General features: G+C 46.3%; 1 protein-coding gene across 1 annotated transcript; it reads right to left on the bottom strand.

Moving 5' to 3' along the window:
* Positions 1 to 23,349: 23,349 nt before the first annotated feature.
* Positions 23,350 to 28,562, bottom strand: LOC125513407 (protoheme IX farnesyltransferase, mitochondrial-like). Its single transcript, XM_048678525.1, has 7 exons — positions 28,216 to 28,562; positions 26,631 to 26,760; positions 26,249 to 26,386; positions 25,990 to 26,123; positions 24,293 to 24,418; positions 24,098 to 24,201; positions 23,350 to 23,976 (listed from the first exon to the last, which is right to left on the bottom strand). The coding sequence occupies exons 1-7, from the start codon at positions 28,482 to 28,484 to the stop codon at positions 23,576 to 23,578; spliced, it is 1,302 nt and encodes a 433-aa protein (XP_048534482.1). The 5' UTR covers positions 28,485 to 28,562; the 3' UTR covers positions 23,350 to 23,575.
* Positions 28,563 to 65,560: the final 36,998 nt, after the last annotated feature.

The following is a 65,560-nucleotide window of genomic DNA, read 5'->3' as shown; positions in this document are numbered from 1 at the left end:
AGCATACGAACTACACGATCTAGTGCTATGCTTAGGATTGGGTCTTGTCCATCACATCATTCTCCTAATGATGTGATCCCGTTATCAACGACATCCAATGTCCATGGTCAGGAAACCGTAACCATCTATTGATCAACGAGCTAGTCAACTAGAGGCTTACTAGGGACATGGTGTTGTCTATGTATCCACACATGTATCTGAGTTTCCTATCAATACAATTATAGCATGGATAATAAACGATTATCATGAACAAGGAAATATAATAATAACTAATTTATTATTGCCTCTAGGGCATATTTCCAACAGTCTCCCACTTGCACTAGAGTCAATAATCTAGTTCATATCGCCATGTGATTAACACTCACAGGTCACATCGCCATGTAACCAACATCCAAAGAGTTTACTAGAGTCAATAATCTAGTTCACATCACTATGTGATTAACACTCAATGAGTTCTGGGTTTGATCGTGTTGCTTGTGAGAGAGGTTTTAGTCAACGGGTCTGAACCTTTCAGATCCGTGTGTGCTTTACAAATCTTTATGTCATCTCCTAGATGCAGCTACCACGCTCTATTTGGAGCCATTTCAAATAACTGTTCTACTTGGAGTTATTCTAAATTGTTGCTCCATTATACGTATCCGGTATCTCTACTCAGAGCTATCCGGATAGGTGTTAAGCTTGCATCGTCGTAACTCTTTACGTCGAACTCTTCATCACCTCCATAACCGAGAAAATTCCTTAGTCCACTAGTTACTAAGGATAACTTTGACCGCTGTACTGTGATCCATTCTTGGATCACTCTTGTACCCCTTGACTGACTCATGGCAAGGCACACTTCAGGTGCGGTACACAGCATAGCATACTGTAGAGCCTATGTCTTAAGCATAGGGGACGACCTTCGTCCTTTCTCTCTATTCTGCCGTGGTCGAGCTTTAAGTCTTAACTTCATACCTTACAACTCAGGCAAGAACTCCTTCTTTGACTGATCCATCTTGAACAACTTCAAGATCATGTCAAGGTATGTGCTCATTTGAAAGTACCATTAAGCGTTTTGATCTATCCTTATAGATCTTGATGCTCAATGTTCAAGTAGCTTAATCCAGGCTTTCCATTGAAAAACACTTTCCAAATAACCCTATATGCTTTCCAGAAATTCTATGTCATTTCTGATCCATAATATGTCAACAACATATACTCATCAGAAATTCTATAGTGCTCCCACTCACTTCTTTGGAAATACAAGTTTCTCATAAACTTTGTATACACCCAAAATCTTTGATCATCTCATCAAAGCATACATTCCAACTCCGAGATGCCTACTCCAGTCCTTAGAAGGATTGCTGGAGCTTTGCATACTTATTAGCATCTCTCAGGATTGACAAAACCTTCCAGTTGTATCACATACAACCTTTTCTCAAGAAAATCGTCGAGGAAACAATGTTTTGACATCCTATCTGCAAGATTTCATAAATAATGCAGTAATCGCTAATATAATTCCAACAGACTCTTAGCATTGCTACGAGTGAGAAAGTCTCATCGTAGTCAACTCCTTGAACTTGTCGGAAAACATCTTAACGACAAGTCGAGCTTTCTTAATGGTAATACTTACCATCATTGTCCGTCTTCCTTTTAAAATCCATCTGCACTCAACAGCCTTACGACCATCGAGCTGTTCTGCCAAAGTCTACACTTTGTTTTCATATATGGATCCTCTCTCGGATTATATGGCCTCGAGCCATTTTGGAATCCAGGCCCACCATCGCTTCTCCATAGCTCATAGGTTCATTGTTGTCTAGCAACATGACTTCCAAGACAGGATTACGTACCACTCTGAAGTAGTACGCATCCTTGTCATCCTACGAGGTTTGGTAGTGACTTGATATGAAGTTTCATGATCACTATCACAAGCTTCCACTTCAATTGGTGTAGGTGCCACAGGAACAACTTCCTGTGCCCTGCCACACACTAGTTGAAGAGACGGTTTAATAACCTCATCAAGTCTCCACCATCCTCCCACTCAATTCTTTCGAGAGAAACTTTTCCTCGAGAAAGGACCCGATTCTAGAAACAATCCCTTATTGCTTTCGAATCTGAGACAGGAGGTATACCCAACTGTTTTGGGTGTCCTATGAAGATGCATTTATCCGCTTTGGGTTTGAGCTTATCAGCCTAAAACCTTTTCACATAAGCGTCGCAGCCCCAAACTTTTAAGAAATGACAGCTTAGGTTTCTCTAAACCATAGTTCATATAGTGTCATCTCATCGGAATTACATGGTGCCCTATTTAAAGTGAATGTGGTTGTATCTAATGCCTAACCCATAAACTATCATGGTAATTCGATAAGAGACATCATGGTATGCATCATATCCAATAGGGTGCAGTTATGATGTTCGGACACACCATCACACTATGGTGTTCCAGGCTGTATTAGTTGTGAAACAATTTCCACAATGTCTTAATTTTGTGCCAAACTCGTAATTCAGATATTCATCTCTATGATCATATCATAGATATTTTATCCTCTTGTCACGACGATCTTTCAACTTCACCCTGAAATTACTTGAACCTTTCAATAATTCAGACTCGTGATTCATCAAGTAAATATACTCAACATCTACTCAAATCATCCGTGAAGTAAGAACATAACGATATCCACTACACGCCTCAGCACTCATTGGACTGCACACATCAAAATGTATTACTTCCAACAAGTTGCTTTCTATTTCCATTTTACTGAAAACGAGGCTTTCAGTCATCTTGCCCATGTGGTATGATTTGCATGTCTCAAGTGATTCAAAATCAAGTGAGTCCAAACGATCCATCTGTATAGAGTTTCTTCATGCATATCTGCCAACAAACATGGTTCGCATGTCTCAAACTTTTCAAAAATGAGTGAGTCCAAAGATCCATCAACATGGAGCTTCTTCATGTGTTTTATACCGATATGACTTATGTGGCAGTGCCACAAGTAGGTGGTACTATCATTACTATCTTATATCTTTTGGCATGAACATGCGTATCACTACGATCGAGATTCAATAAACCATTCATTTTAGGTGCAAGACCATTGAAGGTATTATTCAAATAAACAGAGTAACCATTATTCTCCTTAAATGAATAACCATATTGCGATAGACATAATCCAATCATGTCTATGCTCAACGCAAACACCAATCTCGATGGTAGAGGGAGCATGCGATGCTTGATCATATCAACATTGGAAACACTTCCAACACTTATCGTCAGCTCACCTTTAGCTAGTCTCCGTTTATTCCGTAGCCTTTTGTTTCGAGTTACTAACACTTAGCAACCGAACCGGTATCTAATACACTGGTGCTACTAGGAGTACTAGTAAAGTACACATCAACACAATGTATATCCAATATACTTCTATCGACCTTGCCAGCCTTCTCATCTACCAACTATCTAGGGTAATTCTGCTCCAGAGGCTGTTCCCCTTATTACAGAAGCACTCAGTCTCGGGTTTGGGTTCAACCTTCGGTTTCTTCACTAGAGCAGCAGCTGAATTGCCGTTTCATGAAGTATCCCTTTGTTCCCTTGCCCTTCTTGAAACTAGTGGTTTCACCAACCATCAATGATTGATGCTCCTTCTTGATTTCTACTTTTGTGGTGTCGAACATCGCGAATATCTCAAGGATCATCATATATGTCCCTGATATATTATAGTTCATCACGAAGCTCTAGCAGCTTGGTGGAAATGACTTCGGAGAAACATCACTATCTTATCTGGGAGATCAACTCCCACTCGATTCAAATGATTGTTGTACTCAGACAATCTGAGCACAAGCTCAACAATTGAGCTTTTCTCCCTTAGTTTGCAGGCTAAGAAAATCGTCGGAGGTCTTATACCTCTTGACGTGGGCACGAGCCTGAAATCCCAATTTCAGCTCTCGAAACATCTCATATGTTCCGCGACGTTTCAAAAAACATCTTTGGCGCCTCAATTCTAAACCATTTAGCATTACGCACTGAACTATCATGTAGTTATCAAAATGTGTATGTCAGATGTTCGCAACATCCACAGACAACGTTCAAGGTTCAGCACACTGAGCGGTGCATTAAGGACATAAGCCTTCTATGACGCAATGAGGACAATCCTCAGTTTACGGACCTAGTCCGCATAATTGATACTATCAACTTTCAACTAAATTTTCTCTAGGAACATATCTAAACAGTAGAACTGAAGCGCGAGCTACGACATAATTTGCGAAGACCTTTTGACTATGTTCAGGATAATTAAGTTCATCTTATGAACTCCCACTCAGATAGACATCCCTCTAGTCATCTAAGTGATTACATGATCCGAGTCAACTAGGCCGTGTCCGATCATCACGTGAGACGGACTAGTCATCATCGGTGAACATCTTCATGTTGATCGTATCTACCATACGACTCATGCTCGACCTTTCGGTCTCTTGTGTTCCGAGGCCATGTCTGTACATGCTAGGCTCGTCAAGTTAACCCTAAGTGTTTTGCATGTGTAAAACTGTCTTACACCCGTTGTATGTGAACGTAAGGATCTATCACACCCGATCATCACGTGGTGCTTCGAAACGACGAACTTTAGCAACGGTGCACAGTTAGGGGAGAACACATTCTTGAAATTGTAATGAGGGATCATCTTATTTACTACCGTCGTTCTAAGTAAACAAGATGCAAAAACATGATAAACATCACATGCAATCAAATAGTAGTGACATGATATGGCCAATATCATATAGCTCCTTTGATCTCCATCTTGGGGCTCCATGATCATCTTGTCACCGGCATGACACCATGATCTCCATCATCATGATCTCCATCATCGTGTCTTCTTGAAGTTGCCTCGTCATCTATTACTTCTACTACTATGGCTAACACTTTAGCAATAAAGTAAAGTAATTACATGACGTTTAAGTTGACAAACAGGTCATAAATAAATTAAGACAACTCCTATGGCTCCTGCCGGTTGTCATACTCATCGACATGCAAGTCGTGATTCCTATTACAAGAACATGATCATCTCATACATCACATATATCATTCATCACATCCTTTGGCCATATCACATCACATAGCATACCCTGCAAAAACAAGTTAGACGTCCTCTAATTGTTGTTTGCATGTTTTACGTGGCTGCTATGGGTTTCTAGCAAGAACGTTTCTTACCTACGCAAAAACCACAACGTGATATGCCAATTGCTATTTACCCTTCATAAGGACCCTTTTCATCGAATCCGATCCGACTAAAGTAGGAGAGACAGACACCCTCTAGCCACCTTATGCATCTAGTGCATGTCAGTCGGTGGAACCAGTCTCACGTAAAAGTACGTGTAAGGTCGGTCCGGGCCGCTTCATCCCACGATGCCGCCGAATCAAGATAAGACTAGTAACGGCAAGCATATTGAACAAAATCAACGCCCACAACTACTTTGTGTTCTACTCGTGCATAGAAACTACGCATAGACCTAGCTCATGATGCCACTGTTGGCGAACGTAGCATAAATTCAAAATTTTCCTACGTGTCACCAAGATCTATCTATGGAGTCATCTAGCAATGAGGGAAGAGTGGATCTACATACCCTTGTAGATCGCGCGCGGAAGCGTTCAAGAGAACGGGGTTGATGGAGTCGTACTCGTCGTGATCCAAATCACCGATGATCCTTGTGCCGAACGGACGGCACCTCCGCGTTCAACACATGTACGGAGCAGCGACGTCTCCTCCTTCTTGATCCAGCAAGGGGGGAGGAGAGGTTGATAGAGATCCAACAACACGACGGCGTGGTGGTGGAAGTAGCGGGATTCCAACAGGGCTTCGCTAAGCGCTGCGGGAGGAGGGAGAGGGAGGCGCCAGGCCTTAGATTGGATTGCCCTCCCTTTCCCCCACTATATATAGGGCCAAGGGAGAGGGGGAGGGCGCAGCCTTGCCCCTTCCTCCAAGGAAGGGTGCGGCCAAGGGGGGGAAGGAGTCCATCCTCCCCAAAGGCACCTCGGAGGTGCCTTCCCCTTTAGGACTCTTCCTTTCCCCTTTCTTGGCGCATGGGCCTCTTGGGGCTGGTGCCCTTGGCCCATATGGGCCAAGGCGCACCCCCTACAGCCCATGTGGCCCCCCGGGGCAGGTGGCCCCACCCGGTGGACCCCCGGGACCCTTCCGGTGGTCCCGGTACAATACCGGTGACCCCGAAACTTGTCCCGATGGCCGAAATAGCACTTCCTATATATAATTCTTTACCTCCGGACCATTCCGGAACTCCTCGTGACGTCCGGGATCTCATCCGGGACTCCGAACAACTTTCGGGTTACCGCATACTAATATCTCTATAACCCTAGCGTCACCGAACCTTAAGTGTGTAGACCCTACGGGTTCGGGAGACATGCAGACATGACCGATGACTCTCCGGTCAATAACCAACAGCGGGATCTGGATACCCATGTTGGCTCCCACATGTTCCACGATGATCTCATCGGATGAACCACGATGTCAAGGACTTAATCAATCCCGTATACAATTCCCTTTGTCTAGCGGTACGATACTTGCCCGAGATTCGATCGTCGGTATCCCGATACCTTGTTCAACCTCGTTACCGGCAAGTCTCTTTACTCGTTCCGTAACACATCATCCCGTGATCAACTCCTTGATCACATTGTGCACATTATGATGATGTCCTACCGAGTGGGCCCAGAGATACCTCTCCGTTTACACGGAGTGACAAATCCCAGTCTCGATTCGTGCCAACCCAACAGACACTTTCGGAGATACCTGTAGTGTACCTTTATAGCCACCCAGTTACGTTGTGACGTTTGGCACACCAAAGCACTCCTACGGTATCCGGAGCTGCACAATCTCATGGTCTAAGGAAATGATACTTGACATTAGAAAAGCTTTAGCATACGAACTACATGATCTTGTGCTAGGCTTAGGATTGGGTCTTTGTCCATCACATCATTCTCCTAATGATGCGATCCCGTTATCAAAGACATCCAATGTCCATGGTCAGGAAACCGTAACCATCTATTGATCAACGAGCTAGTCAACTAGAGGCTTACTAGGGACATGGTGTTGTCTATGTATCCACACATGTATCTGAGGTTCCTATCAATACAATTCTAGTATGGATAATAAATGATTATCATGAATAAGGAAATATAATAATAACTAATTTATTATTGCCTCTAGGGCATATTTCCAACACTACGTTGTGTCAACGCTTCCGCAGTCGGTCTGCGTGGGTACGTAGACAACACTCTCCCCTCTCGTTGCTATGCATCACATGATCTTGCGTGTGCGTAGGAATTTTTTTGAAATTACTACGAAACCCTACAGCGCCCCCTTCCTTCCTTCTCCTTTTCCCTTCCCTTTCCTTCCCTCCTACTCCTACTACTTGGAAGGGCTCCTAGTTCTACTAGGAAAGGGGGAATCCTACTCCCGGTGGGAGTAGGACTCCTCTAGGGCGCGCTATAGAGAGGGCCGGCCCTCCCCTCCTCCACTCCTTTATATACGGGGGCAGGGGCACCCCAAAGACACAACAATTGATCCTTTGGATCTCTTAACTGTGTGCGGTGCCCCTCTCCACCATAATCCACCTCGGTCATATCGTAGCGGTGCTTAGGCGAAGCCCTGCGTCGGTAGAACATCATCATCGTCAACACGCCGTCGTGCTGACAGAACTCTCCCTCAAAGCTCGGCTGGATCAGAGTTCGAGGGACGTCATCGAGTTGAACGTGTGCAGAACTCGGAGGTGTCGTGCGTTTAGTACTTGATCGGTCGGATCGTGAAGACGTACGACTACATCAACCGCATTGTGCTAACGCTTCCGCTTTCGGTCTACGAGGGTACATGGACAACACTCTCCCCTCTCGTTGTTATGCATCACCATGATCTTGCGTGTGCGTAGGGAAATTTTTGAAATTACTACGTTCCCCAACAGTGCCATGGGCATCCCCAAGCTTAGACTCTTGCCACTCCTTGTTCCATAATCCATCAAATCTTTACCCAAAACTTGAAAACTTCACAACACAAAACTTAAAGTAGAAAATCTCGTGAGCTCCGTTAGCGAAAGAAAACAAAAGATCACTTCAAGGTACTGTAATGAACTTATTCTTTATTTATATGGGTGTTATACCTACTGTATTCCAACTTCTCTATGGTTTATAAACTATTTTACTAGCCATAGATTCATCAAAATAAGCAAACAACACACGAAAAACAGAATCTGTCAAAAACAGAGCAGTCTGTAGTAATCTGTAGCTAGCGCAAGATCTGGAACCCCAAAAATTCTAAAATCAATTGCTGGACGTGAGGAATTTATCTATTAATCATCTGCAAAAAGAATTAACTAAATAGAACTTTCCAAATAAAAATGACAGCAGTTCTTGTGAGCGCTAAAGTTTCTGTTTTTTAAAGCAAGTTCAACAAGACTTTCCCCAACTCTTCCCAACAGTTCTACTTGGCACAAACACTAATTAAACACAAAAAAACACAACCAGAACAGAGGCTAGATATTTTATTTATTACTAAACAGGAGCAAAAATCAAGAAATAAAAATAAAATTGGGTTGCCTCCCAACAAGCGCTATCGTTAACGCCCCTAGCTAGGCATAACAAGCAAGAATAGATCTAGGTATTGCCATCTTTGGTAGGCAATCCATAAGTGGCTCTCATAATAGATTCATAAGGTAATTTAATTTTCTTTCTAGGAAAGTGTTCCATGCCTTTCCTTAATGGAAATTGGAATCTAATATTTCCTTCCTTCATATCAATAATTGCACCAATCGTTCTAAGGAAAGGTCTACCAAGAATAATAGGACATGAAGGATTGCAATCTATGTCAAGAACAATAAAATCTACGGGCACATAATTCCTATTTGCAACAATAAGAACATCATTAATTCTTCCCATAGGTTTCTTAATAGTGGAATCCGCAAGGTGCAAGTTTAGAGAGCAATCATCAAAATCACGGAAACCTAACAAATCACACAAAGTCTTTGGAATCGTGGAAACACTAGCACCCAAATCACATAAAGCATAGCATTCATGATCTTTAATTTTAATTTTAATAGTTGGTTCCCACTCATCATAAAGTTTTCTAGGGATAGAAACTTCCAATTCAAGTTTTTCTTCATAAGATTGCATCAAGGCATCAACGATATGTTTAGTAAACGCTTTATTTTGACTATAAGCGTGAGGAGAATTTAGCACGGATTGCAACAAGGAAATACAATCAATCAAAGAGCAATTTTCATAGTTAAATTCCTTGAAATCCATAATAGTGGGTTTAGCAACATCTAGGGTTTTAATTTCTTCAATCCCACTTTTATCAAATTTAGCATCAAGATCAAAAGATTCAGAATTCTTGGAACGCCTTCTAGGTAAAGGTGGATCATATTCAGTCCCATCATTATCAAGATTCATATTGCAAAACAAAGATTTAATAGGGGACACATCAATAACTTTTAGATCTTCATCTTATTTTCATAGCAATCGTTTAGCGGCCATCTTATTAACTAAGGTAGCCCGCTATCCGAAATTTCAGCAGTTAATTTCTCAAGATGAGCAATTTGGGATCTTAAACCATCGAATTCTTTAGACATATCATCAAGCTCTTTATTCATAAAATCATAAAAACTTTTCTGTTCTTTAAGCTCGTTTCTGAAGAAACTATTATGTTCAAATTGCAAACCATGAAAACTCCTGACATTGCTTTCGATTTCTTCTAATCCTTTTAAGGTGAAGGTCACCAAATTTAGGTAGAGCCATCGTGACAAGCAAGCAAACTAACACACAAGCAAACAAAAAGCAAGCGGCAAAAAGAGGCAAATAGAGAGGGAGGATAGAGAGAGAGGGGGAAATAAATGGCAAGGGTGAAGTGGGGGAGAGGAAAACGAGAGGCAAATGGCAAATAATGTAATGCGGGAGATAAGGGTTGTGATGGGTACTTGGTATGTTGACTTTTGCGTAGACCTCCCCGGCAACGGCGCCAGAAATCCTTCTTGCTACCTCTTTAGCACTTGTGTTGGTTTTCCCCGAAGAGGAAGGGATGATGCAGCAAAGTAGCGTAAGTATTTCCCTCAGTTTTTGAGAACCAAGGTATCAATCCAGTAGGAGGCTACGCGCGAGTCCCTCGTACACCTGCACAAAACAAATAAATCCTCGCAACCAACGCAAATAGGGTTGTCAATCCCTATTAGGGCCACTTACGAGAGTGAGATCTGATAGATATGATAAGATAATATTTTTGGTATTTTTATGATAAAGATGCAAAGTAAAATAAAGGCAAAGTAAATAGCAAAGTAAATAACTAAGTAGTAGGAGATTGATATGATAAAGATAGACCCGGGGGCCATAGGTTTCACTAGTGGCTTCTCTCGAGAGCATAAGTATTCTACGGTGGGTGAACAAATTACTGTTGAGCAATTGACAGAATTGAGCATAGTTATGAGAATATCTAGTATGATCATGTATATAGGCATCACGTCCGAGACAAGTAGACCGACTCCTGCCTGCATCTACTACTATTACTCCACTCATCGACCGCTATCCAGCATGCATCTAGAGTATTAAGTTAAAAACAGAGTAACGCCTTAAGCAAGATGACATGATGTAGAGGGATAGACTCATGCAATATGAAGAAAACCCCATCTTGTTATCCTCGATGGAAACAATACAATACGTGCCTTGCTGCCCTTACTGTCACTGGGAAAGGACATGACAAGATTGAACCCAAAGCTAAGCACTTCATTGCAAGAAAGATCAATCTAGTAGGCCAAACCAAACTGATAATTCGCAAGGACTTGCAAAGATAACCAATCATACATAAAAGAATTCAGAGAAGATTCAAATATTATTCATAGATAGACTTGATCATAAACCCACAATTCATCGGTCTCAACAAACACACCGCAAAAAGAAGATTACATCGAATAGATCTCCACAAGAGAGGGGGAGAACATTGTATTGAGATCCAAAAAGAGAGAAGAAGCCATCTAGCTACTAACTATGGACCCGTAGGTCTGAGGTGAACTACTCACACTTCATCGGAGGGGCTATGGTGTTGATGTAGAAGCCCTCCGTGATCGATGCCCCCTCCGGCGGAGCTCCGAATAGGCCCAAGATGGGATCTCGTGGATATAGAAAGTTACGGCGGTGGAATTAGGGTTTTGGCTCCTGTTCTTGATCGTTTGGGGGTACGTGGATATATATAGGAGGAAGGAGTACGTCGGTGGAGCAACAGGGGGCCCACGAGGGTGGAGGGCGCGCCTGGTGGGGGTGGGCGCACCCCCTACCTCGTGCCTCCTCTTTTCTTTCTTGATCGTAGGGTCCAAGTCTCCCGAGTTGTATTCGATGAGAAAATCATGTTCCCGAAGGTTTCATTCCGTTTGGACTCCGTTTGATATTCCTTTTCTTCGAAACCCTAAAATAGGCAAAAATACATCAATTCTGGGCTGGGCCTCCGGTTAATAGGTTAGTCCCAAAAATAATATAAAAGTGGATAATAAAGCCCAATAATGTCCAAAAACAGTAGATAATATGTAACGCCCTCGATGCGGCTATATCTCCTACGTGTCGAAGCACGACTTAGAGGCATAACCGCATTGAAAGCAATGTCACAAGTTAGGCAATCATCACAACATCCCATGTAATATAGATAATAAAAGGGGGAGATACATAGTTGGCTTACACTCGCCACGTCAATCAAAGTACATAAATAGCATTACATCAACCAATCACTCATGGCCCGACTACGGCGCCAAAATAAAAGATAAACCCAACATGCGACACGGTCCCGATCGCCCCAACTGGGCGCCACTACTGATCATCAGGGAAAGACACAAAGTAACGGCGTGAGTCCTCGTCGAACTCCCACTTGAGCTCAAGCGCGTCATCTCGAACGGAGTCATCAGGCCCTGCATCTGGTTTGGAAGTAAACTGTGAGCCACAGGGACTCAGCAATCTCGCACCCTCGCGATCAAGACTATTTAAGCTTATAGGTAGGGCAAGGTAAAATATGTGGAGCTGCAGCAAGCGACTAGCATATATGGTGGCTAACCTGTTCGCAAAAGAGAGCGAGAAGAGGAGGCAAAGCGCGAACGCATAACCTAGAGGGCAAATCCTGTGGCAAACATTACTCCAACACCGTGTCCACTTCCCGGACTCCGCCGAGAAGAGGCCATCACGGTAACACACACAATTGATTCATTTTAGTTAAGTTAAGGTTCAAGTTATCTACAACCGGACATTAACAAATTCCCATCTGCCCATAACCGCGGGCACGGCTTTCGAAAGTTCAAATCCCTGCAGGTGCGTCCCAACTTAGCCCATGACAAGCTCTCACGGTCAACGAAGGAATAGACCTTCTCCCGAGACATTCCGATCAGACTCGGTATCCCGGTTCTACAAGACACTTCGACAAGTTAAAACAAATCCAGCAACACCGCCCGAATGTGCCGACAAATCCCGATAGGAGCTGCACATATCTCGTTCTCAGGGCACAATCGGATAAGCAATCCGTACAACTAAAACCAGCCCTCGGGTTTCCCCGAGGTGGCGCTGCAAGGGGCTCTAGGTTGGACCAACACTCAGAGGAGCACTGGCCCGGGGGGGGTTAAAATAAGATGACCCTCGGGCTCCGTAAACCCAAGGGAAAAGAGGCTAGGTGGCAAATGGTAAAACCAAGGTTGGGCATTGCTGGAAAAGCTTTAATCAAGGCGAACTATCAAGGGGTTCCCATTATAACCCAACCGCGTAAGGAACGCAAAATCCGGGAACATAACACCGATATGACGGAAACTAGGGCGGCAAGAGTGGAACAAAACACTAGGCGAGAGGCCGAGCCTTCCACCCTTTACCAATTATATAGATGCATTAAGATAACAAGATAATATAATGATATCCCAACAAGTAAATAAAGTTCCAACAAGGAACGGTCTCCAATCTTCACCTGCAACTAGCAATGCTATAAGAGGGGCTGAGCAAAGCGGTAACATAGCCAATCAACGGTTTGCTAGGACATGGTGGGTTAGAGGTTTGACATGGCAATTTGGGAGGCATGATAAGCAAGTGGTAGGCATCGTAGCATAGGCATAGCAAAAGAGCGAGCATCTAGCTAAGCAAAGATAGTAGTGATTTCGAGGGTATGATCATCTTGCCTGCAAAGTTGTCAGAGTTGACTGGATCCTCGAAAGCAAACTCAACGGGCTCCTCATTAGCGAACTCGTCTCCCGACTCTAACCAAACAATACAAAACAAGCAAATGGAACACAATCAACCACGTGCCAACTCAAACAACATGATGCAATCATGGTATGCTATGCGGGATGCGATATGTGATGCATATACAAGATTTGACAAGGAATGAATGAACCTGGCCTCAAATTGGAATTCCAAGTGTGCCACTGGAAAGGTGAGATGAAATCGCTTGAAAATGATATAAAGAACGCCGGAATCGGAGTCACGGTTTGGAAATGGCAAGCAATTCAAATATGGCACCAGTCTGCGATATAGCAAGTAGCCATCTAAACGCAACAAGATGAACATGCTACAGCACTCAAACATGGCAACAAAATACATGGCAGGGATCCATTCATGATGCTGAACAAAAGATGAACACTGAGCTATGGCCAATTCATCCATTAACAGGTTCAAACAAGCATGGCAAAAATGCATTTGGTAAACAGATTTCAGACTTAGTGAAATTAACACTTGTCTGGAATTTCAGATCAGGTAGCACATTTTGGAGCATGAAAACTATATGCTACAGGGCCTGAACATGGCAAAGTAAAGCATGGCATGGAGCTACTCAAAGATCTTAACAAAAGTCCCTTAGTGACCTTGAGCCAAAAGGGATCATAAAATACATTTGCAAGCATGTGAACATGGCAAAAACACAATCAGGTCACAGACTTAGTGAAAAACTGGAGCATGCAAATCAGATATCAAGTAGGCATGTTTACGAGCTCGATGCACTCACTACAGAGCAAATCATGACAATCTAAGCATACACCCATCAAGAATACACATTATACAAGCTAGACATGGCAAGAACAATAACATAGCATGCACGGATCAACTACAACATCCTCGGCAAAATCGCTAACAAGTAGACAATTTGCCCAGCTTCACGAAATAGCAAAAGTAGAGCTCGATTGACTCAAGCTAGGGTGCTCCATAATTGCAAACAAAGACATGGATGGATAGAGCACTACAAGATTAACAAAACATCCTTACTGATCATCCTCAAAAGAGGCACGGATCACTAGGAAACAACATGAACATATGGCATATTGAGATAAACAGGTCAAGGACTTAGTGGAAATGCTAAGTCCCTGAAATCAGCATTAACGAATGCACCACTTTGCAAGCTTGTGCTAGTCACCACACACATCACAAAAATACATGGGTTGCACCTCTGGATAGATGACAAAACATATAACAAAACTCATGTAGAGCTCAGGGGCATATCATGCACACAATAATCATGGCAAAAATGACAAATATCTAATTGGAGCAGCAGATCTGACAATTATCTCAAATAGCATTCTTCCAACAGCATTTCGGGCATCAAGATGAACTCAAATGAAAATGATGCAATGAGATGAAATGATGAACTCTCTGAGATGAACATTTGATATGCTACATGCCCAAAACGGAGCTATGGATGCGGAGATATCACGGGTCAAAGTATGCAAAATTACAGGAAAAAGGGGGGAAGTCAACCCGATCTAGGGTTTACTTTAGCAACCCGGATCGGGATCCAGATCGAGCAAGCGCGAAAAACGAGGTTCGCTAGGGGCCGGCGCCGGAGTAGGCAAGGGCGGCCGGAGAGAGGGAGGTCGGCGCTGGAGCGGCGTTGCCGGGGTGGAGCGCGGCTCCTGCCGTCGAGGGGCGAGGCGGTCGCCGGCGGGGGCGCGCTGCGGCGCGGTGGCGGCGGCCGGAGCGAGCCGGGAGGCGGCGGCCGGCAGCGTGGATCCGCGGCGGCGCAACGGCCGGTGGGCGACGCGCGGGGAAGAGGACGAAGGCGGGGCGGCGGCGCGGGCGTGTGGGCCACGGGGGCCCAGCTCGGGCTCGGCGGGCCGGCGATGTGGGGCGCGGGTGCGGGTGAATCAGGCGGCGCCAAGTGGCGGCGGCGGGGTGGAAACGGACATGTCCGTCGGCGGCTTTTTTGTCCGGTCGCGAGGAGAGGGAGAGGGTTAGGGTTTCGCCCGTGAATTTCGGAGGGGGTTCTTTATATAGAGGTAGAGGGAGCTAGGAGTGTCCAAATGAGGTGCGGTTTTCGGCCACGCGATCGTGATCGAACGCTCTAGATGATGGAGAGGGTTTTGGTGGGTTTTGGGCCAAAATGGAGGGGTGTTGGGCTGCAACACACATGAGGCCTTCTCGGTCCCTCGGTTAACTGTTGGAGCATCAAACGAAGTCCAAATGGTACGAAACTTGACAGGCGGTCTATTGGTAGTAAAACAAGGCCGCTTGGCAAGTCTCGGTCCAATCCGGAAATGTTTATTCCCCACACACGAAAGAAAGGTAGAAATGACCACCGGAGGAGAACGGAGCGCCGGAATGCAAAACGGTCAACGGGGAAAATGCTCGGATGCATGAGACGAACACGTATGCAAATGCAATGCACATGATGACATGATATGAGATGCATGACAACAATAACAACACACGGAGACAAAAACCCGAACCTGAGAAAATAAAATAACTTAACGCCGGAAACGGCAAGAGTTGGATTACATATTAGGTAAATCATATCCGGGGTGTAACATAATATAGCATGGAGCAATCAAAAATTATAGATACGTTGGAGACGTATCAAGGTGCCATGGGAAGGTGCTTCCATGTGTTTCTTGAAGGGGGGCATATGATACTTATCTAGATATATACTCCATTTGATATATTCTGCAAACATTAGCAAACAATAATCAAAAGGTGTGCTTTGCAAAAACACATTTTTTAACATGTATAAGAATTAGATATAAACATGTAGTTATTGGTTACTCTGTCATGTGATTACAAAATTCTTTTTATCAATTGATTGGTGTTTTTTTGATAAAATGTATATTATTTTATCGCTTAAAAACCGACAATTGAACCAGTGAACCCGCGGTTCGACCGGTAAACACCCGAAATGACAGCCTTGCCGGTTCGTTTACTGGTTTGGTTTTTTTAACTATCCTTGGAAGGCTTGATGTTGTTATTTCTCACGAGGGATTAACAAACGTGTTGACACTACTATGTTCCATTTTAGGAGTACAACCATTAGAAAGATTGTTTTGATGTACCACAATATTCTGATCCCCTCTTGTGGCCAACTATATAACAACTGTCACATCCCGATTTAGGAATAGCAACCAAAAGGTGCATCTTGCAATATCAATTTATTTCCTTCTATTTTCTAGGCAACTTTGCATGTATAAAATGTTTTTCTCTATGACAATGTATAAATGACATGTTTCTCACTGTCATACCTGAATATCCCTCAAAAGGTGCAACATGAAGGTACTTCCATGTGTTTCTTGAGGGGATCGTATGATCTTTATCTAGATATATACTCTATATATTTTTTGTCAAGTTTTGCAAATAATAATCAAAAGGCGTGCTTTGAAACAACACTTTTTTATCATGTATAGGAATTGGATATTAACACGTGGTTACTGGATATTCTGTCATGTGATTACACATTCTTTTAATCAATTCATTGGCGTATTTTTTTATTAATATATATTATTTTGTTGCTTAAAAAACCGACAATTGAACCGATGAACTGGCAGTTCGACCGGTAAAAACCTAAAACAACAGCCTTACCAGTTCGATTACTGGTTCGTTTTTTTAACTATGTTTGGAAGGCTTGACGTTGTTATTTCTCACGAGGAATTAACAAACATGTTGACGCTACTATGTTTCATTTTAGGAGTATAGCCACTAGAAAGAATATTTTGATGTACCACAATAATCTTCTCACTTTTTGTGGCCAACTATGTAACAACTATAGTACTCTGGTTTAGGAATAGCAACCAAAAAGGTACATTTTGCAATATCAATTTATTTTCTTCTATTTTTTGGGTAACTTTTGCATGTATAAAATGTTTTCTCTATGACAATGTGTAAATGGCTTGTTTTTCACTATCATACCTGAATATCCCTGAAAAGGTGCAACGGGAAGGTACTTCCATGTGTTTCTTGAGGGGATCATATGATCTTTATCAAGATATATACTTCATTTTATATATTTTGTCAAGTTTTTCAAGCAATAATCAAAAGGCGTGCTTTGCAACAACACATTTTTTTATCATGTATAAGAATTAGATATTAACATGTGGTTACTGGTTACTCCGTCATGTAATTACACATTTTTTATCAATTCATTGGTGTGTGTGTGTGTGTGTGTGTGTGTGTGTGTATATATAATTCTATTGCGTAAAAAACTGACAATTGAACCAGTGAACTAGCGGTTCGACTGGTAAAAACCTGAAACTACAACCTTGTCGGTTTGATTACTGGTTCAGTTTTTTTAACTATGCTTGGAAGGCTTGACGTTGTTATTTCTCACGAGGGATTAACAAACGTGTTGACGCTACTATGTTCCATTTTAGGAATATGGCCACTAGAAAGAATGTTTTGATGTACCACAATATTCTTCTCCCCTTTTGTGGCTAATAACTATGTAACAACTATGGCACTCTGGTTTAGGAATAGCAACCAAAAGGTACATTTTGCAATATCAATTTATTTCCATCTATTTTTTGGTCAATTTTGCATGTATAAAATGTTTTTCTCTATGACAATGTGCAAATGGCTTGTTTCTCACTGTCATACTTGAATATCCCACAAAAGGTGCAATGGGAAGGTACTTCCATGCGTTTCTTGAGGGGATCGTATGATCTTTATCAAGATATATACTCAATTTTATATATTTTGTCAAGTTTTTCAAACAATAATCAAAAGGTGTGCTTTGCAACAACTCATTTTTTATCATGTATAGAAATTAGATATTTACATGTGGTTACTGGTTACTTTGTCATGTGATTACACATTTTTTATCCATTTATTGGTGTATTTTTTATAAAATATATATTATTTTATTGCTTAAAAGACTAACAATTGAACCAGCGATGCGGTTCGACTTGTAAAAACCTGAAACGGCAACCTTGCCGGTTCAATTACTAGTTCGGTTTTTTTAACTATGCTTGGAAGGCCTGACGTTGCTATTCCTCACGAGGGATTAACAGACGTGCTGACTCTACTATGTTCCATTTCAGGAGTATAGCCATTAGAAAGAATATTTTGATGTACCACAATATTCTTCTCCCTTTTGTGGCCAATAGTGTAACAAATATAGCACTCTGTTTTAGGAATGGCAACCAAAAGGTGCATTTTGCAATATCGGTTTATTTCCTTCTGTTATTTGGGCAACTTTGCATGCATAAAATGTTTTCCTCTATGGCAATGTGTAAATAAGTTTCTCACTATCATACCTGAATATCCCTCAAAAGGTGCCATGGGGAGGTGCTTCCATGTGTTTCTTCGGGGGATCATATGATCTTTATCTAGTTATATATACTCCATCTGATATATTTTGCCAAGTCTGTTAACAATAATCAAAAGGCGTGCCTTGCAACAACACATTCTTGCTTGCCACCGTTTCTTTGTGCAACCTTGCACGCCACATGCCTTCCTGCAAAGCCGTTTCCATAGGAGGCAAAAGAAAAAGGAGGTAGCATCAATTGCTCTGTGTTGTGGGGATCTCATCGTAAATGACGGCAGGGCCCTCTGCCTTTTAAAATATCCAGTGCCGAATTTGACGTGGGAGCGAAAGGAAGAGAGCGAAAGAACCATTCTAGAATTCCTCCACGGCGCGCGCTTTCCCAGGGCCCACGTGCTGCGGCCGGTAACGTGGCGCGCCCGCGGGCTGCGGGACGGGCGGGAGGCCGTGCCTGGCCCACGCGTACGCGGGGCGGCGAACTGCACGCAGGCCTAATCCTGACCATTTTGCGCATAGGCCCTTGGATTTACCCGTAAGTACGTAACTCTGTCATGATACTGTCTCTACCGTCCGTCCTACTGTCCCTGGAAAAGTAGGTAGGAAATACAGAATGCAGCCGTTCTGTCGACGATCACGCGCTGCGGCCGCGGCGGACCGCGGGGAAACGCGTCCGGTGTCCCTTCCATGCGGGCCCGGGGCGTCCGCTGGACCTACGTGTCATTGTTGTACGCGGAGCTGGAGCGCGCCGACAATGTCTGGTGCTGCTTCTGCCTGGTGCGTAGCCGTTGCAGACGGTGGAGCAGCTGGGCTGCCGGCTGCCGCTGCGGCGGGAGAAGGAGAAGGTGGAGGACACAGGAGGAGCCTGCATGGGATCCTCTGCGCGCGGCTCGGCTCCCGACGGCCGACGGGCCCGAAGCGAGGCGCATGTGGGGGTGCTCTGACGGGACGGACGGAAGGGATTGAATGCAGGGAGAGGGTCAACGTGCAGATGCGCAGGCAGGTACAGGGAGTACGTGGGTGGCGGCAGAGGAGCACGGGCCTGGCCTGACGCGCGCAACGTGTGCTGCCGATGATGCCGACGATGATTATGAACCGGCGAGCGACAGCTGGCTTGGGCCCCATACTGGCCCCGCTTCCATGGCGGTCAGTCTCACCCCAACCCTGCCTGACATTTTTTATGAGAAAAATAGTGTGCAGGTTCTGCGTTAGTTGACCAGGTCAAATTTCGCCTGCCGTGAAGCTTGACGCGCCGCCTATTTCCAAACTAAACTGCTTTTGAGAATATTTCACATCGTTACCCCTTTTGTGCAGAGCCTGACAGCTAGGCGCTGTACAGTGCAGCGCTTTGCTATCAGGCGCTGTACAGTAGGGGTCAGCTGGATGAAATACTTTCAAATACAGTTTAGTTTGTGAAATAGTTTTGCTTGAAGTCAAATTTGTGTCTTTTTGCAACGTAAAAGAAATCTGCGCGGCATCATCTGCTGACCAAACTGATGGGCGCTGGTCGCTGCTCACTGGAGCCACGTTATTGATTGACCACAGGACAGGGGGCTGTCGACCGACGGCCGGGCCCATCTCCTTATCTTCAAATTTTGCCCGTCATGAAGCTTAGCGCAGGAGGGGCTCAGGCTTTCGGCCCTAAAGAATTCCATTTTCCTGAGTAAGCTGATGGACGCTGCTCACTGCTCACGGGAGCCACAGTATTGTCGATCAAAAGGGTTGTCAGCCACTCATCGGAGGCGATCGGAGGCGACCAGGAGAGTGAAAATGAACAAAACTGACCCTTATCTGAAACTTCAACACAAAATGGCCCTAATCTGAAAATATTTCACGAAATGGCCCCTTTTGCATGACGCCCGGGGCTAGGGCGCTGTGCTAGATAGTATGACGCCCCGGGTTAGGGCGTCATGCTATTTGGCATGGCGCCCTAGGCCGGGACATCATGCTACATGTCGTTACCATGGCGCCCTAGCCCGGGGCGTCATGCTCTCTAGAATGGCGCCCTAGCCGCGGGCGTCATGCAAAAGAGGGCCATTTCATGAAATATTTTTAGATTAGGGTCATTTTATGTTGAAGTTTCAGATAAGGGTCAGTTTTGTTCATTTTGACGGAGACCCGTCTACTTATCTTCGAATTTAAACAGCACGCCAGGTCGCCAGCGTCCGTAGCAAATGCACTGGTGAGGTGCGACCCTGCCGCTCGTCCCGTCAGGACCTGCAAAATTGATTGATTAAAGTCCGGATGAGCGTAGCTGGGTTCATCATATGGCGCGCAGTACAGCTGCAGGCAGTTTCATTTTTCTTCTTCTTTTGAGGCAGGTCTGCTGCTGGCTCGTTCGGGTCGGCCTCGCTCCGACCGCCCGCGTCGAGTCTCCATTTGGCGGCCCGTGGGCGCTAGTAGTACGTAGAGACCGCGGCTAACCGTACCCAGCGCGGCAATCATGGCTTGATTTGGTCGTTAGGACAGCTCTGCCTAGCCTAGGGCGATCGAGCTAGCCATAGCCATGGCTGTTGTTAGATCGATCCAACTACGTAAGTACAATCACTATTTTTTTAGGGTATGGGAGTAGTAGAATATTGTGCTGGCAGTTGCCGCGTTAAGTCGCTCGCTCCTCGCCGTACACACCGTCCGGATCGACTAAACAAACCACCAGCTGATGATGATTAGCGCATGTAACCTAACGTTCGGCGCGTCTCGACCCGGGCGCATTGTTATTGTTTTTTTCTTTCTCGGATTGGTAGAGGGTTTAGGTAAGGGATTGATGCATGATGGGGTGGTGCTGGTATGCGGTTGTAGTATCACAAAACTTAAAACTTTGCTTTTCGTTGGTAACGACTATTTCTGACTTTCTCGGGTGGTTAACAGGCTGGGGCGAATGATGGGGTAGTGGCAAGCATACCGTTGCGTCGTAGAGCGTGTGTTTTGAGCCCCGACTTGCCTGATTAATTTTTTTGGCATGACCAAAGCAAGGTCATTATTGTTTGGGTTATAGCCATTGTGGGTGGCTGCCAAAAATTCGGCAGAAATGCTAGAGCTTCATTTGGTTTGGAGCCAACTGAGTTGGTAAAATGTTTGGCAACTTTGATATATTTTCCCGTGTTTGATTATACTTTTCTTAAATATATTTAGCCAATGGAAGGAAGAGAACGGGTGAAACTTCTTTTTCGAGGACAAGAGACAACAACAACAACAAAAATCGTCCGATTCGTATTATTTGTCATAGATCTAATATGAAGTTTATGCTAAATCCTCGACAATTAATATTGATAGGAGAGAGTAGCTACAATATGTCCAACGAAATAATGTGTACCCACATATGTCACCACGCAAAATTGATCTAAGCAGTACGAGGTATGTTGGGTTGTAGCACTAATCATGATTTGCGCTGTCACTTCGGCCCCTCCCAATGCTCCACCTTATACCAGTGCTAAGCCTGTCATGTAAATGAAGAATCTGATGTGGCCGAGGTGAGTGTGAGAGGTGAGTGTGGTGATTGTGACCCCAGGAAGAAAATGCCAAGTGCGTGAACTAGGAAAAACATTGAAATGAAAGAAACCCACCAATGTATGAAAAACTTTAGTTGCTAAATCATTAAAGGAAGGACCCCATCTAAGCACCTATGCATTGGGGAGTACAGTTCCTAAGCTATCTAATGTGCTCAGGACCTCATCTAAGCACCTATGCGTTGGGGAGTATAGTTGCTAAGCTATTTAGTGTGCTTAGCACCTCATCTAAGCACCAATGCATTGGCAGCAGCCTTACACTAATCAAAAGGGAGGAGCTAGCATCTTCTTTACTTCTTATTTGCATTGACATGGGCTCATGCAAGCTTTTTTCCTAGTCTGCACCTCTGCGGTGTTGTAGCCGAGAGATAGATGTAGCGCCATCTTCGCGCTCTCTCTCCTCCTTTCTCTATCTTTCACACATGATCTTAATAAGGTTCTAGCCGGTTTTATTTTCTTCTCTTTCATCCTTTGTCTCTATTGATTTTCCGGTTTTCCTTCTATTTTTTCCCTTGTTTGTTTTTTATTTACTTTACCTTTTTAGAAATTCCTGATTTTTTTTAATTTTACAAACAATTTTCAATTTTTTGAACAGATTTATTTCATGAACATTTCTCAATTTTAAGAACATTTTTTGTATCCACATACATATTTCAAATTCATGATCAATTTTTGAATTCATGAATAAAATTTTAAATTCTTGAACATCTTTTAATTCATGAAACGTTTTTCAAGTTTGCAAATGTTTTTTGAACATGTGAACACTTTTTGAATTCATATTTTTTGTAAAAAGTCAGGAAGTTTTTCTGACTTCACAGATTTTTTTAATACACAAATATTTTTGAATTAAAATTTTAAAATTACAATAAAATGTCAAACACCAAAATGTGAAGCAAAAACAAACATGGATGCATGCGCTTTTAGCCGAGGCTTGGCACCTAACGTAGACTAAAGCCTACGCTACCAGGCCGGCCCATGTGGCATCGCTCGTGCACAAATTCCAAAAGCGGTTTACTTTTTCCTGCCCCTGAGATTTTTTGGGTGCAGACTTGGGATCAAAGCCTTCACAAATCTGGAGATCAGTTTTGGAAGGAAGGGTTTTGTTGAAACAAGGGCTGATAAGTAGAATTGGAGACGGCCAATCCACGCACATATCTAGAATGACAACTGGGTTCCACGTGAGGTTATGATGAAGCCTGTTGCTCATGCGGCACCGGAGCTTTACTCACTGTACCACATGCTGATTCAAACAAGGAATCACAGGGAGGCATGATTGGTTGGAAATGCTGGAAATTTAGACCCAGGCAGAGAAGAGAAGTTGTGGAAGCATGAGATACATGTTGCTTCTAGATGGCCCTGTATCAAGGTACTCTGAAACATCGATTTTATACTCACGTGAGCCCAACAACTGAATTTATGTTTTTTTACAAATAAAAATTGCGCTCATTATTCTCATATTTTAATTCAACAATACAAATAGGAATTCCCCTGAGCGGTAAAATTTCCTGTCAAGAGCGGAAAAGAATTTTCTGACAACAGACAAAAAGGAAGGAAGATGAAACCATTGCAGCCCTGGCTGCTGGGACAAGGTTTTCAAAACTCATGAGCTTCTGGAGAGACGTACACAGGCACAGGCAAGAAGGGGAATGGGGCTACAGAAGCATAGGCAACTGGAGGGCGTGATTGAGCACGACGAGAATGTTTCAGGTCTTCCTGTTTCTGTCTAGCTCTTTCTTCTTCGTCCCACAGCTCGGCGCCGCGGAGAACCCCAGCGATCTCACTAGTCTGATGAATGTTGTTATGCTCCTTCTGTTCGTTGGGCAGCCGATGCAATATAAGTCCAGCCATCAAAGCAGGAAGATACAAGAGGCTACCATGGAACATTCTTCTTGCACTCTTCTGACTAGGAGCCAGTACAAATGATAAGGCTCCAATGGCGAGGCCCGTCGTTAGAAGCGATGCTTCAAAACTGAACCATTCGGATGTTAGCCCCCCTACAAAGCATTAGTTAGTTCCATGAGTAAGAAAGATCCCAAGTTTGACCAAGTACTTTATTATAAGTAGTAGTAGAAGCAAATGGAAACTAGAGAACCTATATGATTTTTTAGTACTTACAGTTATATGCAAATAACCCCAACGGCAGCATGTAGAGACAATTTCTGAGTGAAACCCATGCAGTTCTCTTGCCAGTAGGATCAGCAAAAGAGAGCATACGATACCTGAATCAACAAGCCAATCACATGTCAAGGATACAAATTAGGACCAGTTAACATTTTGATGTAACTACTACAGTTGGAATAATTGAGTTACCCTCCAGCAAGGTAGTCAGCGCGGCATAAGTACGCAAGGGCCATGAAATGTGGTAACTGCCAAAAGTACAAAGCAGCCGGCAGAATCATAGAGTTGAGTGACAGTTCAGATGCTGCTGCCGCCCACCTGTGTCAAGATAAATAAGGGCCACATGCCGTGTAAACATATTGCACAGCTCCATTAATAATCATTCAACAAATAAACAAGAGTGCAATAATACACAGAATATATATATGCCCATGATGCACTAAAGCATGATATTCTACACCTGTGCAGGCAGTCTATTAGAGCAATGCTACAAATACTGAAGAATTTCTGAAATACTCCCTCCGTAACAAAATGTAAGATGTTTTTTATGCCCTATGCAAAACCAAAAAACGTCTTACATTTTGGTACAGAGGAAGTAGAAATGTAGGCGGGTGATTATGAATAGCTGGATGCTGTGGTCAAGGACAGATGTAAAGGTTTCTTCTTTATGAACTTATTAGTCTGGACTGAGAGAAAAAACATACACCCAATACCTATTCCAGTTCTCAAATCCGAGTCATCATATATTCATCTAATGCACTTATTGCTTTAACTGCACCACTGTGTATCCCAGCCCCTAAAGACCTTCTAGTCCAATAATGCCAGCATTCCAGTACAAGAAGGGCTCAGGTAACAGAAAGAGTCGCGTCCAGTTGTAAATTTGTTTTCTCGTATCTCCTTCCTTTATAATGCCGGCAGGAGATTTAGAGCTTTCCTTCTCCTTGAAGTATTACTGGACTCTGAGCCTATAAGCGACCTTTTTTTTATTTGCTTGCTTAAGATGTGACTGTATGGCCTGAAACAGTCTCGAGGGCAGTGGTATCATCCAGTTTGATGCTTCATGTCAGCAGCTATGGTTTTGAGAGTAAGTAGTCCATAACTTCAATTTGTGTGTTTAAGCTTGTAGGTCCAGAGGGCTCTACGATGTATATGTTGCTTCATTCTGACGAATCTGTTATGGCCGTGGGTGCACAAGGCAGCAGGAAATAGGCTTATCCGTGAAGGCATTGGATAGCTTATGCTAGAGATTGGAAAGTTAAGAAAAGGAGTAACTCGATTAGTATTTATCCTTGTTGGATACAGTTGGGTCCATTACAAAGAGACTAGTTAAATTAAGAAGAGTCCAACTGAACTAGGAAGGTAGTTATGGTTTGGTCTTGAGTTTAAACCATTAAAAAAGACATGCCTAGGCTCTAGGCAATAGCAAAACGCCTAGTGGTTAATGTGAGCTTAAGCGTGCGCTTTGGTCAGAAAAGCGCAAGGCAGTGGTGAAACTCACAATTAGCACCTATCACCTTTTTTAACTTTGGTCTAAACTGAAATACGACTTGCGGATCAAGTTAGTCGTCCTACATAAAGGACTAGCATGTATCACATTTAATCACGCAATAAGAGAATAGTTTATCAATCTGTCATCCCCCTCATTCATCCTCCCTAAGCCATGTTCTATTACCCAATCCCATACGCCGAGCCATGCATGATCTTCATGGCAGTACTAAACCAGATTGTTCCAGTTGCCAGGCCATTAAATGACCAAAACCAGGGTGCACAATAAGAAATTAAAATAGGAGATGAAGAATATACACTCGCTCCATTATTTTCAACATATAAAATACCACCTTCAACCTGCACCTAGATAATCCAGAAATGTGTCTTCAGTAGTAACATACCCTAGAAGTGGCGGAATGGCGCCAACAACCGCTCCCACCCATGTATTGACAGGGTGTATTTGCTTCAGTGGAGTGTATACAAATGCATACAGAATGAGATTGGATGCTGCAAGCCCAGCAGCTAAGTCATTAGCCTGCACAGACCTTGCCAAAATTTCTTAATGTTTAGTTCCAATAACAGCATCATACCATCTACAGTGGCCGCATACACTTTAAACAAAGTGTAAAGCAAGTACAAGCAAACAGCAAAGAGCCGAACCTTGCAAGCCAATAATGCTGTTCCTGCAGTTCCAACAGTTGTAGCCCACATGGCAGCATGCACAGGACTAATACGCCCTGATGGTAGGGGCCGTCGCATTGTCCTTTTCATTTTAGCATCATTCTTTATTTCAAACACCTGAAAAGGATGTCGATGCACCAAGTTCATTGTCTCTAAGCGTGATAACCAGGTGTATATGATATCTATAAATCCCGATGTAAATATGTAAGAAAATCAGAATAACTTCTCAAAAACTGATATTGAAGTGTGACATTGTGTGACAATGAACATAAAAGGATTGCAAGAATGTGAACACAATGAATATTGGTTTGGTTAACCAACATGCTAATGGAAAAGGCTGCCCCAAAAAACAAGCACATACCTGGTTGAGAGTGTTGGCAGATGCTGCAACCATCATGGTACCAGTGCATGTGTAGCAAAGTCCAGCAATGTCTACAATGCTGCCACTACCGAGCACATATCCAGCCCCCGATGTTGCCACGACAAGTGCACTAAATACCATAAAAAATAGAACGTATAATCAAATAAAAGAAATGCAACAAGAGGACAAATAATTTGTCAGCCACAAGGAGTTCCAAGATGCAAGACACAGACCATGGCAAATTCAAAATCATAAGATTGTCTGAATATATCCAAGGGACACATATTAACCCATACGTGCACTCTCCAGACATACATAAATCCCACAGAACAATTTCTCCAAAGAAGGCATTAAAACTAGAATTTGTTTAGGGAGAATAGATGGTTATGCCTACTGTCTGAGAGATTTTGACTAATTGAACTTTGAGGTACTGTATCAAACTCTCGATTCAATTTATGCATTCTAACCAAAAATAAGTCGTAATGGATGTTAGATGGTACAGGAGACTTTCAAAGTTTATCGCCTATGAATTGTATTCCCCATTCTAAATAGGGGTACCATGTGGTTCAACAAACAATAGAACATAAATACCATATGTGCAATATGAATTCTAAAGAGAACATGCAACAGAACATTTGGACTACAAACATATGGGATATTGTTTCATATCTTATCATATGAGGAAAGATTGCTAGAAGTCGAGTGCAATTACAATTTATAAAATCCGATGAATGGAAAAAACTAACGATACTAAACACCTTATGACAAAAACATAAAGGAAATAATTAAATTATAGTTCATTTTTACCGCTACAAAGATCATCTTAGCTTTTCAGGCACACTAAACCACTAATTGACCACTATGCATACATTGTCAAGGTGGACCGATCAAGACAGTAATGATTTGGCAGCAGACACTATCTACTATCTAGCATCTCCGCCGCACGCAAAAGCTTTGGCCAAACCCTAATATTTCAGGACATGGCTCCAAAAGCACAATAAAACTGAATGGTGAAGCAAAAACAAGAACAACGAGAAGAGAAGAGGTCATGCTTAATAAACGCACCTAAGTATAAAGACATCTACTGCATCACACCTCTGTTTAGTGTGTTATAAGGTAACTTGAAGGCAGTTTTGCTTATCAAGAAATTTGGTGTTTCCATCGTTGTGGTTATAACAAAAAGAGGTGGCTTGTCCAGTCTGCAGTACACTTACAATTCCATTTCTACATTACAAACAAAAGGGCTCCATTAGCTAGTTTTTCACATAGCATCATATGTTTCCTGAACAGTATCATAAGTTAATTTTATAGAGCCAATATTACGAACCGAAGGTTCACAATTTAGCATACGAGATCCTGCAGCGCATAAACTTTAAGGGGTATTAATGAGTCATAGATCCCAAATTGTTAAAGGGTTCACAATTTAGCTCGACTGTTATAGATCCCAAATCACAAAGTTGATGAAGTTCATTTCTTCGGAATATAACCTCAAAAATTGAAAAGCATATCTTTATTTCATTCTGAAAAACATCAATTGTAAGAATAGAATTGGTCTTCTGAAGGGAAATGGAAGCAAATCGCGCACCTGAGGCGGGCTTTGGAGAGCTCCCAGTAGCACTGCCCGTAGTGACGCAGCACGTCGGAGGCGGATCTGGCTCCCGACGAAACAGCTACCGAGGCGGCCGCCGCTTCAGCGACGATGGGCGCGGGGGAGGCGGCAGAGGGTGCCGAGCAGGCGGCGCGCGCCGAAGGGATGGGGAGAATAGCCGTAGAGGGGTGGTGAACGGGGTCTCCGAGCATGCGCGAGCGGAGAGCCCTCGCGGCGGAGGCGGCGGTGGCGCCGCCTCTCCACATGGCGGCGGAGGCGACGACGAGCGACGCGGATGCCGGAAAGATCTGGTGGACGCTTTCGGCCAAAGAGATGGAGCTGCCGAGAACTCCACTTATTCACTTTTCTGCCCTAAAAAAAACTTATTCATGTTTCTTTTTTCTTTCTCGTAATCTTCTACTATATCTAAATGGCTAGCCCTCGCTAGCCTATTTCTCTCAAGATGATATGCCGGCTCAGTTTTTTGGAGGTGCTCATAGAGATAGAGTGTGCGTGTGTGCGTTTATAGGGGTGAGTGTATGCGTGTGTATATGAGCGCTTGTGTATGTACTGATGCTCAAAAAAAAACATGCAAGTATGTCACCTCATCATTCAACATGCAAGAAGAAAGACCCACCACAACATATAATCATGCATAATAAAAAGCCACTTGGACATGCAAACATGCATGAGAGTTTACATTCTATTAGGATATTTACATTATACAATAATCAAACACCACAAATCATACTTATTTTTAGCTTTAGTTCTTATATTATAACTCTAAAAATTCATGTTTCATACAACCAATTCTAACTGGATGTATTACAAACGTTCCCGCAACAACGTGCGAGGTATCATCTAGTGACCAACAAAAAGCCTATTCATTGCAATTTGACGAACTGAGTGTAGCTCAGATGGCTATATTCTTTGTGGGCGGAATGAACCATCAGGGAAGTTCTAGACCTGCATTGATGATCGCATTTTTCTGGATTTATTTCAAGCCCCTCGGGGATGTGCGTTGACGTCTTGTTGACTACGAAAGTGTGTGTGACGATTTCATCAATCTCAAGATGATGTGCCGGCTCGGTCTCTCGTAGTGCTAATAGGGTAAAGTATGCGTGTGTGCTTTCATACGGGTGTGTATATATGCGTATGTATGAATGTCTCTATCTATGATGTGTTCAAAGAAGTAAAACTTGTGGTTTTTAAATCAATATCCGTGCATTGCATTGAGTCATACATGCTTTGGTGGTTCCACATTAATCCTGTCTAACATATTTTTTATAAATCCCATGCACATCAAGCAGCATAGTCGTTCTTTTTTTTTCTTACTATTTTATTTTCTCCTTTTCTTCTTTCTCCATCCACGCACCAAGATTCTAGTTAAACAAAATTTGTAATGATTTCAGTGTAATTTAAGTTCTGCATTGTAAGATTGCCACTTTCAAAGAAATTCTTAGATTTTATATGGTGACACCTAGAACTTATAATTATAGGGGCCTTTGCGACGGGTCTATTCCTGAAGCATCTTCCGGGTTCAATTTGTTCACAAATAATCCCAAACAACTACTCTCAAGAAGTATAATTTAATCAATTCAGCACATATAAATAACCTTCTCAGCATGCACAGAGCAATGATACTCATTATCAAAACCCAACCAAATCATCTTGTGAGCATGCTAAACTTCTACTATACAGCTAGCTTGGATGAGTCAAAACAATGCAACTACGCAAGTAATTTATATTCATACTAAAATTAAGAACAAAAACATATTAGACGAAGTTATCAGAATCAAGTCTAAACTATTGTCTTCCGTTGAGACTAAATTTATGTGCCAAAATATCACACAAATATTTGCACACAAAATAAGATGGATACTCTAGTAGAACTGAAGTATACTAATGCTCCAATAGGAAGAGTGCACTCTACTTGGTAGAAACTCCTAGATAGTTGTGAATCTTTTAACATAAGTAGCACCAAGCCACTAACTATGCATAGGCGAGGACTGTTAAAACTTGGATTGTTTCAAACTACAGCTAATGAAAGTGCAACTGCGTAGAAAAAAGGGAAGATTTTTTTTCTACCACGCAATTTAGGCCTTATTTGTTTTGGCTTTTGATTCTGCTTTTACAGCTTTTCTATTTGGTAAAAGAGCAACAAAAACTCTTAAATAGGGGTGTTTTGCTTCAGCTTTTGGCTTATGAATCAATATGATGATATAAGCCAAAAGCCGAAGCAAAAAAGCACCTATTTAGGAGCTTTTTTGGCTTTTTGGCTAAAATGAAAAAGCTGCAAAAGCAGAAGCAAAAAGCCCAAACAAATAGGACCTTATATCCTCTCTCTTGTGCTTCTTTTTTTCTTTTTTGCGAGAAACTTCCAATCTATTCATCTTCAATCATGACAGTACATCCAACATAAAAAATAATAAAAATACATCCAGATTCATACATCACCTAGCGACGACTATAAGCATTGAAGTGAACTGAAGGCGCGCCGCCGTCATCGCCCCTCCCTCGCCGAAACTAGGCATAACTTGTTGTAGTAGACAGTCAAGAAGTCGTTATGATAAGGCCCAGTAGGACCAACGCACTAGAACAACAACCGTCGCCATTGAAGAGAAGCTTATATCGGAAGGACCCAATGTGAAGACACATGAACAAAGACCGGACCCGAGCAAATCCACCAAATACAACCACCAACCAAATCCCGCGAGATCCGCGGGAGACACACTTCCACACGCTCTCCAACGATACTAGACGTACCACCGGTACGGGGGCTAGGCGGGGAGAACCTTATTTCCGTCTTCAAGAAGCCGTCGTTGTCTCGTCTTCCTGATCAAAACACGGACCCTAACAAAACTTAAAGCACCTAAAACGGAGCCCTCCCACCGGCAAGGGCCGGGATCCACCATGCACCCATGGCCCTAAGGCCACAGGAGACGTGGTAGATCGGCGGCGCAGCCAACGGGAGGCAGAAACCCTAGTCATCTTTCCTTGGAGGAGAAACGAAGGGAGGAGAGACAAGGTTGCGTACAATTTCGTCCTTCTTTCTTTCCTTTTACTCTCAACTGAACCACATTATAACTGGATTGCACTCTGCAAGCCCAATTTTCTATCTCACACAGGAGCAGGTCATAAGGACATCATCTTTCTTCATTCTGAACTGAACAACACCACACACTGAATTGCATCCAAGTCATTGTCTTATTTTTCCCCTTAGTTCTCTTAAATTTTTATTATATTTATCTATTCCTATTATTTTTCACTCATCTTAACTTTTGTTTTCCATCCTTTATTATATTTATATATTCCTATTCTTTTTCACTCATCTTAACATTTGTTTTCCATCCTTTTTTTGTTTCTTGCTATTATTTTCCTAAGTAAAAAATGACTATTTGTACAAGATACACGGACACTTGTTTTTGAACATGTGATTTTTTTTCTTTCCAAGACATGAACATCTCTTTAAGATATACTAGTAAATGCGCACGTGCAACGCACGTTAAATATTTAGGCAATATATTAATTGCACACGGATTTTAGGTACGCTATTATTTGTGTGTTAATCCTGTGATTAGTGTAATATTTGGTATGATATTAATTACACATTTAACGCTCGCCATTGGAGCAGTCTAGGTCGTTGGATTAACTTAGTTCGATGGCTGAGATCAGTAGGATCCGCCGCTTTGGGTCTTTTTATATTGGTATAGACTTAACGTTTGTTTTCCATCCTTTTTTGTTTCTTGCTATTATTTTCCTAAGTAAATAATGACTATTGGTACATGAAGGAAATATGCCCTAGAGGCAATAATAAAGTTATTATTTATTTCCTTATATCATGATAAATGTTTATTATTCATGCTACATTGTATTAACCAGAAACATAATACTTGTGTGAATACATAGACAAACAGAGTGTCACTAGTATGCCTCTACTTGACTAGCTCGTTGATCAAAGATGGTTATGTTTCCTATCCGTAAACATGAGTTGTCATTTAATTAACGAGATCACATCATTAGGAGAATGATGTGATTGACTTGACCCATTCCGTTAGCTTAGCACTCGATCGTTTAGTATGTTGCTATTGCTTTCTTCATGACCTATACATGTTCCTATGACTATGAGATTATGCAACTCCCGTTTACCGGAGGAACACTTTGTGTGCTACCAAAAGTCACAACGTAACTGGGTGATTATAAAGGTGCTCTACAGGTGTCTCCGAAGGTATTTGTTGGGTTGGCGTATTTCGAGATTAGGATTTGTCACTCCGATTGTCGGAGAGGTATCTCTGGGCCCACTCGGTAATGCACATCACTTAAGCATTGCAAGCATTGCAACTAATGAGTTAGTTGCGGGATGATGTATTAGGGAACGAGTAAAGAGACTTGCCGGTAACAAGATTGAACTAGGTATTGAGATACCGACGATCGAATCTCGGGCAAGTAACATACCGATGACAAAGGGAACAATGTATGTTGTTATGCGGTCTGACCGATAAAGATCTTCGTAGAATATGTGGGAGCCAATATCAGCATCCAGGTTCCACTATTGGTTATTGACCGGAGACGTCTCTCGGTCAAGTCTACATAGTTCTCGAACCCGTAGGGTCCGCACGCTTAAAGTTTTGATGACAGTTATATTATGAGTTTTGATGTACCTAAGGTTGTTCGGAGTCCCGGATGTGATCACGGACATGACGAGCAGTCTTGAAATGGTCGAGACATGAAGATTGATATATTGGAAGCCTATATTTGGATATCGGAAATGTTCCGGGTGAAATCGGGATTTTACCGGAGTACTGAGGGGTTATCGGAACCCCCCCGGGGGCTTAATGGGCCATGGTAGGCCTTAGTGGAGAAGAGGAGAGGCGGCTAGGGCAGGGCCGCGCGCCCCTCCCCCTCTAGTCCAAATAGGACAAGGAGAGGGGGGCGCCCCCCCTTTCCTTCCTCTCTCCCTCCTCTTTCCCCCTTTCTCCTAATCCAACAAGGAAGGGAGGGAGTCCTACTCCCGGTGGGATTAGGACTCCTCCTGGCGCGCCTCCTCCTGGCCGGCCGCACCTCCCCCCTTGCTCCTTTATATACGGGGGCAGGGGCACCCCAGAGACACAACAATTGATTTGATCATTTAGCCGTGTGTGTTGCCCCCCTCCACCATAGTCCACCTCGATAATACTGTAGCGGTGCTTAGGCGAAGCCTTGCGTCGGTAGAACATCATCATCGTCACCACGCCGTCGTGCTGACGAAACTCTCCCTCAACACTCGGCTGGATCGGAGTTCGAGGGACGTCATCAGGCTGAACGTGTGCTGAACTCAGAGGTGTCGTGCGTTCGGTACTTGATCGGTCGGATCGTGAAGACGTACGACTACATCAACCGCGTTGTGCTAACGCTTCCGCTTTCGGTCTACGAGGGTACGTGGACAACACTTTTCCCTCTCGTTGCTATGCATCACCATGATCTTGCGTGTGCGTAGGATTTTTTTTGAAATTACTACGTTCCCCAATAGTGGCATCCGAGCCTAGTTTTATGCGTAGATGTCATATGCACGAGTAGAACACAAGTGAGTTGTGGGCGATATAAGTCATACCGCTTACCAGCATGTCATACTTTGGTTCGGCAGTATTGTTGGATGAAGCGGACCGGACCGACATTACGCGTACGCTTACGCGAGACTGGTTCTACCAACGTGCTTTGCACACAGGTGGCTGGCGGGTGTCAGTTTCTCCAACTTTAGTTGAACCGAGTGTGGCTACGCCTGGTCCTTGCGAAGGTTAAAACAACACCAACTTGACAAACTATCATTGTGGTTTTGAAGCATAGGTAAGAACGGTTCTTGCTCAACCCGTAGCAGCCACGTAAAACTTGCAACAACAAAGTAGAGGATGTCTAACTTGTTTTTGCAGGGCATGTTGTGATGTGATATGGTCAAAGCATGATGCTAAATTTTATTGTATGAGATGATCATGTTTTGTAACCGAGTTATCGGCAACTGACAGGAGCCATATGGTTGTCGCTTTATTGTATGCAATGCAATCGCCCTGTAATGCTTTACTTTATCACTAAGCGGTAGCGATAGTCGTGGAAGCATAAGATTGGCGAGACGACAACGATGCTACGATGGAGATCAAGGTGTCGGCCGGTGACGATGGTGATCATAACAGTGCTTCGGAGATGGAGATCACAAGCACAAGATGATGATGGCCATATCATATCACTTATATTGATTGCATGTGATGTTTATCTTTTATGCATCTTATCTTGCTTTGATTGACGGTAGCATTATAAGACGATCTGTCACTAAATTTCAAGATAAAAGTGTTCTCCCTGAGCATGCACCGTTGCCAAAGTTCGTCGTGCCTAGACACCACGTGATGATCGGGTGTGATAAGCTCTACGTCCATCTACAACGGGTGCAAGCCAGTTTTGCACACGCAGAATACTCAGGTTAAACTTGATGAGCCTAGCATATGCAGATATGGCATCGGAACATTGAGACCGAAAGGTCGAGCGTGAATCATATAGTAGATATGATCAACATAAGTGATGTTCACCATTGAAAGCTACTCGAGTTCACGTGATGATCGGTTATGGTTTAGTTGATTTGGATCACGTGATCACTTAGAGGATTAGAGGGATGTCTATCTAAGTGGGAGTTCTTAAGTAATATGATTAATTGAACTTAAATTTATCATGAACTTAGTACTTGATAGTATCTTGCTTGTCTATGTTGATTGTAGATAGATGGCCCGTGCTGTTGTTCCATTGAATTTTAATGTGTTCCTTGAGAAAGCAAAGTTGAAAGATGATGGTAGCAATTACACGGACCGGGTCCGTAACTTGAGGATTATCCTCATTGCTGCACAGAAGAATTACGTCCTGGAAGCACCGCTAGGTGCCAAACCTGCTGCAGGAGCAACACCAGATGTTATGAACGTCTGGCAGAGCAAAGCTGATGACTACTCGATAGTTCAGTGTGCCATGCTTTATGGCTTAGAACCGGGACTTCAACGACGTTTTGAACGTCATGGAGCATATGAGATGTTCCAGGAGTTGAAGTTAATATTTCAGAAGAATGCCCGGATTGAGAGATATGAAGTCTCTAATAAGTTCTACACCTGCAAGATGGAGGAGAATAGTTCTATCAGTGAGCATATACTCAAGATGTCTGGGTATTGCAATCACTTGATTCAACTGGGAGTTAATCTTCCGGATGATAGCGTCATTGACAGAATTCTTCAATCACTGCCACCAAGCTACAAAAGCTTCGTGATGAACTATAACATGCAAGGGATGGATAAGACAATTCCCGAGCTCTTCACAATGCTAAAGGCTGCGGAGGTAGAAATCAAGAAGGAGCATCAAGTGTTGATGGTCAATAAGACCACCAGTTTCAAGAAAAATGACAAAGGGAAGAAGAAGGGGAACTTCAAGAAGAACAACAAACAAGTTGCTGCTCAAGAGAAGAAACCCAAGTCTGGACCTAAGCCTGAGACTGAGGGTGCTTCTACTGCAAGCAAACTGGTCACTGGAAGCAGAATTGCCCCAAGTATTTGGCGGATAAGAAGGATGGCAAGGTGAACAAAGGTATATGTGATATACATGTTATTGATGTGTACCTTACCAGAGCTCGCAGTAGCACCTGGGTATTTGATACTGGTTCTGTTGCTAATATTTGCAACTCAAAACAGGGACTACAGATTAAGCGAACACTGGCCAAGGACGAGGTGACGATGCGCGTGGGAAATGGTTCCAAAGTCGATGTGATCGCCGTCGGCACGCTACCTCTACATCTACCTTCGGGATTAGTATTAGACCTAAATAATTGTTATTTGGTGCCAGCGTTGAGCATGAACATTATATCTAGATCTTGTTTGATGCGAGACGGTTATTCATTTAAATCAGAGAATAATGGTTGTTCTATTTATATGAGTAATATCTTTTATGGTCATGCACCCTTGAAGAGTGGTCTATTTTTGATGAATCTCGATAGTAGTGATACACATATTCATAATGTTGAAGCCAAAAGATGCAGAGTTGATAATGATAGTGCAACTTATTTGTGGCACTGCCATTTAGGTCATATCGGTGTAAAGCGCATGAAGAAACTCCATACTGATGGACTTTTGGAACCACTTGATTATGAATCACTTGGTACTTGCGAACTGTGCCTCATGGGAAAGATGACTAAAACGCCGTTCTCCGGAACTATGGAGCGAGCAACTGATTTATTGGAGATCATACATACTGATGTATGTGGACCAATGAATATTGAGGCTCGCGGCGGGTATCGTTACTTTCTCACCATCACAGACGATTTAAGCAGATATGGGTATATCTAGTTAATGAAACATAAGTCTGAAACATTTGAAAAGTTTATAGAATTTCAGAGTGAAGTTGAAAATCATCGTAACAAGAAAATAAAGTTTCTACGATCTGATCATGGAGGAGAATATTTGAGTTACAAGTTTGGTCTACATTTGAAACAATGCGGAATAGTTTCGCAACTCACGCCACCCAGAACACCACAGCGTAATGGTGTGTTTGAACGTCGTAATCGTACTTTACTAGATATGGTGCAATCTATGATGTCTCTTACTGGTTTACCACTATCATTTTGGGGTTATGCTTTAGAGACGGTTGCATTCACGTTAAATAGGGCACCATCGAAATCCGTTGAGACGACGCCTTATGAACTGTGGTTTGGCAAGAAACCAAAGTTGCCGTTTCTTAAAGTTTGGGGCTGCGATGCTTATGTGAAAAAGCTTCAACCTGATAAGCTCGAACCCAAATCGGAGAAATGTGTCTTCATAGGATACCCAAAGAAGACTGTTGGGTACACCTTCTATCACAGATCCAAAGGCAAGACATTCGTTGCTAAGAATGGATCCTTTCTAGAGAAGGAGTTTCTCTCGAAGGAAGTGAGTGGGAGGAAAGTAGAACTTGATGAGGTAACCATACCTGCTCCCTTATTGGAAAGTAGTTCATCACAGAAACCGGTTCCTGTGACGTCTATACCAATTAGTGAGGAAGTTAATGATGATAATCATGGAACTTCAGATCAAGTTGTTACTGAACCTCGTAGGTCAACCAGACTAAGATCCGCACCAGAGTGGTACGGTAATCCTGTTCTGGAGGTTATGTTACTAGACCATGACGAACCTACGAACTATGAAGAAGCGATGGTGAGCCCAGATTCCGAAAAATGGCTTGAGGCCATGAAATCTGAGATGGGAACCATGTATGAGAACAAAGTGTGGACTTTGGTTGACTTGCCCGTTGATCGGCAAGCCATTGAGAATAAATGGATCTTCAAGAAGAAGACTGGCGCTGACGGTAATATTACTGTCTATAAAGCTTGACTTGTTGCGAAAGGTTTTCGACAAGTTCAAGGGATTGACTACGATGAGACCTTCTCACCTGTAGCGATGTTTAAGTCTGTCCGAATCATGTTAGCAATTGCTGCATTTTATAATTATGAAATTTGGCAAATGGATATAAAAACTGCATTTCTGAATGGATTTCTGGAAGAAGAGTTGTATATGATGCAACCGGAAGGTTTTGTCGATCCAAAGGGAGCTAACAAAGTGTGCAAGCTCCAGCGATCCATTTATGGACTGGTGCAAGCTTCTTGGAGTTGGAATAAACGCTTTGATAGTGTGATCAAAGCATTTGGTTTTGTACAGACTTTTGGAGAAGCCTGTATTTACAAGAAAGTGAGTGGGAGCTCTGTAGCATTTCTGATATTATATGTGGATGACATATTGCTGATTGGAAATGATATAGAATTTCTGGATAGCATAAAGGGATACTTGAATAAGAGTTTTTCAATGAAAGACCTCGGTGAAGCTGCTTATATATTGGGCATCAAGATCTATAGATATAGATCAAGACGCTTAATTGGACTTTCACAAAGTACATACCTTGACAAAGTTTTGAAGAAGTTCAAAATGGATCAAGCAAAGAAAGGGTTCTTGCATGTGTTACAAGGTGTGAAGTTGAGTAAGACTCAATGCCCGACCACTGCAGAAGATAGAGAGAAGATGAAAGATGTTCCCTATGCTTCAGCCATAGGCTCTACATGTATGCAATGCTGTGTATCAGACCTGATGTGTGCCTTTCTATAAGTCTAGCAGGGAGGTACCAAAGTAATCCAGGAGTGGATCACTGGACAGCGGTCAAGAACATCCTGAAATACCTGAAAAGGACTAAGGATATGTTTCTCGTTTATGGAGGTGACAAAGAGCTCATTGTAAATGGTTACATTGATGCAAGCTTTGACACTGATCCGGATGATTCTAAATCGCAAACCGGATACGTGTTTACATTGAACGGTGGAGCTGTCAGTTGGTGCAGTTCTAAACAAAGCGTCGTGGCGGGATCTACGTGTGAAGCGGAGTACATAGCTGCTTCGGAAGCAGCAAATGAAGGAGTCTGGATGAAGGAGTTCATATCCGATCTAGGTGTCATACCTAGTGCATCGGGTCCAATGAAAATCTTTTGTGATAATACTGGAGCAATTGCCTTGGCGAAGAAATCCAGATTTCATAAGAGAACCAAGCACATCAAGAGATGCTTCAATTCCATCCGGGATCTAGTCCATGTGGGAGACATAAAAATTTGCAAGATACATACAGATCTGAATGTTGCAGACCCATTGACTAAGCCTCTTCCACGAGCAAAACAAGATCAGCACCAAGACTCCATGGGTGTTAGAATCATTACTGTGTAATCTAGATTATTGACTCTAGTGCAAGTGGGAGACTGAAGGAAATATGCCCTAGAGACAATAATAAAGTTATTATTTATTTCATTATATCATGATAAATGTTTATTATTCATGCTAGAATTGTATTAACCGGAAACATAATACCTGTGTGAATACATAGACAAACAGAGTGTCACTAGTATGCCTCTACTTGACTAGCTCGTTGATCAAAGATGGTTATGTTTCCTAGCCATAGACATGAGTTGTCATTTGATTAACGGGATCACATCATTAGGAGAATGATGTGATTGACTTGACCCATTCCGTTAGCTTAGCACTCGATCGTTTAGTATGTTGCTATTGCTTTCTCCATGACCTATACATGTTCCTATGACTATGAGATTATGCAACTCCCGTTTACCGGAGGAACACTTTGTGTGCTACCAAAAGTCACAACGTAACTGGGTGATTATAAAGGTGCTCTACAGGTGTCTCCGAAGGTATTTGTTGGGTTGGTGTATTTCGAGATTAGGATTTGTCACTCCGATTGTCGGAGAGGTATCTCTGGGCCCACTCGGTAATGCACATCACTTAAGCCTTGTAAACATTGCAACTAATGAGTTAGTTGCGGGATGATGTATTACGGAACGAGTAAAGAGACTTGCCGGTAATGAGATTGAACTAGGTATTGAGATACCGACGATCGAATCTCGGGCAAGTAACATACCGATGACAAAGGGAACAACGTATGTTGTTATGCGGTTTGACCGATAAAGATCTTCGTAGAATATGTGAGAGCCAATATGAGCATCCAGGTTCCACTATTGGTTATTGACCAGAGACGTGTCTCGGTCATGTCTACATAGTTCTCGAACCCGTAGGGTCCGCACACTTAATGTTTCGATGACGGTTATATTATGAGTTTATGAGTTTTGATGTACCGAAGGTTGTTCGGAGTCCCGGATGTGATCACGGACATGACGAGGAGTGGCCATAGTAGGCCTTAGTGGAGAAGAGGAGAGGTGGCTAGGGTAGGGCCGCACGCCCCTCCCCCTCTAGTCCGAATAGGACAAGGAGAGGGGGGCGGCACCCCCCCCCCCTTTCCTTCCTCTCTCCCTCCTCTTTCCTCCCTTCTCCTAATCCAACAAGGAAGGGAGGGAGTCCTACTCCCGGCGGGAGTAGGACTCCTCCTGGCGCGCCTCCTCCTGGCCGGCCGCAACTCCCCCCTTGCTCCTTTATATACGGGGGTAGGGGGCACCCCAGAGACACAACAATTGATTTGATCTTTTAGCCGTGTGTGGTGCCCCCCTCCACCATAGTCCACCTCGATAATACTGTAGCGGTGTTTAGGCGAAGCCCTGCGTCGGTAGAACATCATCATCGTCACCACGCCGTCGTGCTGACGAAACTCTCCCTCAACACTCGGCTGGATCGGAGTTCGAGGGACGTCATCGGGCTGAACGTGTGCTGAACTCGGAGGTGTCGTGCGTTCGGAACTTGATCGGTCGAATCGTGAAGATGTACTACTACATCAACCGCGTTGTGCTAACGCTTCCGCTTTCGGTCTACGAGGGTACGTGGACAACACTCTCCCCTCTCGTTGGTATGCATCACCATGATCTTGCGTGTGCGTAGGATTTTTTTTGAAATTACTACTTTCCCCAACAGTACAAGATACATGGACACTTGTTTTTGAACATGTGATTTTTTTCTTTCCAAGACATGAACATCTCTTTAAGATATACTAGTAAATGCGCACGTGCAACACACGTTAAATATTTAGGCAATATATTAATTGGACGCGGATTTTAGGTATGCTATTATTTGTGCGTTAATCCTATGATTAGTGTAATATTTGGTATGATATTAATTGCATGTTAAACACATTTAACACTCGCCATTGGAGCAGTCTAGGTCGTTGGATTAACTTAGTTCGATGGCTGAGATCAGTTGGATCTGCCCCTTTGGGTCTTTTTATTGGGGAACGTAGTAATTTCAAAAAAATTCCTACGCACACGCAGGATCATGGTGATGCATAGCAACGAGATGTAAGAGTGTGTCCACGTACCCTCGTAGACCGAAAGCGGAAGCGTTAGCACAACGCGATTGATGTAGTCGTACGTCTTCACGATCCGACCGATCCAAGTACCGAACGCACGGCACCTCCGAGTTCAGCACACGTTCAGCTCGATGACGTCCCACGAACTCCGATCCAGCAGAGCTTCGAGGGAGAGTTCCGTCAGCATGACGGCGTGATGACGGTGATGATGATGCTACCGACACAGGGCTTCGCCTAAGCACCGCTGCGATATGACTGAGGTGGATTATGATGGAAGGGGGCACCGCACACGGCTAAAAGATCAATGATCAATTGTTATGTCTCCAAGGGGTGCCCCCCTCCCCGTATATAAAGGAGTGGAGGAGGGGGAGGGCTGGCCCTCTCTATGACGCGCCCTAAGGGAGTCCTACTTCCACCGGGAGTAGGATTCCCCCTTTTCTAGTAGAACTAAGAGCCCTTCCAAGTAGTAGGAGTAGGAGAGAAGGAAAGGGATAAGAGAAGGAAGGAGGGGGCGCCGCCCCTCCCCCTAGTCCAACTCGGACTAAGCATTGGGGGCGCGCAGCCTCTCTTCTCTCTTTCCCCTAAAGCCCAATAAGGCCCATATACTCCCCGGCGAATTCCCGTAACTCTCCGGTACTCCAAAAAAAAAACCGAATCACTCGGAACCTTTCTGATGTCCTAATATAGTCGTCAAATATATCGATCTTTATGTCTCGACTATTTCGAGACTCCTTGTCATGTCTCCGATCTCATCCGGGACTCCGAAGTACCTTCGGTACATCAAAACACATAAACTCATAATACAAATCGTCATCGAACGTTAAGCGTGTGGACCCTACGGGTTCGTGAACTATGTAGACATGACCGAGACACGTCTCCGGTCAATAACCAATATCGGAACCTGGATGTTCATATTGGCTCCTACATATTCTACGAAGATATTTATCGGTCAAACCGCATAACAACATACGTTGTTCCCTTTGTCATCGGTATGTTACTTGCCCGAGATTCGATCGTCGGTATCTCAATACCTAGTTCAATCTCGTTACCGGGAAGTCTCTTTACTCGTTCCGTAATACATCATCCCGCAACTAACTCATTAGTTACAATGCTTGCAAGGCTTATAGTGATGTGTATTACCGAGTGGGCCCAGAGATACCTCTCCGACGATCGGAGTGACAAATCCTAATCTCAAAATATGCCAACTCAACAAGTATCTTCGGAGATACCTGTAGAGCACCTTTATAATCACCCAGTTACGTTGTGACGTTTGGTAGAACACGAAGTGTTCCTCCGGTAAATGGGAGTTGCATAATCTCATAGTCATAGGAACATGTATAAGTCATGAAGAAAGCAATAGCAACATACTAAACGATCAAGTGCTAAGCTAACAGAATGGGTCAAGTCAATCATATCATTCTCCTAATGATGTGATCCCGTTAATCAAATGACAACTCATGTCTATGGTTAGGAAACTTAACCATCTTTGGTTAACGAGCTAGTCAAGTAGAGACATACTAGTGACACTATGTTTGTCTATGTATTCACACATGTATTATGTTTCCGGTTAATACAATTCTAGCATGAATAATAAACATTTATCATGAAATAAGGAAATAAATAATAACTTTATTATTGCCTCTAGGGCATATTTCCTTCAGTATCCCACTTGCACTAGAGTTAATAATCTAGTTCACATCGCCATGTGATTTAACACCAATAGTTCACATCACCATGTGATTAACACCCATAGTTCACATCGTCATGTGATCAACACCCAAAGGGTTTACTAGAGTCAATAATCTAGTTCACATCGCTATGTGATTAACACCCAAAGAGCACTAAGGTGTGATCATGTTTTGCTTGTGAGAGAAGTTTAGTCTACGAGTCTGCCACATTCAGATCCATATGTATTTTGCAAATTTCTATGTCAACAATGCTCTGCACGGAGCTACTCTAGCTAATTGCTCCCACTTTCAAAATGTATCCAGATTGAGACTTAGAGTCATCTGGATCAGTGTCAAAATTTGCATCGACGTAACCCTTTATGACGAACCTTTTGTCACCTCCATAATCGAGAAACATATCCTTATTCCACTAAGGATAATTTTGGCCGCTGTCCAGTGATCTACTCCTAGATCACTATTATACTCCCTTGCTAAACACAGTGTAGGGTATATAATAGATCTGGTACACAGCATGGCATACTTTATAGAAACTATGGCCGAGGCATAGGGAATGACTTTCATTCTCTTTCTATCTTCTGCCGTGGTCGGGCTTTGAGTCTTACTCAATTTCACACCTTTTAACACAGGTAAGAACTCTTTCTTTGACTATTCCATTTTGAACTACTTCAAAATCTTGTCAAGGTATGTACTCATTGAAAAAACTTATCAAGCGTCTTGATCTATCTCTATAGATCTTGATGCTCAATATGTAAGTAGCTTCACCGAGGTCTTTATTTGAAAAACTCCTTTCAAATACTCCTTTATGCTTTATAGAAAATTCTACATTATTTCCAATCAACAATATGTCATTCACATATACTTATCAGAAATGTTGTAGTGCTCCCACTCACTTTCTTGTAAATACAGGCTTCACTGCAAGTCTGTATAAAACCATATGCTTTGTTCACCTCATCAAAGCGTATATTCCAACTCTGAGATGCTTGCACTAGTCCATAGATGGATCGCTGGAGCTTGCACATTTTGTTAGCACCTTTAGGATCGACAAAACCTCCTAGTTGCATCATATACAACTCTTCTTTAAGAAATCCATTAAGGAATGTAGTTTTGACATCCATTTGCCAGATTTCATAAAATGTGGCAATTTTCTAACATGATTCTGATATGTCTCCAATGTATCTATAATTTTTGATTGCTCCATGCTATATTATCTACTGTTTTGGACATTATTGGGCTTTATTATCCACTTTTATATTATTTTTGGGACTAAACTATTAACCGGAGGCCCAGCCTAGAATTGCTGTTTATTTTGCCTATTTTAGGGTTTCGAAGAAAAGGAATATCAAACGGAGTCCAAACGGAATGAAACCTTCGGGAACGTGATTTTCTCACCGAACATGATCCAGGAGACTTGGACCCTACGTCAAGAAATAAAGGAGGAGGCCACGAGGTAGGAGGGGGCCCGCCTACCCCCCCCAGGGCGCGCCCTCCACCCTCGTGGGCCCCCTGTTGCTTCCACCGATGTACTCCTTCCTCCTATATAATACCTACATACCTCCCAAACGATCAGAACGAGCCAAACCCTATTCCACCACCGTAACTTTCTGTATCCACGAGATCCCTTCTTGGGCCTGTTCCGGAGCTCCGCCGAAGGGGGTATCGGATCATGAGGCTTCTACATCAACACCATAGCCTCTCCGATGAAGTGTGAGTAGTTTACCTCAGACCTTCGGGTCCATAATTATTAGCTAGGATGGCTTCCTCTCTCTTTTTGGATCTCAATACAATGTTCTCCCCATCTCTTGTGGAGATCTATTCGATGTAATCTTCTTTTTGCGGTGTGTTTGTTGAGACCGATGAATTGTGGGTTTATGATCAAGACTATCTATGAACAATATTTGAATCTTCTCTAAATTCTTTTATGTATGATTGGTTATCTTTGCAAGTCTCTTCGAATTATCAGTTTGGTTTGGCCTACTAGATTGATCTTTCTTGCAATGGGAGAAGTTCTTAGCTTTGGGTTCAATCTTGCGGTGTCCTTTCCCAGTGACAGTAGGGGCAACAAGGCACGTATTGTATTGTTGCCATCGAGGATAACAAGATGGTTTTTTTATCATATTGCATGAATTTATCCCTCCACATCCTGTCATCTTGCTTAAGGCGTTACTCTGTTTTCATGAACTTAATACTCTAGATGCATGCTGGATAGCGGTCGATGAGTGTAGTAATAGTAGTAGATGCAGGCAGGAGTCGGTCTACTTGTCTCAGACGTGATGCCTATATACATGATCATACCTGGATATTCTCATAACTATGCTCAATTCTGTCAATTGCTCAACAGTAATTCGTTCACCCACCGTAAAATACTTATGCTCTTGAGAGAAGCTAGTAGTGAAACCTATGGCCCCCGGGTCTATCTTCATCATATTAATCTTCCAATACTTAGTTATTTCCTTTGCTTACTACTTTGCTTTTATTTTACTTTGCATCTTTATCACAAAAATACCAAAAATATTATCTTATCATATCTATCAGATCTCACTCTCGTAAGTGACCGTGAAGGGATTGACAACCCGTTATCACGTTGGTTGCGAGGAGTTACTTGCTTTGTGCAGGTACGAGGGACTCGCGCGTAGCCTCCTACTGGATTGTTACCCTGGTTCTCAAAAACTGAGGGAAATACTTACGCTACTTTGCTGCATCATCCTTTCCTCCTCAAGGAAATCCAAAGCAGTGCTCAAGAGGTAGCAAGAAGATTTCTGGCACCGTTGCAGGGGAGGTTCGCGCAAGTCAATATTTGACTCCCGACAACGAGCCATTTCTGGCGCCGTTGCCGGGGAGTCTACGCAAAAGTCAACATACCAAGTACCCATCACAACCCTTATCTCCTGCATTACATTATTTGCCATTTGCCTCTCGTTTTCCTCTCCCCCACTTCACCCTTGCCGTTTTATTCGCCCTCTCTCTCTCTATCCTCCTTCTCTTTCTCTATTCGCCTCTTTTCCGTCTGCTTGTCGCTATGGAAAGTCCTCTATCTTCTCCGTTGTCTCCCGAGAATGAAGTTCTAAATTTTAAGCAAAGGGAGGGAGAAAATCTAAAAGACGCTTGGTATAGAATTTGCAATGCTCAAAATAGATCTACCAGGAAGCAATCTACTTCCATTCTTCTTTGCAATTTTTATGTTGGCGTTGCTCCTTGGTACAGATATGTCCCTGATACCATTACCGGAGGGAATTTCTTGGGTAGCCACACTTTTGATTCTTATAATGCTATGATAGATTTATTTGGCTCACCACCTCTCTTGGTTAATGGAACTATGTTAACTTTGGAGCATGTAATGCAAAAGCTTGAAATTATTGAAAATAAAGTTGCTACCATTGATTTGATTGAAAATTTCGATAAAAATATCCACAACCAAATTACCCAATATGGAGCTAAAGTAGGAGTAACTTTGAAAAATATTGAAGAGAAGGAACCTATAGTTAATGAAAGAATAAATCATGATTCCACCAGAATTGATAAACTTGAGGGTATCATTACCAACTTGGGAACCACTTTTTCTTCCGTAAAGAATACCCCAAGCCCTCCAACTAAAATTTCCAAGCTCATGTATGTTCCTAAAAACAAAGGTGAATCCTCTAGCAAAGAAACTGTAGATCTCAAATCTATAAGTATTCATCCTAATCTTTTTGCTGTCATTAAGGAACCATTTGTTACAAATGAATTTCTCGATCTTGTGCCTAAAAGTTTGATAATCAATAAAAAGAAATAAATTCCTAAGGATGGTAGATGCCTCATTGAAGAATTACCAACCAAAGATGGCAATACCTAGATCTATCCTTGCTTTTTATGCCTAGCTAGGGGCGTTAAACGATAGCGCTTATTGGGAGGCAACCCAATTTTATTTTTATTCCTTGCTTTTTGCTCCTGTTTAGTAATAAATAATTTACCTAGCCTCTGTTTTTGTTGTGTTTTTTGTGTTTAATTAGTGTTTGTGCCAAGTAGAACCATTGGGAAGACTTGGGGAAAGTCTTGTTAATCTTGCTGTAAAAAACAGAAACTTTAGCGCTCACGAGAAATGCTGCCATTTTTATTTGGAAAGTGATATTTAGTTAATTATTTTTGCAGATGATTAATAGATAAATTCCTAACGTCCAGCAATTTATTTTAGAATTTTTGGGGTTCCAGATCTTGCGCTAGCTACAGATTACTACAGACTGTTCTGTTTTTGACAGATTCTGTTTTTCGTGTGTTGTTTGCTTATTTTGATGAATCTATGGCTAGTAAAATAATTTATAAACCACAGAGAAGTTGGAATATAGTAGGTTTAACACCAATATAAATAAATAATGAGTTCATTACAGTACATTGAAGTGGTCTTTTGTTTTCTTTCGCTAACGGAGCTCACGAGATTTTCTACTTTAAGTTTTGTGTTGTGAAGTTTTCAAGTTTTGGGTAAAGATTTGATGGATTATGGAACAAGGAGTGGCAAGAGCCTAAGCTTGGGGATGCCCATGGAACCCCCAATATAATCTAAGTACACCTAAAGTCCAAAGCTTGGGGATGCCCCGGAAGGCACCCCCTCTTTCGTCTACTTCTATCGGTAACTTTACTTGGAGCTATATTTTTATTCACCACATGATATGTGTTTTGCTTGGAGCGTCTTGTATTATTTGAGTCTTTATTTTTTAGTTTACCACAATCATCCTTGCTGTACACACCTTTTGAGAGAGCCATACATGATTTGGAATTTGTTAGAATACTCTATGTGCTTCGCTTATATCATTTGAGTTATATAGTTTTGCTCTAGTACTTCACTTATATCTTTTAGAGCACGGTGGTGGAATTGTTTTATAGAAACTACTGATCTCTCATGCTTCACTTAGATTATTTTGAGAGTCTTAAATAGCATGGTAATTTGCTTAAATAATCCTAATATGCTTGGTATTCAAGAATAGTAAAAACTTTCTTATGAGTGTGTTGAATGCTATGAGAAGTTTGATGCTTGATAATTGTTTTGAGATATGAAGATGACGATATTAAAGTTGTGCTAGTTGAGTAGTTGTGGATTTGAGAAATACTTGTGTTAAAGTTTGTGATTCCCGCAGCATGCACATATGGTGAACCGTTATGTGATGAAGTCGGAGCATGATTTATTTTTTGATTGTCTTCCTTATGAGTGGCGGTCGGGGACGAGCGATGGTCTTTTCCTACCAATATATCCCCCTAGGAGCATGCACGTAATACTTTGCTTTGATAACTTGTAGATTTTTGCAATAAGTATATGAGTTCTTTATGACTAATGTTGAGTCCATGGATTATACGCACTTTTCTTCCTTCCACCATTGCCAGCCTCTCTAAATACTGCGCACCTTTCGCCGATATCATACACCCACCATATACCTTCCTCAAAACAGCCACCATACCTACCTATTATGGCATTTCCATAGCCATTCCGAGATATATTGCCATGCAACTTTCCACCGTTCCGTTTATTATGACACACTCCATCATTGTCATATTGCTTAGCATGATCATGTAGTTGACATCATATTTGTGGCAAAGCCACCATTCATAATTCTTTCATACATGTCACTCTTGATTCATTGCATATCCCGGTACACCACCGGAGGGATTCATATAGAGTCATATTTTGTTCTAAGTATCGAGTTGTAATTGTTGAGTTGTAAGAAAATAAAAATGTGATGATCATCATTATTAGAGCATTGTCCCAGTGAGGAAAGGATGCTGGAGACTATGATTCCCCCCAAGTCGGGATGAGACTCCAGACGAAAAATAAAAAAAGGGGGAAAGAAAAGAGTCCATAAAAAAAGAGAAAAGGCCCAAATAAAAAATGAGAGAAAAAGAGAGAAGGGACAATGTTACTATCCTTTTACCAGACTTGTGCTTCAAAGTAGCACCATGATCTTCATATTAGAGAGTCTCTCATTTTGTCACTTTCATATACTAGTGGGAATTTTTCATTATAGAACTTGGCTTGTATATTCCAATGATGGGCTTCCTCAAAATGCCCTAGGTCTTCGTGAGCAAGCAAGTTGGATGCACACCCACTTAGTTCCTTTTGTTGAGCTTCATATACTTATAGCTCTAGTGCATCCGTTGCATGGCAATCCCTACTCACTCACATTGATATCTATTGATGGGCATCTCCATAGCCTGTTGATACGCCTAGTTGATGTGAGACTATCTTCTCCCTTTTTGTCTTATCCACAACCACCATTCTATTCCACATATAGTGCTATATCCATGGCTCACGCTCATGTATTGCGTGAAGATTGAAAAAGTTTGAGAATGTCAAAAGTATGAAACAATTGCTTGGCTTGTCATCGGGGTTGTGCATGATTTAAATACTTTGTGTGATGAAGATAGAGCATTGCCAGACTATATGATTTCGTAGGGATAACTTTCTTTGGCCATGTTATTTTGAGAAGACATAATTGCTTTGTTAGTATGCTTGAAGTATTATTATTTTTATGTCAATATTAAACTTTTATCTTGAATCTTTCGAATCTGAATATTCATACCACAATTAAGAAGAATTACATTAAAATTATGCCAAGTAGCACTTCACATAAAAAATTATCTTTTTTATCATTTACCTACTCGAGGACGAGCAGGAATTAAGCTTGGGGATGCTTGATACGTCTCCAACGTATCTATAATTTTTGATTGCTCCATGCTATATTATCTACTATTTTGGACATTATTGGGCTTTATTATCCACTTTTATATTATTTTTGGGACTAAACTATTAACCGGAGGCCCAGCCCAGAATTGCTGTTTATTTTGCCTATTTTAGGGTTTCGAAGAAAAGGAATATCAAACGGAGTCCAAACGGAATGAAACCTTTGGGAACGTGATTTTCTCACCGAACATGATCCAGGAGACTTGGACCCTACGTCAAGAAATAAAGGAGGAGGCCTCGAGGTAGGGAGGGGGCGCGCCTACCCCCCAAGGCGCGCCCTCCACCCTTGTGGGCCCCTGTTGCTCCACCGATGTAACTCCTTCTCCTATATATACCTACGTACCCAAACGATCAGAGAGGGACCAAAAACCTAATTCCACCGCCGCAACTTTCTGTATCCACCGAGATCCCATCTTGGGGCCTGTTCCGGAGCTCCGCCGAGGGGGCATCCGATCACGGAGGGGCTTCTACATCACACCATAGCCCTCTCCGATGAAGTGTGAGTAGTTTACCTTAGACCTCGGGTCCATAGTTATTAGCTAGATGGCTTCTTCTCCTTTTTGGATCTCAATACAATGTTCTCCCCCTCTCTTGTGGCGAGATCTATTCGATGTAATCTTCTTTTTGCAGGTGTGTTTGTTGAGACCGATGAATTGTGTTTATGATCAAGATTATCTATGAACAATATTTGATGAATCTTCTCTGAATTCTTTTATGTATGATTGGTTATCTTTGCAAGTCTCTTCGAATTATCAGTTTGGTTTGGCATACTAGATTGATCTTTCTTGCGATGGGAGAAGTGCTTAGCTTTGGGTTCAATCTTGCGGTGTCCTTTCCCAGTGATAGTAGGGGCAGCAAGGCACGTATTGTATTGTTGCCATCGAGGATAACAAGATGGGTTTTTTTATCATATTGCATGAATTTATCCCTCTACATCATGTCATCTTGCTTAAGGCGTTACTCTATTTTCATGAACTTAATACTCTAGATGCATGCTGGATAGCGGTCGATGAGTGGAGTAATAGTAGTAGATGCAGGCAGGAGTCGGTCTACTTGTCTCGGACGTGATGCCTATATACATGATCATACCTAGATATTCTCATAACTATGCTCAATTCTGTCAATTGCTCAACAGTAATTCGTTCACCCACCGTAAAATACTTATGCTCTTGAGAGAAGCCAGTAGTGAAACCTATGGCCCCCGGGTCTATCTTCATCATATTAATCTTCCAATACTTAGTTATTTCCTTTGCTTATTACTTTGCTTTTATTTTACTTTGCATCTTTATCACAAAAATACCAAAAATATATCTTATCATATCTATCAGATCTCACTCTCGTAAGTGACCGTGAAGGGATTGACAACCCCTTATCGCGTTGGTTGTGAGGAGTTATTTGCTTTGTGCAGGTACGAGGGACTCGCGCGTAGCCTCCTACTGGATTGATACCTTGGTTCTCAAAAACCGAGGGAAATACTTACGCTACTCTGCTGCATCATCCTTTCCTCTTGAAGGAAATCCAACGCAGTGCTCAAGAGGTAGCAGATTCGGACAGACTTAAGCATCGCTACGAGTGAGAAAATCTCACCGTATTCAACACGTTGAACTTTGTCAAAACCTTTTTCGACAAGTCTAGCTTTGTAGATAGTAACACTACTATCAGCGTCCGTCTTCCTCTTGAAGATCCATTTATTTTCTATGGCTTACCGATCATCGGGCAAGTCAACCAAAGTCCACACTTTGTTCTCATACATGGATCCCATCTCAGATTTCATGGCCTCAAGCCATTTCGTGGAATCTGGGCTCATCATCACTTCCTCATAGTTCGAAGGTTCGTCATGGTCAATTAACATGACCTCCAGAATAGGATTACCGTACCACTCTGATACGTCTCCAACGTATCTATAATTTTTGATTACTCCATGCTATATTATCTTCTCTTTTGGATGTTTATGGGCTTTATTATACACTTTTATATCATTTTTTGGTACTAACCTATTAACCCAGAGCCCAGTGCCAGTTTCTGTTTTTACCTTGTTTTAGGGTTTCGAAGAAAAGGAAAATCAAATAGAGTCCAATTGACTTGAAACTTCACGGAACTCATTTTTGGAAGGAAAGAAGCCCAGAAGACTTGGAGTGCATGTTAGGGGACCTTCGAGGAGGCCATGAGGTAGGGGGGGGCGTCCACCCCCTAGGGCGCGCCCTCCACCCTCGTGGGCCCCTCGTGCCCTCCTGACGTACTTCTTCCGCCTATATATCTCCATATACCCTAAAAACATCCGAGAGCACAATAGATCGAGAGTTCCGCCGCTAGAAGCCTCTGTAGCCACCGAAAGCCAATCTAGACCCGTTTCAGCACCCTGCCGGAGGGGGAATCCCTCTTCGGTGGCCATCTTCATCATCCCGGTGCTCTCCATGACGAGGAGGGAGTAGTTCTCCCTCGGGGCTGAGGGTATGTACCAGTAGCTATGTGTTTGATCTCTCTCTCGTGTTCTTGATTTGGCACAATCTTGATGTATCGCGAGCTTTGCTATTATTGTCGAAGTAATGGGCCACGGGTAGGCTAACCCAGGCCTAGAACCTTTCAATACATTGAGGCAGACTGCGCCCCTCAAGACCCCAGGACGAAGAGCCGCCTTCTGAGAGTCGGCGGCGAGGCGGCCGACTGCCCACTCGCGGCCGAGTCCCAGGGACGACTTCAGGATAAGCCGACTCCTGACTGGCGACTTCTAGAGAAGCCGGCCTTGGGGAGTCGGCCCGCGATGCCAACAACCCCCATGCCCTCATAAAGAGGGACGGGACGGGGAGTGGCCATAGTAAGGTCCACTCCCACCCCTTTTCCAAGGGCAGGCGTGGCTACAGTACGCCGTACCCGCAGAGATCTCCGCGTGGCGCGACACTATTGCCATGCCGGCCCTGACGTCAACCCGAGAGGGCGGAGTCCTGTGCCGATGACGGCCTGCCGGTACGACCCAGGGATGATGGGTCCCACCAGTCGGCGGGCGTACGAAAGACGGTGAGAGCGCCACCAGTCGGCCTGGATGGGAGTCGGCCCCCGGGAGTCGGCCGGCCCCTCCCATGGGCCCCACGCGCCATTAATCAGACGCGACAGGGAGTGGCCACAGTGATCGCCCGCCAGACGGCGGAGCTGTCGCCATGACCTCATGATCGAGCCTGCGTCATCAGAGGCATGACTACAGTAATCTACAGCCAGCAAGACCCGCCCGCGGCGGACGCGGCCTGTCGGCTCTGTACCGAGCCAGTCGGCGGGGCCCACCAATCGGCGGGCCCCAGGAGTCGGCGGATAAGACGGCGGCCAGAGAGACTGACGGCTGGGCCCACGCCCAGCCAGATTATGATTGTACCCCTGGGGGGTAGGCCTATATAAACCTCCCAGGGCATCCATGCAAAGGGTTGGAATCCATTAGCACTAGACCAGGTCATATAGGAAGGAGAGAGCTAGCCTTGCCTTCTCCTATCTCCAGGAAACAACTCGAGGAGCAACCGTGTAAACACTTTGCCATAGTGATCATGCGGAGACCCCGCAGAGCAGCAGTAGGGCTATTATCTCCCCGGAGAGCCCCGAAGCTGGGTAAGATTCACCGGCGTGCATGCCTTCGCCTTATCCCGTTTCCAGGCACCGGCGACGTTCTACTCGCCCCCACCATGATAAGCCATCCTTTGGCATATGTCGCACCCAACCCCCGACATTTGGCGCCCACCGTGGGGCCTGGTGCACCGTCGTCCGGAGACCTGCTCTGGACGGGAACCCTTTTCCTCCCTGGCGAGCGCAGCCAGCCCGGCACGCCAGACGGAGTTTGCGCTGACGCGCACTGAGATCGCCTGCGCAGCCAGCTGCCTCGCTGATCTTGTCGGCGAGGTTCGCCTCTCCGAAAAGCCTGCATCCGACGTAGGCACGGGCGGCCCCGAGAGCCTCCTCGCGGGCCTCCTCGACCAACTCCACGTCACCGGCGAGCCTGCCGTGGACTTGGAGTCTGTAGGCGCCACCGACCCGATGTTGGTCGACTCTGACACCGCGTCGCTCGACGCGTTCCTCACCAACGTGGTAGTCTATGATGAGCCGCTCCCTCGCGCGGAGAGCGATGGAAGCACCATCACCGAGGTGCTCGTCATCGGTCATGACGAGCCTCCTGGCGGAGGAGCGCATGACCCACTTGGCGCGGCACTGCAAGATCTGACTGCGCCCATTCCGGAAGACGCTGACGCGGAGACGTTGGAGGCGCGCCGCCTTCAGCTCGTCGAAGGCGCGAAGAAGCTGGCTAGCATGAGACGCTTGTCAAAAGCCTACCAGCGTGAGATGGATCGCGATGTGGGTGGCTCGCCAGCCCCAGCTAGGCCCAGCCGCCTAGGCACGGTCCAACAGCGTGGCGTGGCCATCGCCAACCTGTTCGGGGCAAATCGCCCCGTGTACGCCACGCCTGCGGAGAACATTCGAGCCACCCAGGCGGCGGCGGACGAGCTGGACAACTTCGAGGGCGAAGAGCGCCGCCTGATGACAGAGCGAGTCCAGCGGCTCCTCGACGCGGCTGCCGCGCAGAACGAGGCCGGCTCCCGCACAGAGGCGCCGCGGCGGCAAAATGACGACCCGCCTCCACGCCGGGACCAAGGCGCGACGTCTCGGACACCGACTGATGGCGCCCGAGGAAGGAAAGACAAGGATCCGGCTGTCAGCCACAGTCGGACTCGCATTACCATAGAGCACGACCAAGACGGCCGCCCGAGAGCAGTGGAACGACGGGACGACTATCCGCCTCCTCCTCCTCGCAAGGAAAGGCGAGTCTCCCTGCCGCCTGTTGACCATCCGACTCTCGGCGACCGCCTCGGCCGCCGAGAGGGAGTCGGAGAAAATGACGCCCGCCACCGGATCGACCGACTTCACCGATCCCTGGCACTGGAAGAAGAGGACGAGTTGGGTCTGCCTTGTTTCGGGCCCCGCATTCGATACGAGCCCTTTCCCAAAGGGTTCACGCTCCCAAGAGACACGCCCAAGTACACCGGCTCCGTGAAGCCGGAGGACTGGCTGGTTGACTACTCCACGGCCGTCAACATAGCGAACGACAACAAGCGTGTCGCCGTAAAATACGTTCCGCTCATGCTCCAGGGCACGGCCCGGACATGGCTGAACAGCCTGAAGCCCCGCAGCATCAACAGCTGGGTCGACTTCACCAATGCATTCGTCCGCAACTTCACAAGCACGTACAAGCGTCCTCCCAAGCCTCATCAGCTTTCCTTGTGCGTGCAAGGCCCCAACGAGTCGACTCGCGACTACCTCACGCGTTGGGCCGAGCTTCGGAACTCCTGTGAGGGCATGCACGAGGTGCAGGCTATCGAGTACTTCACCGCCGGGTGCAGAGAAGGAACCCTCCTCAAGCACAAGCTCCTCTGCGACGAGCCAGAAACCCTCGACGAGCTGCTGATCATAGCAGACAAGTATGCCACGGCCGACTCCTCCATGAAGGCGGAGATTCAAGTTAGTACGATTGGCAAAGTGGCCCCTCAGGCTCCTAGAACTCCGGTTGGAGACGCCAGTCGGCGACAACAGTAGAGCGACCACAAGAGCAAGGCCCCACAGCCGGCTTCCAGCAGCCGGTAGGTGGCGACAGTCGAAGACCAGCAGCCGGAAGGGCAGCCTCCACCCAAGCGACAGAAAGGCGGCAAGCCCAACTGGTTGCCGGATTTCTCATACGAGCAGACTCTGGATGGTCCTTGCAAATTCCACAGCGGCGCGAAGCCGTCGAATCACACCACCCGGAAGTGCCACTAGCTTACCAAGATCGCCAAAGGAGACGGCCTCCTGCCTCCCCCGCCTGCTGGGCAGCAGCCTCCGCCTCCGCCCCAGCAGCCGGCTGTCAGGCCAGTCGGCGCAGTACAAGACGAGTACCCCGAAGAGCACGGAGCCTACGTGATATTTACCAGCGTGGCTGATGATCGACGCAGCAGGCAGCTGCAGCAGCAAGAGGTGAATGCAGTAGCATCAGAGACACTAGAGTTCATGCACTGGTCCGAGAAGCCTATCAGCTGGAGCAGAGCTGATCACCCAGAGGTGATGCCGAGTTCGGGCACTTATGCCTTGGTCTTGGATGCCACCTTTGCCACGGATAGACGAGCTACTCGTTTCTCGCGAGTTTTGATATACGGAGGCAGCAACATCAACATCCTGTACAAGGACACCATGGAGAAGTTAGGAATCAAGCAAATACAGCTTCAGAACAGCCGGACTGTGTTCCACGGCATTGTTCCTGGTCTTTCCTGCTCACCAATCGGCAAGATCCTGATGGACGTCCTCTTTGGAGACAAAGATCACTTCCGCCGAGAGTCAGTTTGGTTTGAGGTGGTGGATCTCGAGAGCCCATACCATGCATTACTTGGCCGACCCGCCCTGGCCAAGTTCATGGTGGTCCCCCACTACGCCTACCTCAAAATGAAGCCCAGTTCCAAGGGGATTCTGATCGTAGCCGGCGACTACCGGAAGTCGTCTGCCTGTGCGGCTGAGAGTAGTCGATTGGCCGAGTCCCTGGTGATCGCGGCCGAGAAGCGGCTCCTCGACCGGGTTGTGGTGATGGCCGGCAAGCAGCTAGAGGTGTCGCCTAACCCCAAGGAGTCAGAGGCTGAGGGTTCGTTCAAGCCGGCCAAAGAGACAAAGAAGATACCCTTGGATCCGGAGCACCCAGAGAAGTACGCTTTCATAGGCGCAAACCTCGTCAACAAATAGGAAGGCGAGCTCGTCGATTTCCTCCGTGAGAATCGGGACATCTTCGCATGGTCCCCCAAAGACATGCCAGGTGTACCGACGGAATTCGCCGAGCACAAGTTACGTGTCCGATATGATGCAAAGCCGGTCAGGCAGCCCTTGCACCGCCTATCGGAAGAAAAGAGAAGAGTTGTCGGAGAAGAGATAGCCCGACTCCTAGCAGCCGGCTTCATTATGGAAGTATTCTTTCCAGAGTGGCTAGCCAACCCGGTCCTGGTACTGAAGAAGAACAAGCAGTGGCGAATGTGTATTGACTACACAAGCCTCAACAAGGCTTGCCCCAAGGACCCGTTTGCTTTGCCAAGAATTGATCAGGTGATAGACTCCACAGCCGGATGCGAGCTTTTGAGCTTCTTGGATGCATATTCAAGATATCACCAGATCAAGCTGAACCCGGCTGACAGACTGAAGATCGCCTTCATCACACCATTTGGAGCCTTCTGCTACCTCACCATGAATGTCGGCGCCACCTTTCAGCGTTGCATGTAGAAGTGCCTCCTCAAGCAACTCAGCAGAAACGCCCATGTCTACATGGACGATGTGGTGGTGAAGACGGAAAAGCGTGGAACACTGCTGGAAGACCTCAAGGAGACCTTTGAGAACCTACGCCGATTCCAGATCAAGCTCAACCCTGAGAAGTGCGTCTTCGGAGTACCAGCCGGCCAACTCCTTGGTTTCCTGGTCTCTGAACATGGCATAGAGTGCAACCCTGTAAAGATCAAGGCCATTGAGAGGATGGAGGTACCGAGCCGACTGCTGGACGTGCAAAAGTTCACTGGCTGCTTGGCGTCCATCAGCCGATTCATCAGTCGGCTGGGCGAGAAAGCTCTCCCCTTATACCAGCTCATGAAGAAGACCACTTTTTTCGGGTGGAACCACAAGGCGGACGAAGCTTTTCTCCAGTTGAAGAAGATGTTGACTACTCCACCCGTTCTGGCGGCTTCGACTCCTAAGGAGCCTATGCTCCTGTACATCGCCGCCACCAGCCGGGTAGTCAGCACAGTAATTGTAGTGGAACGCAAGGAGGAAGGCAAGGCACTACCTGTCCAGAGACCGGTATATTACCTGAGCGAAGTGCTGTCGACCTCCAAGCAGAACTACCCTCACTACCAGAAGATGTGCTATGGCATGCACTTTGCCGCCAAGAAATTGAAGCCTTACTTTCAAGAGCATCCAATCACTGTGGTCTGCACGGCCCCACTTGCCGAGATCATCGGAAGCCGAGATGCTTCTGGCCGAGTGGCCAAATGGGCCATAGAGCTGGCTCCCTACACCATCCACTACCAGCCCCGCACCGCCATCAAGTCACAAGCACTGGCCGACTTCCTCGTCGACTGGGCCGAGACCCAGTACCTACCTCCAGCGCCCGACTCCACCCATTGGCGGATGCATTTCGACGGCTCCAAGATGCGCACCGGCTTGGGAGCCGGCGTTGTCCTCACTTCTCCTAAAGGCGACAAGCTCAAATACGCATTGCAAATCCACTTTGCCGCCTCCAAAAATGTCACCGAATACGAGGCGCTCATTCACGGGCTCCGGCTTGCCAAAGAACTTGGCATTCGCCGGATCCTGTGTTATGGCGACTCGGACTTAGTGGTCCAGCAGTCGTCCGGCGACTGGGACGCCAAAGATGCAAACATGGCGAGTTACCGTTTCCTCGTGCAGCAACTCAGTGGATATTTCGAGGGGTGCGAGTTCCTCCATGTGCCAAGAAACGACAACGACCAAGCAGACGCCCTGGCACGAATCGGCTCTACCCGCCAAGCAATACCATCCGGCGTCGCCCTTCAACGCCTCCTCAAGCCGTCTGTCAAGCCTTCACCAGAATTAGACTCCATCTTTGTGTCGGCTCCTCCCGAAGAAGTCGGATCCGATTCCAGAGCCCTGCCAGACGGTACAAGGATTTTGGCAGATGGCTCCAAAGCCGCCACAGTCGAAGCCGGCCCAGGGACTGCAGAACCCGGCCCAGGGACTGCGGCGGCCGACCTGAAGACTCCAGAACTCGGCCCAAGGGCTGCGCCAGTCGGCCCGGGGACTTCATTAATCCAGCAAGCGGTTGCTGACTCCAGCCGCCGCCTCCCAGCCCAGCCGCCCTCGTCCAAGTCATAGTTCTGGCAGTCGAAGAAATAGCAGCACCCTCATGGGCCCAGCCCATCCTCAAATTCCTGGTGAGCAAAGAGCTGCCGACTGATGAGACCTTAGCTCGGCAAGTATAACGCCGAGCGGCATCCTACACCATAGTCAACAGAGAGCTGGTCAGGCGCAGTTTCACTGGTGTCTACCAGCGCTGCATAGAGCCAGAGCAAGGCCAAGCAATTCCCAAAGACATCCATCAAGGCGAGTGCGGCCACCATGCGGCTTCAAGAGCACTCGTCGCCAAAGCTTTCCGACACGGTTTCTTTTGGCCAACGGCCTTAGAAGAGGCCAAGGAATTGGTCTGAAAATGCAAAGGGTGCCAGAAGTTCCGCTCCAAGCCGCATCAGCCGGCTTTTGCACTCAAGACCATCCCCATTGCCTGGCCTTTCGCAGTTTGGGGCCTAGACATGGTGGGACCATTCAAGACGGCACGAGGTGGCTTAACTCACTTACTTGTCGCGGTGGACAAGTTCACCAAGTGGATAGAAGCGAAGCCAATCAAGAAACTGAATGGTCCGACTGCCGTGACTTTCATCTCCGACATCACAATCCGGTACGCCATACCACACAGCATCATCACCGACAACGGCACGAATTTTGCCAAAGGCGCCTTGGCCCGTTTCTGTGCGACACAGGGCATCCGACTGGACCTAGCGTCCGTCGCCCATCCACAGTCAAACGGCCAGGTGGAGCGAGCAAACGGCCTCATCCTGTCCGGCATCAAGCCCCGACTGGTCGAGCCTCTGGAGCGCTCGACTGGCTGCTGGCTCGACGAGTTGCCAGCCATCCTCTGGAGTCTGCGCACGACTCCAAACAAGTCAACCGGCTTCACGCCTTTCTTCCTCGTCTACGGTGCTGAAGCTGTCATCCCAACGGACATAAAGTTCGATTCCCCGCGAGTCACCATGTACACCGAGGAAGAAGCAGAAGAAGCATGACAAGACGGCGTCGATCTGCTGGAAGAGGGCCGGCTGCTGGCACTCAGCCGGTCCAGCATCTACTAGCAGAGCCTGCGCAGATACTACAACAGGAAGGTCAGGCCAAGATCTTTCCAAGAGGGCGACCTTGTGCTCCGACCGATCCAGCGAACAGCCGGCCAGCACAAGCTGTCGGCGCCTTGGGAAGGCCCCTTCATCATCAGCAAAGTGTTGGGCAATGACTCCTACTACCTGATCGACGCTCAGAAGCCCCGAGCACGCAAGAGGGACGACTCCGGCAAAGAGACAGAGAGGCCATGGAATGCAAATCTCCTCCGAAAATTTTACAGTTAAACGCAATATGTATCACGCTACCTTTTGTATTAAAAGTACCAAGACTTCGGGCCCCCCGAGAAGAGCTCGGGGACTGCCCTCTTTTATCTATATGATAAGAAATATGCCTTCGAGTATATTACTCTTTGTTATGCCGCTTGGCACCGGGTTCGACTAGTCGGCCCGGGGACTTGCCGTCCTGCGCTATGAAATGCCTCCTGCAGCCGGACAAGTAGTGTGCGGCGTCTAAGCCGTCTCCTGCCAGAAGCCGCAGCTCACAGAGCGACTGTCTGGTGGGCAGGAGTAAGGAAGAATGGGCGTCCACATGAAAAATGGCTAAGGACTCAAAGCATAAACATAGCTTAAGGCCGGCTTCCAGCCTCTTTTTTCGCAAACCGACTCTTGAAATAGTCGGCTTGCCGCCTTCTATCCGACTTGTTAAACAACTCTAAAAACGGCTAAGTACTTGCCTTCCCAAAGTGACCAAGAATTTGATCCAGCAGCAGTCCATAGAGCGGCTGTCCGACTGACAAAGACGGCAACTGAGGGAAGACGGCAAAGGAAAAAGCCAAAAGAGCAATGATCAAGAAAAGATAGAAGTCGGATGAATATTTATATAACAAAGGACCTTGGCCGAATCTTCGAGCAGAATTTCAAAATACACCCCGCGGGTGGAATTGTGCGAATTAACAAGTTCTTCAAAGACTATTAAAACAGATAAAACAAAGATAAGGTGGCAGCCTAGGAGGCGGCAGACGGGTTTGGAGGATCGGAGGAGATGGCGGTGTTGGATGTTGGGGCGGCCGACTGGGCGGTCTCGGCTTGATCACCTCCGGCGGCAGTCGTCTCGGGCAGGCACGGATCATTGTTGGAGGCGCGGTCGAGCTGAGGCTGGCCGTCCGCTCCGTCTTCCAGTGCCTCCATCTCGCTTCCGTCCTCCGCCTCGTCTTCCTCCTCGACGCTGGAGCCGATCACCTCTGCCGAGTCCTCGCCGTAGTCTGGGTTCAGCCCAAACCACTCCGGCGGTACCTCCCCGCTGTCTTCAGCCTGCTCGGGGACAAAGATGCTGGTGTTGGTGTACTCGGCGATCGCCGCCGCACGCTTGACAAGGGCGTCTTCCGCGGCTGCCAGCTCCGACTGGGCCTCTGACCGGAGTGTGGCCAGCCGGTCTAGGTCCAGCCCCGGATACCACGCCTTGACGAATTCCAAGGCTCGGCGCGCTCCGGCCCGGGCCGAGGAACCCTTCCAGGCCTCAAGACGGCCAGCTGCGACCTCCAGCCAGTCGGTAGTCCGGCTGGGGGTGCGCGGAGCCTGCACGTCTGGCCATCGGGCGGCGATCGCTTGGGCGCCGACACGTTGAAGCCGGCGCAGCATCCGGTGGGCTGGCCGCAGACGAGCCCCTAGGCTCAGAATATGCTCATCAAGGGTCCGAGGGGAATCGGCGGCGATCTCCACGCCATCCGCCCTCCGCTCCTCGCGGTCAGCCTCGATAGCTTGAATGGCGGCCTGCGAGTGGCCGGGGAAGAAGTCTGCCAAGACGGAAAGAATGAAGAACAAGTCAAAAACCAGGAGTCGGCTCGACCTATAGTCGGCGGCTCGAAGAAGGAAAGCAAAGAAGCTTACCGTCGACGAGGTCCTCGATCTCGTGGAAGCCGGAGGCCAGCATTGCCTCCTTGTCAGTCCAGGAGGAGCGCTCGCTCGCGAACTCGGCCAGGAGGGCGGCCTCCGCCTCTTCCGCCTCCTTCTGCGTCTTCTTAAGCAGCTCCTTCTGCTCTGCCAATTGTGCGGCCAGCAGATCGCGCTCTGCGGCGAGCTTGCTGCACTCCTCCCCCTTGGCGCGCAACGCAGAGTTGGATTCGCTCAGCTGCTGTTGAAGAATGGCGTTGGCCTCTCAAGAGAAAGAAGAAAGAAGGCGTTAAGTCATCAACAAAGAAGGTCGCCGGGGAGATCCGGCCCGACTGCTCAGCAGTCGGCCCGAATCTCGGGGACTACAGCCCGCGGGTGCGCCAGCGCGCCCCCACAAAGAAGAAAAAGGACTCACTCCGGCTCTCCGACAAGTCGGTGGTCCGCTTGCCCAGCTCTTCAACGTTGCGGTTGAAGGCGGTGACACGGAGGTTGTGATAGTCCTGCAACAAGTATTTCAGACAAAAGTTAGTACCCAGAACTCACCAATTGGAGTTCCGGGCTGCCTGCTCAGCAGCCGGCCCAAAACTTGGGGACTACACCCAGTGGGTGCGCTGGCGCGCCCCCACAGAGAGGAACAAGAAAACAGGGACAAAGGAGAAAGCATACCCGGATGGTTGCCCGTGATGCCAGGTGCGCCTTAGTGCAGTTTTGGATGGCGTCGCTCTCAGCTCGCAGCTTCGTCTGGACATCCAGAAGCGCCTGGTTCAACGGGCCCGTGCTGCCTCCTCGCACCCACCCAATGGGCGCGGCGCTCGTCGCTTCGGCGTCTGGAATCGTCGAGCTGGCGGTGCCGGTCTCCAAGGGGTGTGGCGCCGAAGTCGCCTTCTCAAGACGGCGGCGCGTTGGCGAGCCAACTTGAAGGAGTAGCCTTGCCACGGCCTCGTCTTTAGTCGGCGGCAAGGGCGGGTCTGCCGGCTGTTTGCCTTGCGCGCTCCTAGACGGCGGCGGGGGCGGCGATGGCGGCACGACCGCGTCCGGCATGGAGGCGTCGCCGCCGCCTCTCTCCACGATCGGGAACTCGCCGCCGGCTTCCCCTGACTGCCCCGTGAACTCCGAGTGTGGCGGCGTAGAGTTCAGAGGGGTGACGAACACCGCGGACCGCCGGGGCGCGACTTCCTTAGCCTGCCGCTTTGCCGCAGCGGTGGCCTCGGTCGCCTCCAGCTTTTTCAGGGCGGAGGCCTCCGCCTTCTTGGCCTCCACTTTCTCCCGGCGGGCGGCCTCTTCCTCCTCGCGCTTCTCCTGGGCGTTCCGCTCCGTCGCCTCCCGAAGGTCGGCAGCGGGGTCAATCCGCCGAGTAGTGGCAGACGTCTCCGCCGACCCCATAACGGAGGCGGCGGCAACCCTCTCAAGAGTGAGGGGAGCCCTGAAGCGAGGGAAGCATATGAAAGACTCAGACAAGATCAACAAAGAGAAAATAAAGATAAGGGATGGAGGCGCTTACGCAGAGACCAGCGGCGGCTTCTTCACTTCCTTGCGGAAGCGGTTGGCTTTCGCGGCCACCTCTTCCCGCTTGGTCGCGGCGACCGCTCCCTTGAACTTCTTCGCCCGGCCACCAAGCGTACTCGGCCCGGCCCGGCGCTTCTTCGCGCCGCCTTGAGCGTCCAAGCCGGCGGAGGAACTTGCGCTTGGCTGGCCAGCCTTTGGTTGGTGGCGCGGGGCGACTTCTCCCTCGGCCTCGTCATCAGGTCAGTCGGTGAAAGTGGCCGAAGGCCTGGAGCCACCTACTTCTCCTCCTCCTCCCTCGGCGTCGGCCTCCATGGTCGCTGCCCCCAAGCCAGGATCGTCGACGTTGCTCTCCGCTCGATCGGGGACAAACTAACGAGCCGGCCCTGCGGTGCCGGCCGAGGGAGGGACGAGAGGGTTCTGATTCAAAACAAAAAATGGTCAGACTTGACAAGTCGGACTCGGCAACAAAAGAAACAGAAGAAGAAGGAAGACGACTTACAATAGGCGGGGGGTTGGCGCGCGAATACGGCTCCTTGCCGAACCACCAGTCCACCGAGAGACCGCAGTTCGTGATGTAGTTCACCGTGTTCGCCACCTCCGCATGAGGCATGTCCTTGGAGCATATCCAACTCGGGTCCCGATGACCGCTCATCTGGCAGATCAGGTGAGGTCAGCCTTGGAGTGGGAGGACTCGGCGCGCCACGAAGGCGGCCAGCAAGTCGGCCCCGGTCAAGCCCTCCGACTACGTCAGCACTCGGAGTCGCGCGACGGCGGCGGCACCAGCGGGAGACAGCGTCTTGGCTCGGTGTGACCAGCTGGGGAGCCTTCCAGCCGGCGCGCCGGCTTCGTAAGCCGGCAGGTTAACCCAGCCGCCTTCTGGGGCGACGTTCTTCAAATAAAAATAGGACCACTGCCACATCTTCACCGACTTAATCAGTGCGATGGTGGGAAACGGATTGTCAGCCACTGATCTCCGCATCGCGATAAATGCACCGCACTGGGCCGGCACGCCGGCGACGTGTGTGCCGAGCTTGGACTGGAAGAACTTACCCCAGAGCTCGATGGTGGGGAGAACGCTGAGGAAGCCTTCGCATAGGGTGGCGAAGGCAGCCAGCAACACCACCGTGTTCGGAGTAAGGTGGTGCGGCTGGAGCCCGTGGAACTCCAAGAAGGAGCGGAAGAAGCCGCTCGCCGGCAGCCCCAGGCCGCGCATAAGGTGCGAGCGGAATATGACCCGCTCGCCCTCCTCCGACGCCGGCGATATTTCCCCCTCCGGCGCGAGGCGGACCCACACTAAGCCCCTGCCGGGCAGCCGCCGTGTTTGGCGGAGGATCTCGATGTCGTCGTCATCGACCTCGGAGCCATCCCACACTCTGGAGCGTACAGCAAGAGGCGCGACGGCGGAGGAAGAGCTCATCGCTGCGGGCGCGGCGTGGTTCGGAGCAGCAGCGGCGAGAGGAAGAAGAAGCAAGAAGGAGCGAAAGGGAGTGGGGAGAATGGGCGCGCGTGCTTCGCCGCCCCCTCCCCCCGCCTACTTGTAGGCTCGTGGGCTGAGAAGCCGAGGGGGCGGTCGTGGGATTAACTACGCCCGGGACCCCATGACCCCCACGATTTACCACATGAAGTTACCACGAGCAATAACCGTGCGGGAACCCCAACCGTTTGCACGCCCACAACAGATCCGTTCGCATGCCGAGGCGCGGTAGTGGCGGGCCCCGCCTGTGGGCCTGTCCCGTCGCACGTGTGGGTGAGCAGACTAGCTCAGCCACGTGGCGCCTCACGACGGGTCCACCACGGGCGGCAACCCGGAAGCTTACCAGGCACGCCGCCTGGACTCCGCCGCGACGTTCAAACTTTTTTAGGGGCAAGTCGGCCTTAAGCAAGTCGGACTCCAACTAGTCGGCTTGACAAGAAGACGGCTAGCGAGGCCCAGATCCAACCGCCGGAAAGAAGAAACTGTTGAGGCTCCTCGACATGTCGCTCTCGGAGCCTCACCAGCTTTGGGGACTACTGTCGGAGTAATGGGCCACGGGTAGGCTAACCCAGGCCCAGAACCTTTCAAGACATTGAGGCAGACTGCGCCCCTCGAGACCCCAGGATGAAGAGCCACATTCTGAGAGTCGGCGGCGAGGCAGCCGACTGCCCACTCGCGGCCGAGTCCCAGGGACGACTTCAGGATAAGCCGACTCCTGACTGGCGACTTCCAGAGAAGACGGCCTTGGGGAGTCGGCCCGCGATGCCAACAACCCCCATGCCCTCATAAAGAGGGACGGGACAGGGAGTGGCCATAGTAAGGTCCACTCCCACCCCTTTTCCAAGGGCAGGCGTGGCTATAGTACGCCGTACCCGCAGAGATCTCCACGCGGCGCGACACTATTGCCATGCCGGCCCTGACGTCAGCCCCAGAGGGCGGAGTCCTGTGCCCATGAGGGCCTGCCGGTACGACCCAGGGATGATGGGTCCCACTAGTCGGCGGGCGTAGAAAGACGGCGAGAGCGCCACCAGTCGGCCCGGATGGGAGTCGGCCCCCAGGAGTCGGCCGGCCCCTCCCACGGGCCCCACGCGCCATTAATCAGACGTGACAGGGAGTGGCCACAGTGATCGCCCGCCAGACGCGGAGCCATCGCCACGACCTCATGACCGAGCCCGCGTCATCAGAGGCACAGCTACAGTAATCTACAGCCGGCAAGACCCACCCGCGGCGGACGCGGCCTGTCGGCTCCGTACCGAGCCAGTCGGCGGGCCCCAGGAGTTGGCGGATAAGACGGCGGCCAGAGAGACTGACGGCTGGGCCCGTGCCCAGCCGGATTATCATTGTACCCCTGGGGGGTAGGCCTATATAAACCCCCCAGGGCATCCATGCAAAGGGTTGGAATCCATTAGTACTAGACCAGA

The sequence above is a fragment of the Triticum urartu genome, chromosome 6, assembly GCF_003073215.2.
Source record: "Triticum urartu cultivar G1812 chromosome 6, Tu2.1, whole genome shotgun sequence".
Taxonomy (NCBI): domain Eukaryota; kingdom Viridiplantae; phylum Streptophyta; class Magnoliopsida; order Poales; family Poaceae; genus Triticum; species Triticum urartu.
Note: the sequence above shows the minus strand (reverse complement) of the source record. Positions and strands in the feature narration are given on the sequence as shown.

Excerpts from the sequence above, each read along its gene's own strand:
- LOC125513407 (XM_048678525.1), bottom strand. The coding sequence starts at position 28,484 with ATGTGGAGAGGCGGCGCCACCGCCGCCTCCGCCGCGAGGGCTCTCCGC. Across the intron at positions 24,419-25,989 it reads GCCATTCCGCCACTTCTAGG|GTGGGCGGCAGCAGCATCTG; the intron begins GTATGTTACTAC and ends ATCTTGACACAG. Across the intron at positions 23,977-24,097 it reads GGGGTTATTTGCATATAACT|GGGGGCTAACATCCGAATGG; the intron begins GTAAGTACTAAA and ends AATGCTTTGTAG.